Genomic DNA, 72,089 nt, shown 5'->3' with positions numbered 1-72,089 from the left:
AAAATCGCTACAGAAAGCCCTGAAGGAATGGTCTAAGGAGAAGCGTTGCACTCCGGAGCAGAGTATCTTGTAGGGGGCTACAGGTGGCAGTTTGGATGACCAGGACTAATCACTGGACTTTCAGTATAGCAGATAAGAGAGCCTGAATATCCTTATGGGAGGAGGCAGGTTGGGGTGGTACACTGGGGGATATTGAGGCCGCATGACGGTGACCTCTTTTGCCTGTGGAACAAAATGGAGAAGGTCACCACTGTAACTGAAGTGACACAGGACTCATACAGCGTGTTTGACTCTAGTGGGGGTTGGCGCCATCCTGCTACTAATATGCCAGAAGGGGTGGGGGAGACAGGATGCATGGAGATGCAGATACTTCCAATTGGCTAGATGGCAAGCAGGGGGGCAACTGGGTCTGGTTAGGTTAAACTACCCGGCCGGATGGGCAACATCTGCCCGCGAGTATATAACACACCCTAGGGTTTGTATTGAGTGGGGCGGGTTTCTTTGTTAACATTCCGCCTTTTTGCACTCGCTGGATGTTTAGATGAGGTATTGGGAAGGGTCTGTGGTTACTCTTCAAGGCACAGTTGGGGTTTTCCTGACGTGGGTGGGGGGGAGGGAGAGATTCGAGATAGGGAAAATATGGCAATCCGCACGCAGACAGTATGTTTTTGTTTTGTGCACACAAACACTCTGTAACTGAATGGCAGGCTGAGCATTGCAGGCTCTTCACACCCCCATGAGGACCTTTACTGAGTCTAACACTACCAACACCTTTAGTCACATTTGCGTGCTTACTTGGAATATTCGGGGTCTTAACGACCATTGGAAGCTCCGAAAAGCGCTAGCCTACTTGCTAAAGACATAAGATTGATGTTGCGCTATTGCAGGAGACGGACTTACCACTTGACAGCCTGATGCTGCACAGTAGGGGGCTGCAGGGCAGTATACACGCTTCCGGGTTCACTACACATGCGTGCGGAGTGCTCACCTGGGTTAACCCTAGGGCTGCTTTCACACTAGAACCACTGCACACAGACCGAGATGGGCGATTTGTGATCTCCAGATGTAAGGAAAAGGGAATGGAACTACTCCTAATTAATGTATATGGGCCGAACTTTGATAATCCCAACTTTTATTCTACACTGGCGGAGACTGGACCCTCGTGCGAGGAGGGGACTCAGCTCTGGGGTGGAGATTTTAACTTTGTTCGGGAGGACCTGATAGACACATCTCGTTGGCAGCGCGCGCAGTAGCGGATATACTTGTGCAATTTGACTTTGGCGACGTGTGGCATCAGAAATACCCAGAGAAAGGGGGCTATACCCATTATTCAGCATACCACGATCTACATTGATTACTGGCTGGCAGCCAGACAGCTACTAGAGCGAGTCAGGGCCTATGAGGTGTTACCACGTACGCTTTCGGACCACTCCCCGATACTGCTTGTGATAGACACCCTGCAAAAAAGTATCCCTTCTTGTGGTGGTTCCTGCCCTACTCCCTTCTAGATGCTGTTTTTAAGGAAGAATTGACGGTAGCGATGGAAATGTTTTTTGTTACCAATGTTGGATCTGTGGAAAGTTTCCAAGTGATCTGGGAAACATTTAAAAGTCTATATTCGCGGTATCACAATGTCTAAGCATTCTGGTGACCTCAGAGTGCTACGCAAAAGGTTAGCTGACTTGGAGGGTTTATTGGCGAAGCTAGAGCAGCAGCTCCTGATCAGGCCTGAGGAGACTGTAACAGAGGAATTTAAAAAACTATTGGGAGAATATCATGAAGCGGCTGATGCAGAATTGAAGCATTTAGGTAAATATACTACGGCTCGCGTGTATGGTGAGGGGGAACGACCGGGTTCTGTATTGGCTCAACTCCTCAAGAGAAGGAGGGAGAAAACTATAGTGGCGGAGGTTAAGACGGAGGAAGGGGATATCCTAACGGAAGATGCAGCCATAGCGAGCAGGTTTAGGCTATACTACGCAGAGCTTTACTCCACGTGGAGTGGCGATACGGAAGCGGAAATATTAGACTATTTAACGCATATAAAACTCCCATAGCCAACGGACTCTCATCGTGAATTCCTTATGCGACCCCTTGAGAGAGACGAACTTATACATGCACTGTCGGGCATGAAGTCAGGGAGCACATCGGGAGTAGATGGATTGACAGTTTCCTTTTATAAAGCGTTCGCGGACTTGCTGATCCCGCACTTAACTACACTCTTTGATGAGATGTGTGTGACGGTAGATATGCCACCTTCAATGAGGGAGGCTATTTTGAAGCCGGGCAAGCCACCTGACGAGTGCGCCTCCTATCGCCCGAGCTAATTGATTAACGTAGACATGAAAATGTTTGCGAAGATCTTAGCTAATCGATTGGTCCCCTTAGTCCCGCTATTAGTCACGCCGGAACAGGCCGGTTTTGTGTCCAACAGGAATTTAACTTATAATATAAGAACGGTGTTCAGAGCGATTCAGCACACTAAGCCAGAGATACAGGCAGTAGTGGTATTTCTCAACATGGAGTAGGCCTTCGACTCTGTTGAATGGCCCTTCATGAGACTAGTCCTGACGAGGATGGGGTTGGGAGCTGTGTTTTTGCAGCTGATAGGGATATTAAAATTGGCAACCTTGTGACGGATGCTATAAAGGTTACTAGGGGCACGCGACAAGGCTACCTAATGTCTCCGATCTTATACGCCTTATTTGCTGAGCCCTTGGCCAGCGAGCTCCGGGAATATCACAGATATAAGGGCATAAGGTTTCCAGGTTATGAGTTTAATGTCTCGACCTACGCAGACGACACGCTATTATACGTACGGGATCCCGAGCGTCACCTTTCCTCAGTACTTCGTGAGGTGGCTAGATTTGGGGCGGTGTCTGGACTTTGGGTTAATTGGCCGAAATCTATAATATTTCCTCTTACACAGGCCACGACCCGTTCGAACCGGATTATCCACTGCAGTGGTCAATGGATTTGGTGAGATATCTTGGGATCCAAATACACACAGACTCGGACGCAGTGTTTCGGGAGAAGTATAGGAGGGCAATAAGTAAATTAGAAGATGATGTAGAGGGTTGTATTAGATTGCCACTGTCCTTGTTGGGCAGAGTGTCCATAATGAAAATGGTGATACTCCCCCGTTTCTTGTTCCTTTTCACTAATATCCCTTTGGCTCTCCCTAGCTCATTTTTCTGGCGGCTTACAACTCTAATGGTCAGGTTAGCCTGGGCCGGCAAACAGGCGCGGGTCAGGTGGGACATACTTACACTACCATATCATATGGGAGGACTGGGCGCGCCTGACCTGGACCTATATTATTGGGCAGCACAGAATGCGCATGCTTTCTACTGGATGCACGGCTCGCCAGACACCCCTCATCTGCGGATAGAGACGTTGATGGCTTCACCGCTTCTGATGCCAACTCTAATGCTTGCACTGGTCGATCGCAGGACTGGCATCCTTCACTCAGTGAACGCTACAACACATGCTTGGCACCACCTCTTGAAGCTGCAAGCGGGTGTCATTCTGTATTCCCCGCAAATGCCGCTAGCTTGGTGTCACTGGCTGCCACCGTGCAGGGAAAAAGGGGTCACGAAAGCGCTTAATACTCTATGGGTGCGAGCGATCGGTGACTTATTTGTTGGTGGCACGGCACAACGCTGGGCGGAACGGGAGACCGAAGATTCTGTGCTGACTCCCCTTACCAAATTTCAATTCCATAGAATAAGGCAAGCACTGTTACACATTCTGGGTAGTGATATGGCGGAACCACCGGAAGTATCCTCTTTATCCTATATTTTCAAAACGGAATCGCCGACCCGTATAGTTTCTAAGATTTATCGACTGTCCATGGCCTATAGGGAAAACTACTACACTAAAGCTCGCTGGCTCGGCAGAGGGACTTGGGTAGGGACATAGACGATGTGATGTGGAAATACAGCTGCGAAAGCACAAAGCGCATTTCATTAAACGGCAGACACAGATTGGTCCATTTTAAATACCTAAATAGGGTTTACTATACCCTGGAGAGATTACATAGGTATGGCTTAAGTGACGAGGCAAAATGCAAGCGCTGCAGCGAACAGACGACAGATTTTTTTCCACTTAGCCTGGCTTTGCCCTGGGATCGCAAAACTCTGGGACCTAAAGAGTTTAAAAAAAAAAAAAGAGAGGTTACACCTTAGCATTTGATTTGTGTAGATTGTATTCCTTTCATTTCATTAACAAATACGATTAAGCATAGCTTAGAGTCCATGATCGCTCTTAATTCCTTTGAAGGTGCTGGTGGATGTTCAATTCTCTTGGCCTTGTCGCTGGAGTTTGGTGGTTCCATTGTTCACAGCTTATGATCTTAGTTTTTGCTGCATAGCGCTTGCAGTGGTTTGCCAACATTCATTCACCAGGGACTCAGAAGCACTCATTGAGTCTGAATGTATTTGTGTCCAAGGGGTTTTCTAGTTTCTTCAGGATGTGCATGTCCTCAGAGCGGGATCAGGTCTGGTAAGGGAGGCCGATACACGTTGAACTGGGTTGGAGATATGATTCGGCCTTTTGAGGTGTCGCCGTGTGGGGTACGAGTAGCAAAGGTGAATGTTGTCATTGTTATGAGTTTCATCTAAGGAGATCCATTTTAGCACATTTCCTGGAATGCCAAGCTTCTCTTGTCTCAGTAGCAACATCTCATGATGTAGGGTGTTGAAGGCTGCGGATAAGTCCAGAAGTGGCACTGCTGACACTCCAGGATTCCACTGTTAGCTGCAGATTGTCCCAGAGGGCATCTTCGTGCCTCTGCAGGGATGGAACCTGCACTCTATGGGGTATTCGCCTTCAGCACAACGTCACACACAAATAATGTGGTACCCCTCATGGACGCACTGATTCTAAGTTCATTGGGGGCAAACATACAGCAGGTCTAATTACAAACGGAGCAGTTCCGCTTTCTCCTGCCTCTGTCTCCATGGGCTTTTCACCTTAAATGTTTGTTCTGTTTTTGCATCCTTCACTCTGTAGAGTTTAAGTTGTAAAGGGGTGACATATTTGTGGTCTCGCTTTTGCCAGAACAAATTATGCATAATTTTAGTGATAGACTGAATTACCTCTGAATGCTTCAGAGAACGTAGGGTTAAAATGTAATGCTCGTGAAGAGAATTGAGTGAAGACACTAGACTCTGGCTTCGTCCAAAGCAGTGCAAGTTTGTGAGTCCTAAGTTACCAGTGCTAGCCTCTTACACTACTCACAGAAAAAACTTCTCATCCAGCGCATTATTATTAAATGTCTCACACTGCGCACTGGTGTTAACTTCTCATACTGTGCACTGGTGTTAACTTCTCATACTGCGCACTGGTGTTAACTTATCATACTGCGCACTGGTGTTAACTTCTCATACTGCGCATTAGTGTTAACTTCTCATACTGCGCACTGGTGTTAACTTCTCATACTGTGCATTAGTGTTAACGTCTCATACTGTGAGCTGGTGTTAACTTCTCATACTGCGCACTGGTGTTAACTTCTCATTCTGCGCACTAGCATTAACTTCTCATACTACCAACAAGTTTTAATTTCTAGTACTGCCCATGGTGTTAACTTTCTCATACTGCGCACTGGTGTTAACTTCTCATACTGCGCACTGGTGTTAACTTATCATACTGCGCACTGGTGTTAACTTCTCATACTGTGCATTAGTGTTAACATCTCATACTGTGCACTGGTGTTAACTTCTCATACTGCACACTGGTGTTAACTTCTCATTCTGCGCACTAGCATTAACTTCTCATACTACCCACAAGTTTTAATTTCTAGTACTGCCCATGGTGTTAACTTATCATACTGCGCACTGATGTTAACTTCTCATACTGTGCATTAGTGTTAACGTCTCATACTGCACACTGGAGTTAACTTTTCATACTGCGCACTGGTTTTAACTTCTCATACTGTGCACTGGTGTTAACTTCTTATACTGTGCACTGGTGTTAACTTCTTATTCTGCGCACTAGCATTAACTTATCATACGACCCCCAAGTATTAATTTCTTGCCCATGGTGTTAACTTATCATACTGCACACTGGTATTAACTTGTCAAACTGTGCATTAGTGTTAACGTCTCATACTGCGCACTGGTGTTAACTTCTCATACTGCACACTGGTGTTAACTTCTCATTCTGCGCACTAGCATTAACTTCTCATACTACCCACAAGAATTTCTAGTACTGCCCATGGTGTTAACTTATCATACAGCGCACTGGTGTTAACTTCCCATACTGTGCATTTGTGTTAAAGTCTCATACTGCGCACTGGTATTAACTTCTCATACAGCCCTCAATATTCAAATTCTCACACAAGCCACTAGTGCCAGCTTCTCACACTGCTCACTTAGGTTATCCCCCACACTGCTCACTACTGTTAGCTCTTCACACTGTTCACTAGTGTTGTGTTCCCACACTGATTACTAGTGTTTACTTGTCACACTGTCCGCATGTCAAACTTCTCACCCAGCCCACTAATGCCAGCTTCTCACGCTGCTCACTCGTCTGAGCTGCTCCTACTGCCCTCCAGATCTAACTTCTGACCCAACCTACTAGCGCCAGCTTCTCACACTGCCCAGTGTAAGCTTTTCACACTTCCCACTAGTGCCAACTTCCAACATTGCCCTTTAGTGTTATCTCTTCATACTGCCCTCCAGATCCAATGTCTCTCGCAGCCCACTCGTGCCAGCTACTCACACTGCCCACAAGTGTTATCTCTTCATACTGCCCTCCTGATCCAATGTCTCTCATGGCCCACTCGTGCCAGCTACTCACACTGCCCACAAGTGTTAGCTTCTCATAATGTCCGGCGAATCCAACTTCTCACCTAAGCTATTAGGGCTAGTTTCTCGCACTGCTGACTAGTGTCAGCTTCGCACAGTGCCTACCAGTGTTAGCGTCTCATACTGCCCTCCAAATGCAACTTCCCACTCAGCCCAGTAGTGCCGGCATCTCACACTGCTATTGCACTGCCAAGCAGTGTCAGCTTCTACCTTACAGTGCCAGTTTCTCACACTCACCAGTGCCAGCATTTCAAACTGCCCGTCAGAGCTAGAGACCCATACTGCCCACCCGCTCCAACTTCTCACACTGCCTGTCTGTGCTAGCGCCTCACACTGACCAACGTTTTAGTTGCACATATTGAACACGAGTGTCGCCTTCACAAACTGACCGATAGTGCAGCTTCTAACACTGATGTGTGCACTGCCTGGCCTTCCCTCTCTGGCCACACAAACATGGCTGCCCTGTACTCTAATATTCAGTCATGATGCTAAGGCCTACATGCTCCTCCCATACTACATGGTCGGCGGTGATAATTGTTATGCTCTGTGGCCATTACTGTGTCCTCACAGTGCTGTATGAGTTATAGCAGGTGCGGCCGGCATGTCTTGTGGGTTGGAGGGGATCGTGCGGTGAGGGGGGTTGTGCTGGGGGGGTTAACTTAATCATTCAAGAAAATTCAACTTACCTTTCCTCTGGCCGGGTCCCATGTCTTCTCTGCTCCAGCTCTCCTGCCTCCAGGAGGAACAGGAAGCAGAGGCAGGCAGCCAGGCTCCCTTCCCTCAGCCAATCACAACACTGCAGCGTTGTGATTGGTCGGGCTGCCGCTCAGCCAGGGGCTTATGGGGAGGTCATTTTCTCAATGCATTTTGCGTACTCGGGAGTGGGCACATCACTCCTCCCCTGACCTGCCTGCTCACAGAGCAGCTCCGCCCACCTGTCCTCCCGCAACCAAACATAAAATGGTAATAATTGAAATGTATTATCATTTTATGTTTCTGCTTCTCGCACTGCAAGAAATCAGTGGGGCGACGCTCCTCAGCCCTAGTTGAGGAGTCTCCCCTGAGTTATAGTCACTGCTCAATTCGAGCTGGTGGTTTCTGGTGGTCGGCACTGGCACTTAATTGTCAACACCATCACTTATGACAGTCTGCCACATGGTGGTGCTGTTTCCCTAATTTAGAAATGAGCACAACAATAGTTGTTTATTCATTCAATATACTTTAAAAATGACTACTACCTGTTGCCAAAGCCATTCTTGCAGATTTGGGGGCTTGGAATAGCCGAAATTGTCATACTTGTAGGAGTGTGATGGTTAATAGTTGCATAGGTATTGCCATTGCTAGGGCTGGCATCGGAAATGGGTTTTGCAAGCTTCAGAGGCCTCTTGACGCTTGACGCTTAGCACTTAGATTGTTACAAATTAAGCACTGGTGATAGCAGTTTAATGCCATGTTATTGAGGATTCTGTCACATGCGAGAGTCTGTATTCAGATTTTTCGATTTTGATAATTAGTAATAAGTTGCTTTCATGCAAAGGGTAAAATGTGTGCTGGGTACACTTGTTTGGTTTGTGTAGCCGGAGGTCTTTAATAATTCAAGTACAAGCTTGCTGGGGGGATTAGTATGTGCATTGCCAAGGTAATCGAGTCCAGGGTGTTCAGTAGATGTGTGGTGTTCTGTTGGGTCCACAGCATCCCTGTAAGACTATCTCTGCATGGTGGGTGATGATTTTAGAGTGTGATGTCATGGAGTGGTATATTGTTCTGTAAAGAGCTGTGTTGGATTTATGTGCCTTGCTCTGACTAAGGTGATCAGTTGTTGTTATCATTTTACGGCTGCTAATGTAGTGATCTTGGTGATACCCAACTTTATTGAATATGTGAGCCATGTCTGACGTGTGCTCTGCATCCTGTCTAACCGGTTCTGTTCAGTTTTAAATAGGGTCCTTCAAATACAGGTTGCATCTGTGTGGCACTGTTCTTTGTTCTGCATGCTGTTGTGAGATCCGTGATCTTGGAATGCCCCAGTTGTGCTGGATGGTGTACATGGTACTGTACAATGCATTGTGTTGTGCGTTGTTGCCAGGAGGCAAGTGCTGTTGTGTGCTCTGTGATAGCACCTACATATGGTGCATCCCTGCTGTGTTGGATGTTTGGGAGATGCTCTGTCTAATGTTTCCTGTGGGAGGCGGTTTAAGTGTTTCACCTGCTAAGTTCTGCTGGGGCTTCCTGCTGAGGAGAGCACAGGTCGAGAGTGAAAACCAAAATCAGCCCTGGTAAAAATGTTCGTAGCAGCCCCACGTGGAGCAGCCATGACTATAACGGGGTCTTGGTGGTTTTCATGTATTGATTGTCGCAGCTGTGAAAACAGACCCCAAAACTTCATCTCACCGGGAAAATACCAGAGTGGCAGGGGGGCCAGCCCGAGCCTGGGGGGAGCAGAAGGAAAGGGAATGCATTCTTCAAGGTCAAAGTTACCACAAGTTACCGGATGTGATGTAGCAAATGTCCTAGCATTGATGGCTCATTGATGCAGCCAAGTCAATGACCTGGAACACTCCGGACCTACCTCGTGAGTGCGCGAGACCCCTGCTTCCAGAGGTGCCTCGGATGCACAGCTCCCTGAATTCCTTCCCAGCGTGCCAACAAAAGCTATCCAAGAGGGTTGGGAATTTAATATTTATATTAAATAATAAGAAATATTTAATATCCAAAAATGACGATTAGTCTAGTGAAAGCCACTAACCGAATAGTGTGGAAGGAACTTCAGCAAAAAGGTATAATCGCCCAAATCAGTGGAAAACATTTCCTCGACCATAGAACTATAAAAGGCTTAGCCAGTCCTTTCAGCACTGACATGTGACCATTGGGTTATAGACAGGTTAGGAAGAGAGCCCACCGAGTTATCCAGCCAGCTAGTTGTGATTCCTTGCTACCTTGCCTACGGATTGAGTCTCTGCCAAGCCCTCTCCTGTTTCTGCCGCAGAGGCCAGGGGGGGAGTGAGACACGGGTCGAATACAGCCCGGGATGAGCGCGAGGCCACCGACACCTTTAGAAAGGAGGCAGGGATGAACAAGCATTTGCAATGCAATAGGTCTCGCATTATAAAAGTGTGAGCAGTTGGCATTGCTAATAATAATACAACACTAGCTATTGGCATTGTAAATGATAATGGCATTTATTTATGTGTTTGTTTTATAAAATAGATAAAAAAAGGCATTGTCATGAACAATGCCAATAGCTTAAACTTTTGCAAATGCGAAACCTATTGTATTGCAAATGCTTGTTTCAGTACTGCAGGTTTTTAAAAAAAGTTTTAGTCACTTTGTGTGTGTGTGGTTGTGTGTGTGTGGTTGTGTGTGTGGGTGTGCTTGTGTGTGTGTGTGTGGTTGTGTTTGTTTGTGGTGGGATGAAATGCTCAGCTATTTTCACCTAGTTATCTGAGCTGCTGTGGGATGCTGCAGAGGCCAGGCGGCATGAACAGCTCGTGAGCCTGGCTCGGCCCTCTCCAAAGCTCCTCTCTATTTGAGTTTATTTGGTATACTTTTGTTTATATAGCGCTTGGAATATATCTCTGCCCAAGCAGTCTGAAGCTGCAAACATTGGCCAAGGTACCTTGGCAGTTTCACTTAAATGGTTTGTTTATCTGCTTTATATAGCGCCAATGTGTCGTAGTGCAGGTGCTTTGGAAAGCGTGAGGTTTTTATTGGCTGTTCAGCTGTCACTACATTTTAAAAGAGAGAGATGGTGAAATGTTTGGACTCTGGAAAATTATTCACACAGACAGCGACATCCTCAATAACTGAGCACAGGAAGATACAAGAATTCCGAATTACAAGGGCACAAGACAGGCTAAATTACTAAAGTGAGATTCGAGCTCAAGATTTATGCGGAGCACAAGGGGGAGTCAGACTCCGCAGCCTTACAGGACTCTTTGGTGCTTATTGAATGCACTGCCCTGCTTTACACCAGCATCAGCTATTAATCGACTTTCCTGCAAAAATAAAGGTGTCAAATCTACACGCATCCTCAGAGATAAACATGTCGCGACAGACAAGATCGAGCTAACCTCAAACTAGTCGGCTCTCATTATGGTTGTGCACTTGGATCATTGTTGGGATATCTAAAGTAGAGGGAGATAGAGTAGACTAGTTTGCCCAGGATAACACAAAAAGCATGCAAGTAGGTAATCGATTGGCACTAGATTGCCAGACACATAACCCATTTCAAAATTTTCCAGTCGATTACTCAAAACAATTTGACCATTTCGTTTAAGAGCGTGGGATTTTTATTGGCTGTTCAGCTGTCACTACATTCCAGTGTGTAATGTTCGGACCAATGTGCTTCTGCTGCACTTTGCCATTCTCTACTCTGCCCGAGGCGCTGATGAAACACCGCTCCTCTCTGGTGATTTACTGCTGTCACCACATTGTAGTGCTACAATAAACAGTAAATTAAGCAAGAAATGCATCAGCTAAGCACGCGATGTGTGGCGCTTTAGCACAATTAAATACAAAATGCCATTAGTTAAAAACGGTGCTGCATGAAGCTCAACAAACAAGCATTGGTAACATAGCACATGAAGAGCGGCGTCGGAGAAACGGGTGCCCTGCTGACATATGAAGCGAGGGAAAGCAAACAAGCATTTGCAATGCAATAGGTCTCGCATTTATACGAGTTTGAGCTATTGGCATTGTAAATGACAATGCCTTTTATTTATGTTTTAAAAACCCACACATAAATAAAAGGCATTGCCATTTACAGTGCCAATAGCTCAAACTCTTAACAACTGCGAGACCTATTGCATTGCAAATGCTTGTTCTTTTATATTGTAATTTCGCGACTGTGGCATCACACTTCAAAGTGTCCGCCTGTAGGAAATGAGAAAGCTGGACGTTGTTTTGGTGTGACCCGTGATGTAACGTGGGGGCTTTAAGCTATTAAACAACTGGTAACTGTTATCAACAGAGCGAACTCTGTGCCATGACGTTGGAATGAGCCGCGCCGGTCTTCATTTCTTCACAGCGCCAAGAAGTCTGGCATGGTGGGAAATCTTCCAATTGTTCTTTTATCGGAGGCTGTGGCAGCAAATAAAACCCACAGAGCCTGACTTTGAGATTGTTATCTGTTTGAGAGCACCGAATGATTGATGTCTGGTGACCCATAGGTAAGAAGTATCCCACAAACACTGCAATGTTGCTTTGAACCTTAGATCCCGTTTGTGGTGATTGCTACAGTTGTAGGCGCTGTTCTGTTTTATAGGAGCAGTGAAAGGGAATCCCATTATGATAGAAGGAAGACGGAAACTTTATAATAAGAAAATAACAAACTGTTTGTAAGTGTGCTAGGAGAGGAATACTAAAATATATGAAGTTGAGGGTAAAAAGGCAAAAAAATACTAATTTTGAAAAAAGTATTTAACAAATCTGAAATCCTATTGGTAATTATTATTCCGTGTTAAATTATAATGCATTCTGGGATATATACAAAGCGACAGACGTGTCCACCTTTGATAAAGGGCCAGGCCGGATGACCTGTGCAGCTAACGTTAAAAGAAGGACTTTTCTACAGTGTCTGCTTTCATTTTCCAGCTGCTGGGTAATCCCGGCCTGTGTTGGAGTTTTGCACAAGAAAATGCCTGAATTTAAAGGAGCAGATGAATGAGGAGCAGATAATGGGAAGGGCAGAGAGGGGGCCACAGGCAGAAACACTACCCCTGTGGGCAGCAGTCGGAAGACCCTTTGTCGGTGTGGCCCCAAGCCTGGCAACCTGTTTGTAAAATAAAAGGGGTCTGCGGGTTTTATATTGTGAAGGGGGAATATTGCATGTACTTGAAGCGCAAACTTTATAAACTCGGTTACTTCTCCTGGCAGCAGAAGCGGGATCCACTAGCAGCAGAGGAGAGAAAAGTACCTAGCACGTTAGAGTTCCACCGAGGGCGTGCTTTTGTCACTCTAGCTGAGGGGAGGGAAGGGGGAGGTGAAATGAAAGGGGGAGGGGGAAGCAAATGGAGGTCTGGCAGCACCCTGCCGCGGAGCTCTAATCTCGTGTTTTAAGAATGGAGGCGGCGGGGGGAGGAGCAGGGGGACAGCTGGTTTCAGTGCGTGAAGAGGTCAGTGCTCTGCTTTATATAACACTGCCCCCCCCTTTGGGGGGTTTCTAGGGTTTGACTCGCCTTTTGCAGCAACTGCTGCAGAAAGTTGCACAGGGGACGTCTCCACGCAGCTCTGTTTCCTGTCCCGTTTGCTTTACGTTTAACCGCTCTCTGACCAGTTTTCTGCTCAGTATGTTGACGAGCTGTTCTTTTCGTCCACACCGTAAATAAACACATAATTTTCTTGCGAAGCAACAACAAAAAATACACGCTATTACTGCACACCCCTTGCATTACGTTGTGGCTGCTAAAAAAGGAGCATACCACACTGGATTCCGAGGTGAAGTGGGGGATGGTAGTGGGGAGGGGGTCGGGGGTGTAAACAGTATAACATCAGAGGTGGTCGACAAGTTAATAGAGGGAGTCAGAGCCGAGTGAAGAAAAGCCGGGCTTGCCTCAGAGTCTGTGCACCAAATGAACATTGAAAATATTTGGCATGTAAATCACGCAAACGATGTCATGTAAATAACAAGCTCTCTCAATTTTAGAGTAACTAATTCAAAACACATTATATAGAAACTGTGAATATTCGTTTTAGGACCGTGTGTAGTGATTAAATTAGGAAAGATTATTTTCGAAAATGATGCACAATGTCTGTTAGATGGATCAAACTAACGTGCTCTCTTATTAAGAAACTGCATCGTTCCAAGATGTCCGCGTTCTTTGCCTGGTCTGTGCACTGAAGCCTTTTGTTTATTGTTAATAATTGTATTAGTCACGGCGCTTTGATGAACATTGCGATATAGTTGTGAAATTGTGAAGAACAACCTCGCCCAAGTAACCCGAGCTGGATGGTGACAGGTACCACGTGCGGGTGCAGGTACCACGTGCACTTAAGAGACAGACAAGGAGGTACTAACACTCTGGGGTCAACAAGACAGAAAGAACCGTATGAGATTCGGGGGGTGAAAACTGTTGCATATTGTCATTTGAATGTTTCTCATTCCGAAGTTGTTCCTTAAATGTGTGGGCACTTGCATTAGACTGTTCGGGATTTAGGTCCTGGGAGTTGCCGAATCGGAGGGTTCTCTCTTGAATACTTGTTCTCTAGTACAAACCTTTTGATTACTTCTCGCTTCTGGTGGATTTGTTAGCGACAAATCTACAACAAAAACCTCAGCAACAAGGAGGTCTTAACTACTTCACATGACAAGGCCCTGCCCTGTTGGAGTGTACCAACCCAAGGCATGTCTTTTATGGGGGATTCCCACGCCCGAGCAAGCACAAAATGATCACTAAATGTGTTGATCTGACCCCGATTTTGGCGAAGCGGGAAATTACATCACACTGGAAGGCGCCCAGGGGCCCCCGACTGGTCAAATGGAAGGAGACGCTGGCCCCTTGGGTGGGACTCGAGGGTGCGAGGTTGTTTCAGAAGGCGATGAGGGAGCGGGGTTCCATCGATCAGACCTGGAACCACCTGGTAGACTGTCTAAAAAACATGAAGACACCCCTGACAGTTCCCTCATACCAACACACGACTCTGAGGTTAAAAAGATTAGATCAATAGTTGTTGGGTGCTTGGTGTTTGAAAACGACCCCACGGGTTGAGGTTATTGAAAGATACCCTGTAAAGAACTTTAGGCGGAGGCATGAGTCGGGAGGGAGGAGGGCTGGTTGGGTGATTGTCTGTTGACAGAAGTGCACGTCTTAGCGCCAGATATTTATTTGTGCTGCCGCCTGAATGGTCCAGCTACACTCAAATGACGGTAATTTGGGATGAATGCCAGCTGCTGGGCAATGCTTACCTGAGCTGTACTTCTGATGGTTTAGATGATAAAACGAATATAAACCTGTTAATAACAAAAAGCAAGGCGGTATTCGGACGGGCCAAAGAGATCCTGTGCAGGGCTACAGAAGCCTACTGGGAAATGAGGAGATTCTGCCCCGCCGCAGGCTGCCAAATGGTGCGCGCGCTGCATTGTATAACAAGCGCGCACTGAAGTTGACGAGGAGGGAGTGGGAGGGGGGAGTGGGGGCGGGCACAGTGCAAATGGTGTGCACTTTGATGTCCTCAGTGGCCGCGCGGCTCACTGAGGACTTCAAAGGGGCCGCGAAGTGATCAGGCAGTGCTTTTCAGGCTGCCAAATGGTGCGCGCGGCCGGCGCACATGCACTGTATTTGGAGGCCTGAAAAGCACTGTTTGCACTTCCAAAACTCGCTTACTATAAGTCTCGCCAGAGCAGCGCTAAAGCGCTGTCTCAGGCGAGACCTAAAAAGCACAGGCTTTGAGCTTATTTGTTTTAAGCAACGCCCTTAACTACATCAACCACGTCCCTTGGAGAGACCCTCCCAAGTTCTTTCATTCCACTTGAAGCCCTGGTTAGAATACATGTGAAGTATGTGAGAGCACCACTTTCATTTCCAAACATTTATGCTGTCACCTTTATCACGCAGGGGGCGGAGGGGATTCCTAAATGAGCCATGAAAAACAAGCAAATCACCAGACGCTTACTAGCAGGAAGTTCAGGTGTAAAGCTTGAACTTGGTGGGCAGTGAGGTACACCCCCAAGCAACAGGGGGTTGCACCAACGGTGTGTATAGATGGAACCTATCTTTGTTGTGTCACAAGTGGATGGGCTTAACAAGTACATTTACTTATGTGTGCAAGTGCTCAGCAATTGAAGTGCTACCTGCCAATTAATCAATGCTATTTGCATGATGTGTGTGGATCACGATTTAAAAGAGGTTTCCAAGTGGGAGAATGCCAGTTTAATAGATCCGCTATAATGAGATCCATTTCCGTTGTGTGTAAAGTAATATGGTGGGCAAACAACTTTTGTTTACTTTTGTAGTAATGGGGGCACGCAGTGAGGCGTGCTGCCATTGTTACAAAAGTGAATAAATAGAAAAAAAAGTTGCTTGTCCACCGTATTACTTTTACACACAACGCAAATGGCAAGCGCAGTTCACCCCCCTCCCCCCCCTCCTCATGGACAGTTCTCCAAGCAGTGTTGGAAACAGTAAGGCGGCCGTCTCACATTTCACAAACTACACCAGATGGCGTTAGGCGACTTCCCATGCCTGCTATCTACGGCGCATATAACATGAAGGGCTGCGGCTGGTCAGTTCGTGGGAATGCTAGCAGCTGCGGAACAGAGTATGGGCAGCAGGAGGGAGGAAAGCATTGCGCCAGAGCAGGCCGATGTACTTGCCCGCTCTCCCCCTGAAGCCTCCAATGCCTGCTGTGTATGGTGCAGTAACAGTCCAGATAAGAACAGCGCTGTTAACAACGGTGCTGTTGGAGCAAGTCGGGTTAAACAAGCCATCACCAAAATAAAGAATAAACGCTGCTGAGGGTGCCCGGGGCTTGTGCTGCCTCACTCGATGCACAGGGTATGGTTGGGGGGAGGGAAACGCTGTGTTTGAAAATAAACAGGTCGGTGAACACGTTTAAAATAAAAAATGAAAACATGAGCGTTCAAGTCTAAAATCGCACAGTTTTTAACATCCACTACGGACGAAGTCACGAAACAGTAATCTAGCAGGGAAATGTTACCTTCACCCGCTGGGGAGGGGTGGGGGTGTGTTAAACAAGCCATCATCCAAACAAACAAGCGCGGACAGAGGGATGCGGATTACATAGAGCAGGGAGCTGGAAACAGAGCGAGAGACAGGCGGAGATCAATAGCCGCTGGGGGAAAGCAGCTGATTGAAAGCTGGAAAGTGGTGGGGGCCCGGAAGCAGAGACAGGAGCAGAGCCATTAAAAAACAAGCATTTGCAATGCAATAGGTCTCGCAGTTGTTAGAGTTTGAGCTATTGGCATTGTAAATGGCAATGCCTTTTATTTATGTGGTGGTTTTTAAAACATAAATAAAAAGGCATTGTCATTTACAATGCCAATAGGTTAAACTCTCGCAAATGTGAGACCTATTGCATTGCAAATGCTTTGTTTTTTTTAAGCAGAGGGGCAAGTCGCATGCTAAATGCGTCCGTCCTGACATTTCTTTCCTATTATTTTACTCTTGTTGCAATCTCGGCACCCACGCGGGTGCCGCGATTGCATCAAAAGTAAAGACATTTTCTATTTATTTACATTTGATGCAGCAATAGGTCATGCATTTGCATTGTGACAGAACGGAATATTCTCTCCTCCCCTCTCTCTGTACATCCAGCCCTGCTGCCGGGAGCAAAGGTCACGGCGTTAGCCAGGCCGGGCTTATGACATATGACAATGGAACACTTATCCATATGTCACTAGCTCGAATCCCAGCAAGACCAAGACCAACTCTGCCTCTAGTTGTTCGAAATGACAGAAATGGATACATTTAAATTGGTAAAATTGCCTGGTAAAATTGCCTCCTCGTTTTTACAGACCTTAAAAATGGCAGGCTCAGTATGAAGCGCTATTTAAAAAGCAAGCCGTTATTCCGAAGGTACGTTTCACTGGAATGTATTCAGTGTGGGCAATGCAGGACTACAAGTTAAAGAAGCATTTGCAATGCAGTAAGGCTGGCATTATTGAAAGTTTGAGCTATTGACGTTGCAAATAATAATGCAGCGCCAATATCTCAAACTTTCAATAATGCGAGCCCGTTGCATTGTAAATGCTTGTTTTAAACAGATGTCTCTCAAGCGCAAGCCGCATGGAGTTCAGTCCGGCTTTTTGGCTGCCGGTGCTGATGTGTTTGAAACTCAGATGCACACTTGTTCCGATACCAAACTCATTTGCCATCCAAACAGTTTTACAGAATAGCTTTGTCCGGTAGTAGAAACTCTAAGCTTTTTAGTGCATCAGAATTGTCAAGAGGAAGTAGCGCTGTAGAAATGCAACTGCAAAACAAAGGAGTAAACTGCCATTGTAGTCCCACTGGAATCAAGACCACACAAGCAATAACATAGCTACAGGCAGCACCAGACGAGGCTGCATCGCACCACCGAATGTGTCACAAGATCAAAAGCTTCATTGTAACAGAGCAGAACAGGGATTCGGGCAACCAGAGCTGTGACAGAGACCTTTCAATGCTGTGCTTCTCTGAGAGAATGAGACAGAGAGAAGGGGGAGGGGGGGGGGGCAACTGTCACAAGACGGGGGTCAGGGAAGGAAGAAGGAACACCCACGGATGTGTTATATTCCCAAATGTTGTGGTGTTCTGGGGTTTGTGCAGTTCCGTGTCTCAGTCGGCATTCAATGTTTATGTGGCTTGATTCAAGAATATCAGGTTCTAGCGATTAAAAGCGGAGAGAGAAATGGAGCGTCACAGTAGACAGAGACGGAACGCCCCATTAATAACTTGTTTATTAATGTTCAATAAATGATTTTGCACTTTTTTCACTGCGTATTCCTTTCAGCAGGATAACAACAGGGAGGTCCAGCACGCACCTAATTATTACCAGGGGGTGCAGCACTTGGTTCAACTGACGCAGTGCCACTTACTTTCGCTTTTTCTCACATAGGTCCATGGGAGGCGACATGAGCAGTTAGAGTGCGAGGTAAAACAGTGCTCATGAAAAGTGCTTCTAAAGGAAAATAAACTAGGTGAGCCCCCTTAAGTAAGTGTCTGTTCTGTCGCGGATACAAGCGAGCCTCAGATTCTTGCTTAGTTACACAGCAGGAGAGTTGAGGTCGCTAGACACAGCAGGAGAGTTGGGGTCACTTGGCACTACTAACATTGCTCAGTGGATCAAGGCGCCCGTTGCTGTCGCGTTGAAGGGTATTTTGTTCGCTGACATGGAACCTAGCAGAGAATGAAACCGAAAGCAGCATCCGGGAGGCAGGGGAGGTGACGGTGTAGGATCTTGCAGTGGCCGTTGTTTGTCCAGTATTTTCATGCATGTGGTTGGGTGTTGTTTCGTTTGCAGGCTATAAGTGCTAAACAAGCATTTGCAAAGCCAATAAGTTTCATCTATGCGGGATCTATCGGCGTTGCCGTTTTTAGAATGTAGCACTTGCACATCAGCGCGGGCCGTTGTACAGTATGGCCCAACGTAATTAAAAACAAAGCGCCGCACCCGTGTCGTAGCACCTTTTTGTGTTTACCTTAAGTAGTGGTCGAAGTGCATTAAAAAACGCATGGGAACTGTGATGCTGTGCGCAATGCGAGCGGGGTGAATGAGCATGGAACGATGTAAAAGGTGTGTTTAAAAACAATATTCTAAAACGTTTTCTGTCTTTCACCTTCAGGCAACTACATATGAAATAAGGCACAGCTTAAATGAACAAGCGGCACTGAAAGCTATTGTAAACAAGCGCTCTACACGCTTATCAAAAAGTTTTTTTTAAACTGTCGTAAAGTGGCTCAAGCACTTCAAAGTATATCATAATGTCCATAAAAAGCTAGGAGTGCGCCACGGCGGGGATGGAGATAGCGAGGTATAAAACAAACAAGAAGTCAGTTTTAAAGAAGCACGCGAAATCGGGTTAATCAATTCAAACAAGCAGGAAGGGGGTGGCAGATGGGGTGCACTTTCGCGGCCGCTTTGATGTCCTCAGTGGCCGCGGTCACTGAGGACATCAAAGCGGCCGTGAAAATGATCACGCAGTGCTTTTCAGGCTGCCAAATGGTGCGCGCGCCCGGCGCACATGCACTGTATTTGGAGGCCTGAAAAGCACTGTTTGTACTTCCAGATCCCCCTTTTACAATAGCTCTCGCGAGAGCAGCGCTAAAGCGCTGTCTCAGGCGAGACCTAACAAGCTAAACCCTTGCACATTATTTTGGACACTTTTCCCGTTTCTTTGTTTTTTTTCGTCTGAGATTAAATGGCTATCATGTGTGAATTGGAGAGTAAATAGTGTGTGTATTTCTGTGTTGAACACTTGTGGAGGAGTATAAAAGCAATGTAAACGGTGGTGGAAATGCGCAAGTGTATGTATAGGATATATGAATGTTATATGTGGTGTTTTACATAAAAGTGTGTCCATATAACATAAGGATCTGCAATTGCGGAGGGGTAATATGGAGTAAAAGCTGTAAGTATTTTAAATAAAGAATATCATGAAGTAAAGATATGTTGAAACTGTAAGCAAAGAGACAGTGTACAATGAAAAATGTTTTGGTGGTTTGCAAAACCTTTAGCCTATTTAAGCAGATTTAGTGTGTACGCCTCCGTGCCTGTGTGTTCATCTCTGTCTCTGTGTGTACGTCTCTGTGTGTGCGTCTCTACGTGTGAGTCTTTGTCTATGTGTGTACATCATCAAAAGCAAGAATCTTGCTTGTAAACCTTAGTATACAAGCCAGCTGTTTTCACGTGTCTCTAAGACATGCTTTGAAAACAGGGCCGGCGGAGCGTGGCGCGCGCGCGCTTGGGGGCGGGAGAGCGGACCCTTTGAAGTGCTCCCAAAAGGCGGAGTGCATGGCGGCACGATGCGCGTCATTGTGCGCGTGCTAGCCATGCAATCCGCTTTTTGGGAGCACTTTTAAAAGCCCCTATAGTCTCGCTTTGCGATCGCTTACGCGATAGCAAGGCGAGACCTAAAAATAAACTGATAAATGAAGCTAGGATGCTAATACTGCCACCGCGCGCCAGTCAGCGAAGACCCATCTATAGCAGCGCTCTAGAATCTTCTGGAGCGTTCTGCTCCCGTGCAGCTGGTTTAAACCCGGTTCCAGAAAATCCGTTGAAATCACCGCGCGATTTGGAACAAGGGAGCCGAGGCAGGGGCGTGGCTTCCATTGGTGCAGCTGGTGCAGTGGCACCGGAGCCCAGAGGCCTGACGGGTCCACTGAGCCCTGATTATTGCTGTATTTTTTTTTTATTCAAACCGCGGTTATGGTGCCTTTTTCCTTGCAATAGAGCTACTGGGAGCGAGGGAGAGAAAGCTAGAGGTATTGGGAGACACAAGGGCGATGCGAGGAAGAAGAGGATGATATTGTCACCTGGGTAGAGAGTGAAACAGAGAGCTCATTCGTAGCCTCCTGCAGAATGCCAAGGACGGAGCCAGCCATCAATGGTTTTGGACCTCTTACTCCTTCCATTGTCTGTCTGAAGGCGAAGCCCCTTTCAGAGGCGAAGGGAGTGCCAGGATGCCCGCATTGCCCTGTAGGCTGCGGTAGTCATGACGAGTGTCAGACTGGAATAAGCATAGGAATGGTGAATGTGTGAGACTGCCTGAGGGCACACAGTGAGTGCGTCTTTAACAGCAGGGATTAGCGATGGTGAGAGGCTCATACAGGATTAGGGTTAGGGAGTAGGCGAGGTTAGTGTGAGACAAGTGAGTGAGTCAGGTTGCAGGAGGGATGATGAGTGGGAGAGTTCGATGTTAGGCAAGTGAGTGGATCAGGTTGCAGTAGGGATGGTGAGTGAGCGAGCTTAATGTAAGGCTAGTGAGTGTGTCAGGTTGCAGTAGAGATGGTGAGCGAGCGGGCTCAGAGTTAGACTAGTGAGTGTGTTAGGTTGCAGTAGAGATGGTGAGCAAGCGAGCTCAGAGTTAGGCTAGTGAGGGGGTCTGGTTGCAGTAGGGATGGTGAGTAGGCGAGGTCAGTGTGAGACAAGTGAGTCAGGTTATAGTAGGGGTGTTGCGTGAGCGAGGTCAGTGTTAGGCTAGTGAGTGGATCAAGTTGCAGTAGGAATGTTGAGTGAGCGAGCTCAGTGTTAGGCTATTGAGTGAGTCAACTTTGGTTAGGGATGTTGAGTGAGACCTCAGTCTTAGGCTAGTGAGTGGGTCAGTTTGCAGTAGAGATGATGAGCGAGCGAGGTCAGTGTTAGGCCAGTGAGTGGATCAGGTTGCAGTAGAGATGATGAGCGAGCGAGGTCAGTGTTAGGCCAGTGAGTGAGTCAGGTTGCAGTAGGGATGTTGAGCGACAAGCTCACTGTTAGGCTAGTGAGTGGATCAGGTTGCAGTAGGGATGTTGAGCGAGTGAGCTCACTGTTAGGCTACTGAGTGAGTCAGGTTGCAGTAGGAATGGTGAGCGAACGAGCTCAGTGTTAGGCTAGTGAGTGGATCAGGTTGCAGTAGGGATGTTGAGCGAGTGAGCTCACTGTTAGGCTACTGAGTGAGTCAGGTTGCAGTAGGAATGGTGAGCGAGCCAGCTCAGTGTTAGGCTAGTGAGTGGATCAGGTTGCAGTAGGGATGTTGAGCGAGCGAGGTCAGTGTTAGGCTAGTGAATGGGTTTGTCAGGTTGCAGTTGGGATGATGAGCCAGCGAGCTCAGTGTTACGCTAGTGAGTGAGTCAGGTTGCATTAGGGATGTTGAGAGAGCGAGCTCAGTGATAGGCTTGTAAGTGAGTCAGGTTGCATCAGGGATGTTGAGCGAGTGAGCTCAGTGTTAGGCTAGTGAGTGGATTAGGTTGGAGTAGGGCTATTGATTGAGAAAACTCAGTGTTAGGCTTGTGAGTAGGTCTGGTTGCAGTAGGGATGGCGAGTAGGTGAGGTTAGTGTTAGACTAATGAATGGGTCAGGGTGCAGTGAGTGGGTCAATGGCTCATGTCGCATGTTAGAAATGAGGGAGCTCTGGTTGACGCAGGTGTGTACCCACAACAAGCAGGGACCCTTTACTTCTTGTCAGGGCGAAGGATGACTCTCCAGAATAACCCCTGCTCACCCTCTAGGTGCGTGGCGCGAGCAGTCTAGGCTAAGTCTCAGGCGTACACGGTTAAGCAAATGCCATTACACATACAGTAAACCCCTTGCATGCACCACAAACGGACACCAATCCGGAAGTATATAAAAATAAGCTTTTATGTAGATTCAGCAGATTCAAATACAAGGCCCAGTAACGTTGAACTGATGGGGCCACGACTCTTGGAAATACGGTAAAGTCTCTTTGTTACGGAAAGTTCTTTAGGCGGGCACAAGGTAACTGTGGGCCTCAGCGCACTTCGTGCTGAGGCGGCGTCCGGGAAGCACACGGCAGATGACAGGGAAATCAGAACGTTGCGGACCCTGGATCCGATGCGAGCTCGCGGTCGAGTTCGTAAGTACAGTACCTTGTTTCTTGACGCAAAGGCGGGGGCGGGGGCGGGATTTCAGCGGCTCTTCGACAGAAGGGCGATGCGGCGTTCGGGGCTCCCACACTTCACGATGGTGGTCTGATCTTCAGGCTCACGACAAGAGCGGGGTGTTGCAGGTGGCGGGTGAACAAAGCGGGGCAGCCGGGCACGCAGGTTACATCCGGGCCGTCCGAGGCTTGGAGATGCTCACAACGCCGATTCCGGCGGGAGGGTGAAGGTGCACAGCGAGCCTCCAGCGAGCGAGGTGACAGGGGCAGCCCAGCACAGCGTAGGGGGAGCGGCTCCGATCGAGCGAGGCTCTTCCCAAGGCGGGGGCGGCTAAGCAGTCCTGGTCACGGCTCAAGGAGGGACTGGGGCACGAGGGTCACAGCTCCGGCGAGGGAAAGGACACCACAGTCCAGCGGCAGGCGAGTGAAGATCAGGTAGAGCCCAATGGTCCTGGGGCTCCGTTCAGGGGGCAAGCTCAGTTTCAAGCCCTTGGAGATTTGGATTGGATTTGGATGTGGATTTATAGAGCGCATAGCTACCCTTGGGCATCCCAGCGCTAAGAGGACTTAGTTTATTCCCAGTGGGGTCGGAGTAGGAAAATGTTTAGGGGAAGAGCCAGGTTTTTAATTTTTTCCGGAATGCTAGTCAATTCTGCTCACTCCTCATGGGTAATGGGAGGGAGTTCCATAGTTTAGGCGCGTTATAGGCGAACCTGCGGCCACCCGATCTTGCCTTTTTTATTCTCGGGATGGATGCCAGTACAAGTGAATCAGATCTTAGATGACGACTAGCTTTGTGAGGTTTCATCAAGGATCGGAGTATTGGGGGGCCTTTATCTTGCAGAATTTTGTGCGCTATACAGAGCGTTTTGAACGTAATGCGCTCTTTTACTGGGAGCCAATGTAGGCTCTTGAGGGCAGGTTTCGCCGAATTCCGTGCTTTAGTTCCCGTGAGGACTCTAGCTGCGGCGTTTTGGGCCACCTGGAGTTTTTGAGTGACTGATGCAGGGGCTCCCAAGTATAGGATGTTACCATAATCAAGTCGTGAGTTGACCAGTCCCTGCATCAGTAGTTTCCTGGAATGGAAAGGGATCAGGTGGAGGATCTTACGGGCCATACGGATTAGGCCGAAGCAGGTCCCTGATGTTTTCCTGGCCTGGGTTTTGAAGTTAAGGTCCTGGTCAAGCCAGATGCCTAGACTTTTGACTTCTGTTTTGGGAGTAGGGTAGGTGCCCATGCAGGCTGGCCAGGAAAGGTTAACGGGTAATTTGTGTTGATTGCCCAGTAGGAGGATTTCGGATTTGTCGCCGTTAAGCTTGAGTCTAGAGTCCGACATCCATTGTGAGATCCCTTCTAGGCAACTGGCCAGGTTTCCTAAGCTAGAGTCGGAGTGGTTAATGGACACAACCAACTGGGTGTCGTCAGCGTACATCACTGACTTGACCCCAAAGGGAGTGATGATGTCTTCGAGAGGGGCCATATAGACATTAAAAAGTGTGGGGCTAAGGGAGGAGCCCTGAGGGACCCCACACTGCATGAGTAGGGGTTTGGACGTGGAGAAGCCGTCTGAAACCTGGAATGATCTTCCCTCGAGGAAGGATTTAATCCATGCGAGGGCCGAGTCAGTGATTCCCAGTTGGCTCAGCCGGTGGACCAAGATGGAATGGTCCACCGTGTCGAAGGCGGCACTTAGATCGAGGAGAATCACTGCCACTGATCCTCCTGCGTCTATGATGGCTCTCGCCTCTTCGACAACTGCGAGCAAGGCGGTGTCGGTGCCTTGGCCCGGTCTAAAGCCAGTCTGGGAGTCGCGTAGTAAGTGATTGGACTCCAAAAAGGAGGATAGCTGTTTGTTAGCTATTCGTTCAGCCACTTTACTAATCCCTGGGAGGAGTGAAATCGGCCTGAAGTTGGAGGGGTCTAGAGGGTCCAGGTGGGGTTTCTTCAGGAGGGCCTTGACCGTAGCCTTTTTCCAATTGGCTGGCACGGTGCCACTCCTGAAGGAGGCGTTTATTAGATAGGTGAAGGGTTGGGCAATGGTGGGGGCGACCAGTTTCATCTTACTGATGGGGGCAGGGTCCGCTGGTGAGCCACTTTTAACAGCTTTCAGGGTTTCTAAGAAAGCTTCCGTGGAGATCTGATCAAAGGCTCGCAGGCAGGGAGCCTCCGGCAGAAGGGGGGGTGCGATAGGATGGAGAGAAGCAGAGGGTGCGGGGAGTGAGGTGAGTATTTTGTCGATTTTTGCAGAGAAGAAGTTGGCCATTTGATTACATCTCACACCTTCAGGGTCAGGAGGGGGGGGAGGGTCCTGGATTTTGGTGAGGAGCCGAACTATGCGGTATGTTTCCTTCGCTGAGTTAGCTGCTGCCGCAATCTTTCCTTCAAAGAAGGTGGCCTGGGTGGATTTAATTGCGGCTTTGTAGAGCTTGATAGCGCTTCTGTATTCGATTTTGGAGGCTGTGGACCAATTTTTCCTCCAGGCGCGTTCTAATTTTTTGCAGCTCTTTTTTAGGGAACGGAGTTCCTGGGTGTACCAGGGATAGTTGGTCGATTTGTTTCTGCTAGGCATTGGTTTGGGTGGCAGAATGGTATCTAGGGATTGATGGATCCAATCCTGTAGCTGAGTTTCTGCTAAGGACGGGTCTTCGTCCAGGAGGGGGGAGGTGGAGGATAGAACCTGAGCCCAGGCGCTTTTGTCCAATTTTCTCCACGGGCGATCCGGGGGTTGGGGAGGGGGTTTACCCATAGGTTCGGTGGATAGCAGTAGCTCGAATGGGACCAAGAAGTGGTCTGACCATGGAGTGGGGATAGGGGGCCTAGCTGTGAGACGGGGGAGGTTGGAGAACACAGGATCCAGCAGGTGACCTTTGATGTGAGTCGGGAGGTTATTGAGTAGTTCGAGGCTGAGTGAACCTAGGTCGGCTTTGAGGTCCATCGCCGGTTTATTGGAGGGGTCGTCGAGATGGAGATTTAAATCTCCCAGTATCGTAAAATTCGGCGTAGTACAGGCCAGGGAGAAGACAGAGTCAATAAGTGACTCGCAAAAGTGGCGGATTGGTCCAGGGGGACGATAAACTAATAGTCCCGAGAGTGTGAGCGATGGTGGGCGGCTCACTGAGAAGAGGATGTTTTCGCAGTCCAGTATGGGACTATCTCTGAATTGACATGCGAAGTAATCTCTGTAAATAACAGCGATTCCTCCGCCGATGCCTACAGGTCTGTTGTGGAATTTAATCAGGTAATCCGGTGGGAGTGACTGAACGATATCAGGCTCTGATCCTGCTGCGAGCCATGTTTCCGTTAGGAATAGGATTTCGATGTCGGAGTCTTTCAGGAGCAGATTAATTTCCGTTTGATGCTTTGGGAGGGATCTGCAGTTAAGCAGGGCCATATTGAGGGAGATGGGTTTAAAAGTTGGCTCTAGATGGAAACTGTACGAGCATGAACGACAGCGAGAGTTCCCTTCAGCGAGCGAGATCGAGTTGCTGCAGGAGGGGGTTGGGGGAATTCGGAGTTCCAGCAAGGTGTTCCTGGAGTAAGTGGTGGCCTGGGGAGGGCGAACCAGGGGTCCGGGCTCTGGGCGCGGTCTGGCGCGGACGGGCGATCGTTTTAGAAAAGCACAAGTCTTGAAGGTAAAAATAAAGCAAAGTTTTCAGCAACAGTTTCTCTTCTCCCCTTTGGCAGCAAGGTCACCACTGCAGGCCAATCCCCCAGGACAGGGACAGTCTTCCTCCTACAGCTTTCCCGGTGCCTCCTCCTCAGGCAGAGATTCTTCTTGGTCAAAAGCGGATCTAGTTTCTTAGGAGCAGGGCTCCTACATTTATACAGCAAATCTTTTGTTCTCCCAGGCCAGGGGGGCCCTTGCCTAGTCCAGTCCGGTTTCTGAGCACTTTGTTTACGCGATGCAGGCTTCTTCTTTCAGAGTGCAGGGCAGAGTCATCAGACGCTCCGCGGGGGGCGGAGCTGGCATTGAGGTGGCATAGCACTGTCCTATTCAGAGCCTAGGAGTACTCCTCCCCCCCATCTACCTGTCGATCGTCCTATTCACCACCAGGCTACCTAGCCCTGCCCATCTGGGTTCCCCTAGCCCTGTCACTCACACCAGCCAGACATCAGATACATATCACGCAGAGGCGGGCTGAAATGTTTAGGCAAGCAAAGGCCAGCTTTCTAAAAGCGGCATTTGCAAACGCGGAATATTAAAATAAACCTTGGAAAAAGATGTACCTTATTATTCCGAGTTCAGGCATACTAAACTCGATCTTCTACCATGTTCCCTGGGTCGGTTAGGATCATAAGGTGTAACAATCCAAGCCGCCCATACTGGCCTATGAGAACAGGGTAGCCTTGCAGTAGTGAACAACAAGATGGCGGTAATTCACTACTAGGACATGCCACGCATCTAGGCTTGTCCTACCTTATGCTTACAACGCACCCTGCCCGTGGGCCTACCAGAGGGGTGACTAACATGAAGTTAAGGGAAGGTTAGGGACTGGCAAGTGTGGGCACTTGCCAGTCAGCATGTCAGTACCAGACTGCACGCAGGTTCTGCGATGGCAGACCTTAGACATATTTTACCGGCCGCTTCTGTGGGTGGCACAACCAGTGCTGCAAGCCCACCAGCGGTGTTTGCCTTTACATGCCCTGGCGCTCCTGGCGCACTTTACTGGGGTTTGACAGTAAACCAAACAATCCAATCATGGAATCCAACCAACATATATAATTTACAAGGGAGCACTCGCACCGCGACACTGGTTGGCAGTGGCACAGCGCGCTGAGCGGCCAACACCATAAAAACACATGAGGCACAGCGACAAAAAGAGGAAGGGAGACTCACGCCAAGGTGCCAGGTCTAACACGTGTCCCCTCCAGCTGAAAAGTGGGGAGAACTACCCTACCCCAGGGAGTTCCTCATCACTAAGGCGGAAAAATCTGGACAGACCGTCAGCATTGGCGTGATCTGTACCAGGGCGATGTTCCACCTTGAAATCCATACCCTGTAGGGAAATGGACCACCTCAACAGCTTTGGATTCTCACCCCTCATATGCATCAACTATCTGAGGGACCTGTGGTCCGTCTGAACCCGGAAGTGAGACCCAAACAGGTAGGGTCTTAGCTTCTTCAGCGCCCAGACCACAGCAAATGCCTCATGCTCAATAGCACTCCACCTCTGTTCCCGTGGAAGTAACCTCCTGCTAAGAAAGGCTACGGGTTGATCTAGGCCCTCCTCATTAATCTGTGAAAGAACAGCCCCCACACCATGCTCTGAAGCGTCTGTCTGAACGATAAACTCTTTGGAGAAGTTGGGAGCCAAGAGCACGGGCGCCGTGCACATAGCAGTTTTCAGGGCCTCAAAAGCTTTTTGGCAGGTGTCAGTCCAAATCACTTTCCTGGGCTGCTTCTTCGAAGTCAGCGCTGTCAAGGGGGCAACCATGTTGCCATACCCCTTGACAAACCTCCTTTAGTACCCGGTGAGACCTAGGAAGGCTCTCACCTCTGTCTGGGTTTTGGGCGACTCCCAATTCAGGATGGTTTCTATCTTGGGTTGAAGGGGTGCCACCTGGCCACTCCCAACTTGGTGCCCCAAGTACACCACGGAACCCTGCCCGATCTGGCATTTACTCGCCTTGATCGTGAGGCCTGCCTTGCGCAGTGCCATCAACACTTCCCAGAGGTGCCGCAGGTGTTCTTCCCAAGTGGAGCTGAACACCGCGATGTCATCCAGGTAGGCTGCACTGAACGAATCCAGCCCAGCCAACACCTGGTTGACCAATCTCTGAAAGGTGGCAGGGGCATTCTTCATCCCAAAGGGTATAACCCAGAACTGATAGTGCCCATCTGGGGTGGAAAATGCTGACCTCTCTTTGGCCCCCTCGGTCAAGGCGATCTGCCAATACCCAGACGTTAAATCAAACGTGCTGAGGTAGTGGGCAGCCCCTAGCCGATCTATGAGCTCATCAGCTCTGGGGATGGGGTGTGCGTCAGTCCTAGTGACTGAATTGAGTCCTCTGTAGTCCACATAGAACCGGAGTTCGGGTGTGGCTCCCGGCGCTGCAGCCTTTGGGACCAAGACCACTGGGCTGGCCCAAGGATTGCTGGAAGACTCAATTACCCCGAGTGTAAACATCTTGGAGACCTCCTCCTTGATGCATGTCCTCACCCTGTCAGTCACCCTGTAGGCCTTGTGCCGCACAGGTGTACTATCCCCAGTGTCCACATCATGGACGCACCAATCAGCGACACCGGGAACCAGGGAAAACAGATCAGAAAATTGTCCCAGCAACTGGCGACAATCATTCTGTTGCTCAGGGGTCAGGGCGGAAGAGAGGATGACACCATCCACTGACCCATCTTGCTCCTTGGCTGACAGGAGGTCAGGAAGAGGTTCTGTCTCCTCTTCCATCCCAGCATCTGTTGCCAAGAGCATGCCCACTTGGGACCTCTCCAAGTGGGGCTTGAGGCGGTTGACATGTAGGACCATTAAGGGGTTCCTAGGAGACTTCAGGTCTACCACGTAGGTAACAGGACTCTTGCGCTCCACCACCTCAAAGGGACCGGTCCACTTATCCTGGAGTGCACACGGCTCCACGGGGGCCAAGACCCATACCTTCTGTCCAGGCTGAAGCTCTACCAGAGTGGCATTCTGGTCGTACCACCGCTTCATCTCCTCCTGGCTGGCTTCCAGATTTGCCTCAGCAAGTTGCCTGAATCGCCTAGTCTGATTCCTGAAGGCCAGCATGTAGCTATATACATTCTGGGGAGGTTTCCTGGGAGATTGCTTCCAGCCTTCCTTGACCAGACTTAGAGGTCCTCTGACTGGGTGACCATACAGAAGCTCAAAGGGACTGAACCCCAGAGACTTCTGTGGCACCTCCCGGTAAGCGAAGAGAAGGCATGGTAAGAGGACGTCCCACTTACGCCTCATGGGTCCTTCTAGGCCCATTATCATGCCTTTGAGGGTTCGGTTGAATCTCTCAACCAACCCATTTCCTTGGGGGTGGTAAGGTGTGGTGAACTTGTAGGTTACACCACACTCTTGCCAAAGGGATTTCATGTATTTGGACATGAAATTGGTACCTCGGTCAGACACCACCTCTAGAGGGAATCCCACTCGGGAGAAAATTCCCATCAGTGCACGTCCCACCACGGGGGCCGTCACTGTCCTCAGAGGAATGGCTTCCGGGTACCGGGTGGCATGGTCCACCAAGACCAGGATGAACCTATTGCCCATCGCTGTCCTGGGGTCCAGTGGCCCTACAATGTCAATCCCCACTCGCTGGAATGGGGTACCGACCACAGGGAATGGCTGGAGTGGAGCCTTCTGCTTCCTTCCACTCTTTCCACTTGCCTGGCAAGTCTGGCATGTCCTGCAGTGAGTATCTGAACTCCTGCGCATTTGAGGCCACTAAAAGTGGGTGACAAGCCTTTCAAAGGTCTTGTCCTGCCCCAAATGCCCTGCCAATGGCACATTGTGAGCCAGCCCCAGTAGGAAGGCTCTGAAGTCCTGGGGTACCACCAGCACACGGGCTGACCCAGGCTCAGCAACCTTAGGCTCTGTATATAGGAGGTTGTTCTCCCAGTAAACGAAATGTGATCCTGACTGATCACCTGCGGCCTGGTCTGCGGCCTGCTGCCGCATACCCACGAGAGAAGGGCACTCCTTCTGCGCCTTACAAAAGTCCTCCCTGGTGGGACCCCCTTCCTGCTGCCAATGGGTCAGCTCCGGCAGGTCTCCCAGTTCAGCTATCTGTTCCCCTGTAGGCTCCAGGGCATCCCCCACAAGGTCTGCTTCCTCCTGGACCGTGGGAACTTCAGGGGCCGGCTTCCCGCGCCCCTTTCTCCTTCTCTCTGAGGCCGGTTCCTGGGCCTCCCTCTCAGGCTCCAGGACCTCTTGAGTCCCTCTACTGGCTGCCATGGACCGTGTGGTGACACACGCCCAATCCGGCATACCCAACATCTCCAGGTGAGCACTCCGCTCCACCTTAGCCCAAGGTGAGCTCTCCAAATTGTTCCCTAACAAACAGTCTACAGGCATGGCGGGCCTCACAGCTACCTGAAGAGTACCAGAGACCCACCCCCCCCCCTTCCAAAAGGAACCTGAGCCACCTTGCAGTGCCTCTCTGTGTTGTCAGCGGCAACAACGGGATAGAATGCATTGGGGACCACCTGCTCCTGAGACACCAGGTGACACCTGACAGCTGTCACACTGGCTCCTGTATCTCTAAGAGCTTCCACTCTATGGCCATTTATGGTCACCCACTGCCTGTACTTCTTAGTGTTCTCAGGCAGCTGGGTTGGAGGGACCACTTCACGGTCTCCTAGCGAGACAAGGGACATCTCTGCGGGACCTCACCCACCTTGGATATCCCTCTCCTCCACCAAGGCTACACTAGTCACCTGCCGGGGTGGAGCACCAGTGGGTGCTGGTTTACCAAACAATGGACACTTTACATCAGAGGCAAAATGCCCCAAATTGTTACACCTGTAACATCTTACGGGCCCCTTCTGACCAGGAGGACCTGTCGGGGCCCCGGTCGGTTTCTGGGGTGGGGGAGGCTGAGAACCCTTCCCTTGGTTCCCTTGGGGACTACTTTGGGGCCCTTTTTGGAACTGCTTCTGTTTACCCCTGTCCCCCCCACTCTTCTGCTGGGGACCCTGCCCACCTTTGGCGGAATCTCCCACGGGACCCTTGTGGACCCTGGTACTGACCCAGCGGTCCGCCTCCTCAGCAAGCTTCCTAGGGTTAGTCAGCCTACTATCTATCAGGTGCTGGCGTAGCTCAGGAAAACAATTACTGGACAAGTGCTCCCATGCCATTAAATCAAGAAGCCCTTATAATCATTTACCTTACTACCCTTTACCCAACCATCCAGCGCTCTGCAAAAGAAAGTCACATACTCCACATACGTACTATTGGGAATCTTAGTGCAACCCCTGAACCTCTGTCTATATAACTCAGGGGTCAACCCATACCTAGTCATCAAGGCTTCCTTCATATGGGCGTAAGAATTATGAACATCAGCAGGTAAATCTAACAGTGTATCCCGCCCTTCACTCAGGAACCGTCCCCACAACCCCGCTCCCCAATCTCTCTCAGGGACCCGGTGGGAAGACATGGCTACCTCGTAGGCTCTGAACCACTGCCCGATGTCGTCATTCTTGAAGAACTCCTTCACTACATCCTTGGGAATATAAACTCTTGGTTCCGCCGGTACTGGCGGTGTGCTGCCACCAGAGGGATTAAGCTCCAAACTTTTTGCTTTCAGCTCCAGCTCCCTCAGCTTCATGTCATGCTCTAATTGTAGTTTCTTTTCTTCCATGGCTAATCTTTGTTTTTCCATATCCATCTGCCCATGAAGTTTTGCCATCTCCACCTCGTGTGCCCGGGTTGCTGCCCTGTCTGCCAACTCTTCTGGCGACAGGCCTCTGCCAAACTCATGGACACTTTCTGGTGGAACCATTTCCACCTGATTCTCTGGTGCCTTTGACTCATACCAGGCACTCAGCGCCTTCACGAGTTGGGCCTTGTTTTTCAATCCAGTTTGGGCAATCCTGAACTTGGAGCAAAAACCTTTCAATTCTTCATTGGTATGATTCTGAAGTGCGCCTTCTTCCCAATCTATGTCCTCAAATCCAGAGATTATAGAAGCTGCCCTTCCGGCGGGAAGTGAACCAGGCATGGCTTTAACAACGGAGATTCTTGGCAAAACAAAAACAATTGCTAGTCTTGTGGCTGTGTTACTGGTCTGCTCTCACTACGTGGTGATCAGTGGTTCACTATACGCAAACCACAAATGCAAATCCGTAAATCCTCACCGCTGCCACCAATGTTAGAAATGAGGGGGCTCTGGTTGATGCAGGTGTGTACCCACAACAAGCAGGGACCCTTTACTTCTTGTCAGGGCGAAGGATGACTCCCCAGAATAACCCCTGCTCACCCTCTAGGTGCGTGGCGCGAGCAGTCTAGGCTAAGTCTCAGGCGTACACGGTTAAGCAAATGCCATTACACATACAGTAAACCCCTTGCATGCACCACAAACGGACACAAATCCGGAAGTATATAAAAATAAGCTTTTATGTAGATTCAGCAGATTCAAATACAAGGCCCAGTAACGTTGAACTGATGGGGCCACGACTCTTGGAAATACGGTAAAGTCTCTTTGTTACGGAAAGTTCTTTAGGCGGGCACAAGGTAACTGTGGGCCTCAGCGCACTTCGTGCTGAGGCGGCGTCCGGGAAGCACACGGCAGATGACAGGGAAATCAGAACGTTGCGGACCCTGGATCCGATGCGAGCTCGCGGTCGAGTTCGTAAGTACAGTACCTTGTTTTTTGACGCAAAGGCGGGGGCGGGATTTCAGCGGCTCTTCGACAGAAGGGCGAGGCGGCGTCCGGGGCTCCCACACTTCACGATGGGGGTCTGATCTTCAGGCTCACGACAACAGCGGGGTGTTGCAGGTGGCGGGTGAACAAAGCGGGGCAGCCGGGCACGCAGGTTACGTCCGGGCCGTCCGAGGCTTGGTGATGCTCACAACGCCGATTCCGGCGGGAGGGTGAAGGTGCACAGCGAGCCTCCAGCGAGCGAGGTGACAGGGGCAGCCCAGCAGAGCGTAGGGGGAGCGGCTCCGATCGAGCGAGGCTCTTCCCAAGGCGGGGGCGGCTAAGCAGTCCTGGTCACGGCTCAGGGAGGGACTGGGGCACGAGGTTCACAGCTCCGGCGAGGGAAAGGACACCACAGTCCAGCGGCAGGCGAGTGAAGATCAGGTAGAGCCCAATGGTCCTGGGGCTCCGTTCAGGGGGCAAGCTCAGTTCCAAGCCCTTGGAGATCGTTTTGGAAAAGCACAAGTCTTGAAGGTAAAAATAAAGCAAAGTTTTCAGCAACAGTTTCTCTTCTCCCCTTTGGCAGCAAGGTCACCACTGCAGGCCAATTCCCCAGGACAGGGACAGTCTTCCTCCTACAGCTTTCCCGGTGCCTCCTCCTCAGGCAGAGATTCTTCTTGGTCAAAAGCAGATCTAGTTTCTTAGGAGCAGGGCTCCTACATTTATACAGCAAATCTTTTGTTCTCCCAGGCCAGGGGGGCCCTTGCCTAGTCCAGTCCGGTTTCTGAGCACTTTGTTTACGCGATGCAGGCTTCTTCTTTCAGAGTGCAGGTCAGAGTCATCAGACGCTCCACTGGGAGCGGAGCCAGCATTGAGGTGGCAGAGCACTGTCCTATTCAGAGCCTAGGAGTACTCCTCCCCCCCATCTACCTGTTGATCGTCCTATTCACCACCAGGCTACCTAGCCCTGCCCATCTGGGTTCCCCTAGCCCTGTCACTCACACCAGCCAGACATCAGATACACATCACGCAGAGGCGGGCTGAAATGTTTAGGCAAGCAAAGGCCAGCTTTCTAAAAGCGGCATTTGCAAATGCGGAATATTAAAATAAACCTTGGAAAAAGATGTACCTTATTATTCCGAGTTCAGGCATACTAAACTCGATCTTCTACCATGTTCCCTGGGTCGGTTAGGATCATAAGGTGTAACAATCCAAGCCGCCCATACTGGCCTATGAGAACAGGGTAGCCTTGCAGTAGTGAACAACAAGATGGCGGTAATTCACTACTAGGACATGCCACGCATCTAGGCTTGTCCTACCTTATGCTTACAACGCACCCTGCCCATGGGCCTACCAGAGGGGTGACTAACATGAAGTTAAGGGAAGGTTTAGGGACCGGCAAGTGTGGGCACTTGCCAGTCAGCATGTCAGTACCAGACTGCATGCAGGTTCTGCGATGGCAGACCTTAGACATATTTTACCGGCCGCTTCTGTGGGTGGCCCAACCAGTGCTGCAAGCCCACCAGCGGTGTTTGCCTTTACATGCCCTGGCGCTCCTGGCGCACTTTACTGGGGTCTGACAGTAAACCAAACAATCCAATCATGGAATCCAACCAACATATATAATTTACAAGGGAGCACTCGCACCGCGACACTGGTTGGCAGTGGCACAGCGCGCTGAGCGGCCAACACCATAAAAACACATGAGGCACGGCGACAAAAAGAGGAAGGGAGACTCACACCAAGGTGCCAGGCCTAACATCGCATTTCTGGATGGTAAGTAGGTGAGATCTGTTTTACAGTAGAGAGTGGGACTGGGAACAGTAGAAATGGTGAGTGGGAGAGGGCTGTGATAGGCCACTGAGAGGGTCAGGCTGCAGTAGAAGTGATGAGTGGAAGGGGTTGGTATTAGTAAGTGAGTCACGTTTCAGATGAGATGGTGAGTGGCTCATGTTGGATTTAGGATGGTGAGTGGGTGGAGTCAGTGTTAGTGTATTGAGGGGGTCAGTTTGCAGATTAGCTGGTGAGTAGCTAATTTTGGATTTGAGATGGCGAGTTGGTGGGGTCAGTGTTCGAATAGTGAGTGGGTCAAGTTGCAGATGAGGTGGTGAGTGGCTCATGTTGACTTTGTGATGATGAGTGAGTGAGGTTGGTGTTAGACTATTGAGTGGGTCAGACAAGCGTAATGGTGTGGGGTCAAGTCACAGTAAGGATACACATGGTGTGGATCTCAGGCAGAACATGGAGATGAGAGGTGTGCCAGGATACAGGAAAGACAGACAGATGCTATGTGTGTCAGGCTGGAAGAGTGATAGACAGATGTTGAGACATACAGGCCACAGGAGGGGTGGTGGAATGGGGAGTGTGTAAGGCTGCGAGATGACGAAAACGTCAAGTGGGAGTAGGGATGGGAGACAGCCCAGGTGGGAGTGGCAAAGGTCAGATGGTACGAGTATTGGTTCACAGCAGGGAGGATGGTGTAAGGAGTGGTTCAAGTCTCAGTAAAGGTGGAGTGTGCTGACTGGGTCACAACACAGTAGATTTGTGAAATGGTGAACGGGAAGCTCACAACATAGTGGAATGGTAAGAGGGTCAGATCACAGTAGACCGCTACTGTGATTGTTAGTAGGTCCAGTTGAAGTTAAGATGGCGTGTTTATCAAGTCACTGTAAGGATAGGGCTAGGCTGAGGGCATCGGGTTACAGAGTGGTGACTCGATTAGGACTCAGCAAGCTTAGGGAGATTGTGTGTAGATCAAATCTGAGTGTGTTTCAGCTGATGAGTGGACATGGCCACAGAAGAATATGACATGCGATTGGCTAAGGTCACAGAAAGATGGTGAGACAATGAGTGGGATGGGGAGTGTGACTGGCCACAAAAGGATGTGAGATGTGTCAGGTCACAGAAATAATGCGAGATGGTGAGTGGGTCAGTTCTCAGTAGGGATGGTGAGATGATGGGTGGGGTAGGTCACATTAGGGATGGTGAGTGTGTCAGCAGGTAAGGTCACTGCAAGAAGGTGAGTCAGTGGGTGGGTCAGGTCGGAGTAGGGATGGTGGGATGGTGAGCTGGTCATGTCACAGAAGAATGGTGAGTTAGGGAGAGTGCCATGTCACAGTAGGAATGGTGGGTGTGTCAGGTCTCAGAAGGATGTGAGATGTGATTGGCTCACGTTATAGAAGTGTGGTCAGTTGGTCAGCTCACAGTATGGATGGTGAGATAATGGGTGAGTCAGGTCATATTAGGGATGGTGAGTGTGTCAGCAGGTAAGGTCACAGCTAGAAGGTGAGCCAGTGAGTGGGTCAGGTCTGAGTAGGGATGGTGAGATGGTCATTTCACAGAAGAATGGTGAGTTAAAGAGTGAGCCATGTCACGGTGGGAATGGTGGGTGTGTCAGGTCACAGAAGGATGTTATAGAAGTATGGTCAGGTGGTCAGTGGGTCAGGTCACAGTATGGATGGTGAGTGTTTCAGGCCAAAGAAGGATATGAGTTTTGACTTGCTCTGGTCGCAGGGGGTGATGAGATAGTGAGTGGACTAGTTCAGAGTAGGGGTTGTGAGTGTGTCTTGATAACGGAATTATGTGAAATGTGATTGGCTCAAGCCAACAATGGCGAGGTCATATCACGAATGGTGATGTAGTGAGTGGGCCAGGTTACAGTAGAGATGGTGAATGTGTCAGACCAAAGAAGGGTGAGAGTTGTGACTGGCTCTTGTCACATAAGGATGGTGAGGTAGTCGGTGGATCAGGTCACATGAGGGATCAGAGGCCTGAGCCTATCATATATGTGTATTTGGCTCAGGTTACGGTAGTAAAGGTGATATGGTAGGTGGTCCAGGTCACAGTAGGAATGGTGAGATGATGGGTGGTCCAGGTCACAGAAGGAATGGTGGGGTGATGGGCGGTCCAGGTCATGGTAGGAACGGTGGGGGGATGGGTGGTCCAGGTCACAGTAGGAACGGTGAGCTGATGGGTGGTCCGCGTCACGGTAGGAATGGTGAGGTGATGGTTGGTCCAGGTTACGGTAGGACCGGTGTGGTGATGGGTGGTCCAGGTCACAGTAAGAACAGTGAGGTGATTGGTGGTCCAGGTCACAGTAGGAACGGTAGGGTGATGGGTGGTCCAGGTCACAGTAGGAATGGTGGGGTGATGGGTGGTCCAGGTCACAGTAGGAACGGTGAGGTGATGGGTGGTCCAGGTCACAGTAGGAACGGTGGGGTGATGGGTGGTCCAGGTCACTGTAGGAACTGTGGGGTGATGGGTGGTCCAGGTCACTGTAGAAACGCTGAGATGATTGGTGGTCCAGGTCACAGTAAGAATGGTGAGATAATGGGTGGGCCATTCACAGTAGAGATGGTGAGTGCACTAAGAGGGGTCACAGTATGGATGTGAGATGGTGAGTGGGTCAGCTGCTAGCAGTAAGAAGGATGTTTAGGCCAAGGCTTTTTTGGGAGATCAGTCACCTGCTCAGCTGCCATGCAGAGCTGGACTCACCTGCCTTTGTTTTGTGTAGTCCATTGCAGGGGCCTTACTGCTTTTACTTCAAGATAACCAGCAATGACTTGGTCTAGTTGCCAGTGTCTCAGAAAGGGTGTGGAGCAGCAGAGAAGGAACATCAGCTGCTGTCATCACATTCCTGCCCAGTTTACACAAAACAGCTAGGTCTTTGCAGTACACCAAACCAAAACAAGAGACGTAATGGAAGCTCCAAGCCCAAGGTAATTTGAATCTATAAAAAGCAAAACAAAACACAGAAATTCTGAGAAGGTGCTGCCCTTTTCACGAAAGAAGAATATAGAAAGGTGTATTTGAAATTAGCAGATATATCTCGGTGGCAGTTTATTGTGTGGCTCAGCACAGCTTGTTCAAAACTTCACTTAGGACAAATCTTCTTATCTTTAGCAAATATACTGAACTTGCAAAGGAGATGTAGTTGTTGACAAAAAAGATGCTTTTTCGAGTTCGTTGGGAGCACTTTTGTTGTGTGTTTTAATAACTATTACTGAATTTTTACCTACACAAATAGACCAATTGCATAATTATATGTATGCCGTGCCGGAGAATATACATATGAACCACTAAACCATTCTGTTTTGAAGATATATGAAAAAGAAACAGGGGTTGAGCCAATATGACGTCGGCAACGCTAGGCCAACAACAATAGAACAAGAATACATTTACCAATGCTGACGACCCTTTAATGCATTCTCTTGTTTCATGAGCGCGCAAATTAATTACGGCGACCACCATTTATTTTTTTACATTAGGAAATATTCAGAAATCATTTTCACACGAAAACTCAAAGACATTTTTTTTTTTTTTGCAGAGTTTTATATAACACAAACTTGACCCAAATCGGGTATCAGGACGCTTTACATTAGTACCAGTTACGTTACATGAGGACACCCATTTATTTTTGTTAGGCACGGGGAGATTAAGTGATTTGCCCAGAATCACAGGATGTTCAGCGTCATTGCCGAGACTCGAACCCAGTTCCCCAGATTCGAGGTCGACCGCCCTAGCTGTTAGTCCAACTCCTCTCCCCAGTTGACCAACATACATGAAAAACAATTCCAGCAGTTTTTTTTTTTAATCACATTAATAACCGACAAAACATTAAACAAAGATCAAAACGTACACATGTGAAAAACATCAACATATTCATACCTGTGTGTAAACCTAAACAACCTTGTGTCCTGCTTCTGAATTTAATATCCCACCGAGAGCCGCACTCATTTAATCATTCACCCAGCTCGTATCAGCTGGGCAGAACCAGAAGAGTGACAAAAATAACTTAAAATCAATAACAGGTGACAGGGATATCTTCTTTACATCATTTCAACCTAATCATATTCCCTGTACACCAGTACTGTCTTTAAAACACCCTCTCTAGTGGGCACCTGATACTGAATTTTTACATACACAAGTGGAGCAATATGCATAATTATTTTTATGCCATGCCGGCGAGTTAAAATATTTACCAATAAACGATGCAGTTTACAAGATATATACACACACGTTTGCTCATATATTACCACTGGGCAGTGTAATTGACCTCATAAACCAGTGCTTTTTGATTCACAGATCCCACTCTAGGATCAGTTTACAGTAGACAACACCTGGCACCAAACTCACAAGGCTTAAATCTTGTGATTCTGTCTCACTGGAAAAGATGGAACTTGTGCCCTGGATAGGTGTAAATATCTTCGTTTATAGCGGCTGCACATGGAAATCTAGCGGTTGTGTGTCGTTACAACGCATTCCGTTGCAACACATGCCTTTACCACGCATGCGTTACAACGGAATGCTATTTCCACGCATAACCTTTACCACGAATATTCCTTTACCACGCATACTTTTACAACGATTTTCTTTATAAATTCATGCATGGTAATGGCATACTCTTGGTAAAGGTTATACCCCTCCCCTGTACCCTTACGTGACCCCCCCAGCCCCCAATCCTAATTATAATTACCCCTGCCCGTTACCCTCAATCCATATATATATTTTTTGTAAACTTATATTCCCCTTACCTCTTCACGTCCTCTCCTCTCCTTGATCTTCCTTGGTGACGTCCTATGTCGTAAAGAGGAAGCATCATTCAGTTTCCTCTAAAACGACGCCGATTCCCTCCACTTTCCGACGTTACAACAGGTTCTGTTTTGTTGGGGGGGGGAGACCCCCCCAAGCCCCCTTTTTTTCCGCACGCATTTTTTTTTATTTTTGGGGGGAGACTCTCCAAGCCCCCCTTTTCTAATTGTAGCCTTTAACACACTTCTTCGCCGACAGTAAAAAAGGACTGAACCGGACAAAGAAGAAGACGTTCCAGTGCAGCTTGCGTGGTAAAGATGGTCGTGGAAGGCATACGCGTGGTAAAGACGTTTACGTGGTAAGTGTACCGTTGTAAACGTAACGCGTAGAAAAGCCTTCGTGGTTAAGGATGTTTCCCAAATCTAGCATGGTATAAAACATATATGCAAATCCACTTCGCAACATGCTGTTTATTACCATCATTGAGCTAGGGACGGCATGGCAAACTGGAAGTTTTGCCTCGATCTCCCCTCTCCACACCCAACAATAGTAATAAATAGCACATTACGGATGGCTCTCTCTCCAGCACTTCTCAAACCAACAGGTGATGCGACAGGGGTGTCCCTTGTCTCCCCTACTACTCGCCATCATGATCATACCTTTGGCGGAGTGAGTGTGGCTAGATGCACTGGTCAAGGGGTTGAACTGGGTGCTAACCATTTCAGATCGGATAGCGTTATATGCCGATGACCTTCTACTTTTTATACCATGACCCGAAGGAACATGGACCTTGGGTTTCTTGAGATACTCTAGATTTTTGGCTGACTTTCAGGGATCATGGTCAATGAACCGAAATCCTCCATGTACTCATATGTTGTACCCAAAAGGATCTACAAATTCTAACAGAATGCTTTAAAAAATTGGCATCTATATTACAGGAGATCCACAGAGGGCGTGGGACAGTAACATTTGTATTTGTATTTGTAATTGAATTTGTAGGGCGCACAGCTACCCACAAGGGGTCTCCCGGCGCCGATAGATTCAATGATTACCCCTCACAGTTGTTAAAGAGGAAAGAGCCAGGTTTTGAGGTCTTTGCGGAATTTCAGTAGAGATGGTTCGAGTTTCAATGTAACCGGAAGAGAATTCCACAGCCTAGGGGCAGCGCAAGAAAAGGAGCAGCCGCCCATTCTCATAAGTTTGAAGCGGGGAATCACAAAGTTGCCCTGAGCTGATGATCTGAGGGTGCGGGATGGAAAGTATGGTTGAACCAGGGCCTTAAGATAACCTGGGGCCGACCCTTGCTTGATTTTATGCAGAAAACAGAGGGCCTTGAATTTAATACGGTTTGTAATACGAAGCCAGTGAAGGTCTCTAAGAAAAGGAGAAATTGAAGATCTCCATGGGACCTTACAGAGGAGGCGTGCAGCTGAATTCTGTACAAGCTGAAGTCTCCGCTGAAGCTCCTGGGTAATGCCAAGGTAGAGCACATTGCCGTAGTCCAGGCGAGAGGTGACTAAAGCCTGGACCACCTGGCGTCTTGTCCCTACTGGGAGCATCCACAAAATTTTGCGCAGCCACCCCAGGATGGAGAAGCAGGTGGCCGCTACCTTAGCCACCTGATGTCGCATGGAGAGCGATTCATCCATAACAAAGCCAAGATTGCGAACCTGGGTCGCTGGAAGAGGTAATGGGCCCATTTCTGCCGGCCAATGTGCAGGGCCCCAAAGGTGCTTTTGCTTGCCCAGAATGAGCACCTCTGTTTTATCTCCGTTCAGTTTCAGGAGGTTAGCCTGCATCCACTCTGCCACTCGGCTAAGTCCTAGTTTAAGAGCAGATGGGGAGTTAACTGCGGCCAATGAAAGGGAGAAAAGAATCTGAGTGTCATCGGCGTATGAGTAAAGGGAAAGACCAGAGTCTTCCACGATGGTAGCTAGGGGTCTCACGTAGATATTGAAGAGCATAGGGCTAAGTGAAGACCCCTGCGGAACACCATACGCAGATGAGCGAACAGAGGAGGAAGAACCGGACGAAACAACCTGAAAGGTGCGATGATCTAGAAAAGAGGCCAACCAATCGAGAGCAGAGCCAGTCACTCCAGCAGTTCTCAGGGCTCTCAGAAGAATAGAACATTCAGCCTCAATAAGACCAGTTGAGCTGGAACCTCGGAGTCTGGACCAATCTTCTGCTGACTATGCTGGGCCGCTCATCCATTTACAAAATGGCCATCCTTCCATGCCTGCTATATCAATTGCAGAACTATCCCTTCCCTCTATCCTGCTCTTTCTTTAAGAAAACAGATTATTGCGGGACTTCCCCAGGGATTATCGAACCCGGTTTGGTTTCACTGTCAGGTGACCGAAGGCTAGTTGACCTGGTAATTTTGTGTAATTGTGCTAATTTAGTCTGTGGCATTTTATTTTAGTAATTGATATTTAGTCTGTGGCACTTAATCTTAATTTGATTTGGATTATTTTAGCTCTAGGATTTCCTCTGCTTATTCTTCTAGCTGGTTGGTAGTCACTGCCCTTTCCCGCCATTTCATGCTCCTGCTGGTTTTCCCACTCTCCGCCCTCCTGCATTCGTGCCAGCCCCTCCCACCTCCCAGGACTACTTATGAAGTTCCGCTACACGGATCCAGTGAGTATCCCTTTACCTTCTGGTATAGTGCGCCACTCCCCCAGCTGCCGCTGCCAAGTTCCATGAAACTGTGCCTCACATACAACCCTCAAGGCCACCAGTTCGGTGCTGCCGTCAAGTGACGGCTGTCTAACTGACCTGGTTATTTAGTGTAATTGCGTTAATTTAATCTGTGGCATTTTATTTTAGTAATTTATTCAGTTGCACTTAATTTTAATTTGATTTGGCTTAAGGTTTTTTTCTGCTTATCATTCTAGCTGGTCGGTAGTTACTGCCCATTCCCGCCATTTACCGCTCCTGCTGGTTTTCCCATTCTCTGCCCTCCCACCTCCCTGCCAGCCTCTCCCATCTTCCAGGACTTCTTTTGGAGTCCGCTGAGCTGCTCCAGTGAGTAGCCCTTTACCACCTGGTATAGTGCACCACTCCCCCTGCTGCCGCTGCTCTGCTCCACAAGACTGTGCCTCGCACACAACCCCCAAGACCGCCTGTTCAGTTCTGCTGTCAGGTGATCGCTGTCTAGCCGACATGGTAATTTAGTGTAATTTAAAGTAATTTAGTCCGTTGCACTTTATTTTGATAATTTAATCTGTGACACTTTATTTTGATTTGATTTGACTTATTTTGGCTCTAGGGTTTTATTTGGTTATTCTTCTAGCTGGCTGGTAGACACTGCCTGTTCCTGCTATTTCCGGCTGGTTTTCTGACTCTCTGCCCTCCTGCCTTCCTGCCAACCCCTCCTATCTCCTTGGCCTACTTATGGTGACCGCTACACAGACGGTGTGCACCTGCGTACTGCAGGCATGCAGCTGGCATGTCAAAGGCAAGCCTGTTAGTGCTCGTCTGTGCCTGGACCAAGCCCAGCGCCAGGACCCCTCGTTCTTACACCCCAAGAAGATACTCTGCTGCTGACCTCTGAGCCCTGGACCCCAAATGCACCAACAGCCCCATGAACCACCAAAGGACCAATCTCCTGCTGACACTGATGCCTTACCTTCAGCACTGAAGCAACCAACGTCCCCAGCAAAACCGCTAATAGCCATACCCGCTACATCAACTGAGAGATCCACAACAACACAACAACACTCCCATGCATCCTACGCAACACATGTTCTCTCAGAAAACACACCAGGGAGATCTGGGACACTTTCTCTTCCCTCACAGAAACCTGGCTTAACCATGCGTACGCACCAGACATCACCATCGCCATCCCCGAAGGTTACAAGATAACTCACTCAGACCGAACCAACAAGCACAGAGGCAGAATCGCCATAATCTACAGAGACACCATCCGCTGCACAACATTCCCCGACAAACCAGCACTGGTAATGGAATACCTCAACTTCCAACTCCACACAGCCAGACAGGAAAAACACCATCACAGGTACCCTTGCCTACAGAACACCAGGAGCACGCACCAGTTTCTGCAACACCATCCCAGAAATCATCGCTCGCTCACAATCAACGCCCCCAACAGTTACACTCACCTTAATTTCCACCTTGATGACCCCAGTGACGCCAACTCCGTCGACCTCTTGGAAAGCATGAGCAACATTGGACTCAAGCAGCTTGTCACCTACCCGACCCATATCGCAGGACACATGCTCAACCCCTTCTTCACCTCCAGCGACAGAGTCAGACACATCCACACCACACCACTCACCTGGTCCGACCACCACAGCATACACTTCACTATTGCAGGACCCAACTATGTCGGTGCCAGGCCCTTTAGATCCACGCATAGAGCTGAAAAAAGATATCAGAAGACCAGTGGTATGACACACTCTGCTCCCACCCCCCAGACTCCACACAAGACCCCAAGCAAGCAGCAAAGAACTTCACCCACTGGATCACGAAATGCACCAGCGCCCCACTAAGACAACTAAGGTTAAAGAACATTGCAAAAGAGCAAGGTGGTTCACTGAGGAACTGCACTCCACCAAATGCAACTGCCGTCAACTCAAAAGAAAGTGGAGTATCAGCAAAAAAACAGAAGACCGTAATGCCCAACAGGATCGCCCTCAAACAGTATCACCGCCTCCTGAAAAAAATCAAGAAGAACGTCCTAGCAGATCACATCGAAACCAGAGCAAACTACAGCAAAGAACTCTTCGCCATCTTGAAGGAGTTCACCAATCCCGCAGCTGTCGAGAATTACATCACTCCCTCCGAGGAACTGTTTGATAACCTCGCAGACTTCTTCCATCTTGGCCATCTACGAAAACTTCAAACGCTAACCCTCCGCTGCAGGCATCATCAACCAGCTCACATACATGAACACAAATGCTGAAAACCTTCTCACCCACTTGGAACTACTCACCACACAAGACACCATCTCCATCATGAGCTCCATGCACTCTGGGGCACCCACAGACCCATGACCCCACCAAGTCTTCAACCTCGGAAGAAAGACAGTAGGCAACAAGCTCAGGAAGGTTCTGAACACCTCCATTCTGCAGCCAACTTCCCTGAGGACTGGAAACAAGCTGAAGTGAGGCCCCTCCTGAAAAAATATTTGATGACCCTGTCTATTTGAAGAACTACTGGCCCATCTCACTGCTCCCCTACCCAGCAAAAGTCCTTGAGAAAGCAATCAACCAGCATCTCACCCAGCAATCCCCTTAGGTTTCTCCCTCAGCCCGACCCTTTTCAACACCTACATGACCCCCATGGCTGACACCATCAGATCACACGGGCCCAACATCATCTCCTATGCCGATGACACACATCTCATCCTCTCTCTATCTGACGATCCCTCCAACACAAAAGCCAACTTCTACAGATGCATTATGAATACTGGATGAAGGATAACTGTCTCAAACTCAACTCAGACAAAATGGAAGCCCTCATCTTTGGGAACAACACCACCATTGAGTGACTCATGATGGCCCACGGAGCTCCATACATGCCTTCAATCCAACAGACCACACCCGCAAACTCAGGCGTAGCTGGATAACAAGCTATCCACGAAGAAACGAGTCAACGCAGTTTCTTCCACCTGCTTCCACACCCTTCGCATGCTCCCAAAGATCTTCAGGTGGCTTTCAGTAAACACCAGAAGGACCGTCACACAGGTCCTCATCACCAGCAGACTGGACTATGGAAACACATTCTGGAATTACTGCACGCCTCCTGAAGAGACTCCAAACAGTACATAAGGACTCACGTCACACCCCATCTCAAAAAAGCTGCACTGGCTCCAGATTCAGACGAGATGATAATTCAAGATGCTGACCCACACCTACAATTCCCTGCATGACAAAGGACCAGCATACATCAACAAACGCCTAACCTTTCACCAACCACCAAGACAGCTCCAATCAGCCTCTCTTTACATCACAGGCAACCCACATACCCATCGAGCCAACAGCGGAAGACACTCCGTCTCGCCCCTAGCAGCCAAGGCTTGGAGCAACCTCCCCCTGCACCATCACTCAAACAATTCAGATGAGATCTAAAGACCTGGTTGTTTGAATAATCAACCTCCATGCAGCAGCAATCAGCTCCAGTGCCTCGAGACCCTTACATGTGATTTGCTGAACACTTTAAATGATTGATTGAATGATAATAATTTGAAACCCAATGTTTTACCAGGTATCAATGGTACTGCTAGCTCTCCACATATTTGCTATACAACTCTTGTTCTTCTTTCTAAGATCTGTCAAGAACTTTTTGCAAGTACATTGCTAACCTGGATATGGTTAGAAACGTACTCCTGCCGTGGTCAGGAGTAAGTTCCTATTCAGCCCAACAGTTACTCACCCAACTATCTGTTCATGCACTACCGACATAACATGTAACCAGTACCACGCCATGCTTTTTTAGATCACTGTGACTGCACTCATGTGCGCGTTATGTTATGTTTGTCGTTAATACAGTCCATTATGCCACCTGTAGAATGCCTCAAAGTACAAGCAGGGGGTGGGGATGGAACATACATGATGAAAAAGAAGGACCAGGCAGGAGCAAAGAATGGGCTACAAAAGATACAATAAGGCAGGAATCTGGTGGTTTCCAAAATCCTATTATCTCATGGGAAGGAGGAGTTGTCATCCAAACGTCTGGTGACAGATAGGAAAGGGGCTAGCAGAACTGGAAAAGTGGCAGAAGTCATAAAGGAAGGAAATAGTGGTAGTGACTGAAATAAGGGCCTGGCAAAAGTGTTAGCATGTAGTCTTTTGTCTGCTTTAGTGAGCTATACTGACCATTAAATTCCCACTCCAGCATGATAGGCATAAGTCAAAGATAAGGGCCTGGAAAAGAGGGCTGGACTTTAACAGCTGGTACAGCCCGCTACGGAGGGCTATAAGGCTATTAGAACATTCCACACCATGAAGTTGAAATGTACTAGTCAGAAAATACCTTCTTTCAGTATTAGGGGTTTAAACAAGTTTATCACGCCCCATATGGCTCAACAGCTGCTGAGCCTTTCACAGCTACTGTTTGCCTTCTTACAGCCCATCTCGTACATTACTTCTATTCATCAATGAATGAATTAAATCTCTAAGGAGCCCTCCCCTCATTTGAAGTAATCCGTCTGATACAAGTCCCCTATGGTGATGACACACTCCGATCCTGCGTCTCTCATGAAATGCTTCTCTAAATTCATAGTCAATGCTTTTAAGATGGCATATCCTTTGAATCTCTCAAAATATGCAATGAAAAACTTGAAATACAAGATCCTTCGAGATTTCCCAGAAACCCTTTTCACAGACCAATACCAACTGAAAAGGAAGTCTTGAAAGTGACCCCTTCTCTTCAGCAATCTATAGTCCACCTCCTAACACAAAATCTGGACTTCTCGTCACTAATAAGGATTTCCTTTGGACATAAACTCAAATGTGTATCACCTGTCGGCATCTTTGGTAACTTTACAAACTCCATCTTTAACAATGGGAAAATCATGTTCCAAGTAAATGTTCCCCAGTCCTCCTTCCACTTCACTCCCCCCCCACCTTTTCGGCAACTATCCACTCCTGACACATCATCCCTTCCCTTGCTCCCTCTCCCATGCTAGGCTCTCCTTATCCTCAGGTTCCCTATCATCAGCACATCTGAACCACAGACCTCCCTTGACCTTTTCTGGAAGCCCTACTCTCTCCTGAGCCACAAATGCCCCCCATCTTGAACCTCCTGTCCTCTTTATCTCATCTCAAGTAGTGGACATACTTAAATAAGACTTATCAGTGTTTAGCAACTAGCTTACAATTCATAAATGTTGCCTAAAACAACCTCAGCAGTCAGCACCCTTCTCTGAATAATAGACCACAAGAAATCAGTATCCCCAGGGGCAACCACTCCCTCAGACCTAAGCAGGCGTATTTTCCCTTCAATGAAAAAGTCACATGCAAAACGCACAATGCAATGGTGTTTACTTTCCTTCTGTTGTGTTGTCTTTTTCCTTTTTTCTCTGTTTGTCGTCTTTAATATGCTGTATACAAAGGTATAACGTGAATTACCTAATTGCTGTTGCATTGTCAATAAAAAAAATAAAAAAAGGATGTAGGTATGAGATTATCATTTGATGACCTGATGCTGTACTTTTATGCACTATGTTAATACATTAAATTAGGGCACTGAGCTTAAATTAATCAAATTAAGGTCACTGATTTGCAGAAATAGTGGGCTTACTTTGGAGCATTCCTGTGGATACACAGTTTAGTTGTATAAATCTATATATGCTTTTTTCTCACACAAAAAAAGTTTTAAGTGAATTAATAGATGAATTTGTCAGTTAAAATGTTACATTTTAAACTCTAGCACCTTGCAGTGTTGTCATCAATGATATCATTTCAGGTGTTGCATTGATGTTAAAAGCTTTGTCAAAAAGTCACCAATAACTATTATCAAATATATATTTCATAAATTCACCAATGCAATGCTTAATAATAGTGATTGTAACAAAATATTCTCAATAAAGAATCCAAACAAAAAAACAAAAAACAAAAAGGCACATGCAATCTCATCAAAGCACCAAGCCCACTGACAATCAGCCACATAACCAAACACAAGACTACCTACCCATTTCCACCGTCATCATAAAGCACAGACACCCTGACTTACGTCACACAGCCACCCAAAAATCACACAAACTCAATCAACCAAAATCACTCAACCTTATCTAAGTGCACATTGTACCCCCGGACACCCTGTTTACAAACTCACCAGCTCTTCCCTTAGATGCATGCTTCATAACTGCTGCAGTCAAATACTGACTCGAGGTCACTGAAATGATCAAGTATTTCAACATTGACACCATGTTTCTCACTGAAACGTGCCTCAATGATGCTACAAACAATATTCTTCTTCTACTGCCCCCACTCTACTCCATACTGTGTTGTGACCTTGAAGACATGCATGGTGAGGGTTTAGTGGTCATTCACAGAAACTCATTAAACTGTAGGCTTCTTCCCATAAATCACTTTCAATCCTTTGAGTGTATGTCTTTTGAAATCTCGCGAACTGCTCCCAACCTCACAATGAATGTTATTTATCACCCTCTGGACAGACCCAACACTTTTGTCGAATAACGCATGGAGCTCTTCACATCCTAATAAATAAGGTCAGACAACATCATCTTCCCAGATGACTTCAAAAATCACAGGGGTACTGAGGACAACACATCAATGAACACCTTCACCTCCTTTCTTACCAACAAATCACCCCCTGCAACACTGCCAGAAACCCACACAATGCAAGAGCTACACTCTGGAACTGTTCATATGCCACCTAACAGCCAATGATTCTATCCTGGAAGAGTGGTCTAACTACTTTCTAATCCCCTTCCCGGTGTGCTGTACCTAGACTAAAACCTCCAGTCAACCTAGAAAAGGAAACAATCTGGTTTAGGTACACAAGTAGAATCGATATCGAAGCCCTTGTGAACACAGCTCTACAGATTCTTGCATCAGTTGTTCCCAAACTTAACATCAACAAGACCTCAGGTAAATGTAATAACTTAATTGAATCCTCAATAGGATAGTTTGCACCCCTGAAGAGCAAGCGCAGCAGACCTAAACCTTCTCTACCTTGGTTCTCAAAAAGATTTTACGAAGAAAGGAAGCACCTCAGAAATTTCAAGAAAGAATGGAGATGACCACCCTACACTATGACTCTGGTAAGGCTGAGATCTGCAAGGAAAAAACTACAAAGGACACATCTTTAGAGCCAAGTCAATGCATATCAGATCCATCCCGGATACTGCTAACAACAGAAGAAGGAGGCATCAAATATTCATATTTTAAAGCATTAGCTTTTAAAGCTATGTTGTCTTAATTCGATGACTCCACTCAAAGCAAGCAGTCAAGCAGTCGGGCGTTGGTCAATAGATAGTAGCTACTTCATCGCAGTAAGCTTTTTAATCAATTGTTTTGTACATTTTTAATGCACTATTGTTACGGTTTTTATTACCTATATACAATAACTTATTCAAATTGTAGAATTCTAACAACAGACATACATTTTTATTTAAAAAAATTAAACAGGCTAACAACTCTTTTTCCAAAACCACACTCAAGTCGTCTGAGGCCTTATGAAACTATTTTGTGGATTTCTTGCTTCAAAAAAGTTTAAGACGTAAATATCTCTCTGCCTGCTACCTTTGAGAAGAAGGCCAAGGAAAATGTATTATCTTTCAATTCACAGTGCCCTAGTCCCTTTACACCCCAGTTTCAGAACCAGAATTACAGGTGAACATGTCCAAAGTGAAACCCTCAAATCATCTTTCAGACACCATCCCTAGCTACATCAGTAAAGACCTCGCCAAACAGCTACTCCCATTTTGGTCCACCCTGGGCAACTACTTCCTCCAACAGGGTACATTTCTAGTCTGTCTAAAAGTTGTCCAAAACTCCCCACTGACCCCCAATAACCTTACCAACCTCCATCTAGTCTCCACCATTCCCTTCTTAGGCAGGGTGATTGAAAGCTGCATAGCCTCCCATCTGTCGCCTCACATCCATGCAAACAACGTCCTCGCACTCCGATCTGGCTTCATGCAGGGCTACAGCAATGAGACTTACATTTTGCAGATTGTGGACGATGCTCTGCGCATCCTTGACACTGGAATCTTATGCCTTCTTGTTCTCCTTGATCTCTCTGCCGCATTTGACACAGTCAACCACCATGATCTGATAAGCGCCATGGAGAATCGAATGGTCATTGAGGGTGTAGTCCTTGACTAGTTTACCCCTTCTCAGGTTTTGAATATTGGGAGTGCTGCCTCAAAGCTAGATAGCCTGCAACAGGTGGTCACTAAGGCTTGATTCTTTCTCTCACCCTATTCAACCTCACTCTGGGGCCTCTTCGTGTCACCCTCTTTCCCCTGTACACTAACAGTAAGCAAATCTACTTGAATGTCTCATTCCCAAATGACATTACCCTCTTATCCAACACCTTGATGAAAATTCATACATGGATGTCAACTCAGCACCTTAAACTCAATTCTGCAAAAACAGAATTCCCCCTTATATCTCAGAAGAAATACAACCTATCTGGGCAAAAATTGATAGCATTCTCCCCTGCCTTGGAGGTCGAACAACCCATTTTTCAGAATGCCAAGTCACTTTGCTTCACCGTCAATAGCTGGCTCAACTTCCAGAGTCACATCACCATCACGGGCAAGAGCCCCTTATTTCAGCTAAAGCTGCTCTGGGGGATAAGGTAGTTTATCCCAGAACAAGACTTGTTGTACAGCGTTGGTTCTCTCCAGACTTGACTATGGGATCTCACTATTCTCAGGCAACCCCAAAGTTCATGTAAGTCAGCTCAGAGTTATTCTACATGCTGCAGCCTGCTTTGTTACTGGTCACATGAAACTTGACCACACCCTTCCTATCCTGTTATCCCTCCAATGGCTGCATGTAGAGCCCAAATTAAAACACCTGCACTACTCAAAAGGCACTGCACCACTCCTCGCACTGAAAAATTGAAAATGTCTGTGGCAAGCTGGTGTACAAGAAATGCCCAATTCCTTCTCCTGGAGCACCCCACCTTCAAACATGAGGGGTAAATAAACCATCATTCTCTGGAATGCCACTAGGATTTGGATCTCCCTCGCTCCGACCCTCCATATGACCACATGTCATGCTACCTTCAAAAAGGAGCTCTTCTCATTGAAAGACACTGTGGGCTAAATCTTTTATCTCCCACTCACTGTCGAATGTGTGCTTTCAATTTTTCCTGTGTTGTGGCTCTAATGTACTCCTGCATTGATTGTTAGTAACTGTACTCTTCTAAAGTGCTCTTATGGCCCTGGGCCACTAAATAAATAAATACAAATTTATAACAATCGTTCACCACATCCCTTATCACAGTAATTAACTATTACACATGGACAGCAAAAGCTATGGAAATATACAGAATTCAGTCTCTGATTCTCCCTCTGCTCTGATGATTTGCTTTTCTGCATTTGGCAGAGGGTGGGAAAGCAGCAGCTGAGCAGAATTCCCACATCTTCATTCCGAGGCTCCAGTGACACTGGGAGTAATGGCAAATGGGAGTGGGGATGGCGTGCTGTGTGCCCTCATCAACAGCTGGAGTCTCCAATTTTTTATTTAATAAGAGCTACTCATGTTTAATAAAAAAGCATCCAGAGCTACTAATATTAATTGTTTTCTAATAGTGACCACGTCAGACAAGATTTCATAAGTGGCCACCCATGCAAGGTTACCAGCAGTGATCACCTCAGTGGGTCGAGCAGGGTTGCCATCAGTAGTCTAAAAAGCCTTTTTTCAATTTTGAATGCTTCTAATGGGATGATACACAACAGTCATAGCTGAAATTCGACAAGCACCAAGGTATTATTAATATTGCATATGTTTCACTCAAATAGCTTTAAATACATTTTGGATATCAAAAACCAAACAAACAGCAACGGCGGACCTTCTATGCCGCACCTCGTGCCAGTTCCTATGTGTGAAGGCGCTGTGCAACCAACCCCTACGCCAGCCGTTGAGTGGCGTCATTGTGCTCCAGATCAGAAAACAATTATAACAAGTGGGGGTGCGCAGCTCCCAAAGTCCAACAGGCCAATGTAGGTTGAAAAATGTGCTTCTTTAATTGGAAAATTTTTGCTTAAAAGCATTAGGGGCCTCATGTAGGTAGCCAAATACCGGTCGGTAACGGCCGATTTTCGGTAATTATACCGTTACCGACCGGTATTTTGGCTTTTGGTATGTAGGGGGAGAATTTCTGTATTCGGAATTTACCGAATCGGTAAAATTACCGAATCGGTAAAATTACCGATTCGGTAATTTTACCGATTCGGTAAATTCCGAATACAGAAATCAGATGTAGGGGGACTGTGTGGTGTGTGTGGGGATTCGTTATTTACCACCAACTAATAGTTGGTGGTAAATGACGAATATGTGTGTAAATGCATTATTTTGCCCGTAGATGTGTGCAATGTGGCAGACACACATGCCCTCAGGGCATGTATGTGTGCCACATGTGCACACATGGCCGAATCAGGGGTGCAACAGGGTGTCAATGTGACACCCTGCCACCCTTGCATGTGCTCCCCCATTACCGAATCGGTATTTACCGATTCGGTAATGAGGCATACCTTCCCATCAATGGGAAGGTATGCCTCATTACCGATTCGGTAAATACCGATTCGGTAATTACCGAATTATTCCGAATCGGTAATATTTACCGACCAATTACCTACATAGCATTTACCACTTCATAAATACCGAATCGGTATGATTCGGTATTTATGAAGTGGTAAATGCAAGCCCACCTACATAAGTCCCTAGATTTTTTAATCAATTCAGCCAACGCGTTTCGTTCCCATATAGGAAACTTCCTCAGGGCTGTAAAGATACAATAAGACCACATATAAATAACAAATATGAGAGACTAACAAACATAAGCAGCACACAAAAGGCAAAAGGGCACAAGATATAAAATGAATAATATTTTCCCTGAACAACAACACAGTGCTGTCCCACAAATACAAGATTAAACTGCAGAGACACCATAGAAGAAGAATTTTAAACAAAACACAGTATATTTGAAAACTCACATACACTAAGCCACATAAGGAAGATTTTAAAAGCACATCATATTATTAGGACATTAGCAGTGATAACACTGGAACACAACAATTTAATGATATTAAATAAATGGTGTACCAGGATAGTGGAGTTGTTCTGATGGTATAATTATACAATTCTTACTTCCTACTGACGGTATTGTTTAGTCGAAAGAGGTAGAGTATACAATAAAAGAGGGAGGAGGGAAGGGGGGGAGGAAAAGGTAACACAAAAATTGAAACCTAAAGAGGAATTCGAAAGTACTGCCAATTCTCAAATCAAGAGAGACCTTAGATAATGCTTACCAAGAGTAATATTGACTGAGAATCACAATGTATATCTGCCAAAATTGCAAGAGCCCATTGCATAACGGACGATAGCTGTTCATGCAAAATGTGTGTCATGCTCCCAAGTAGCCCTAGTAAGCAACATGAAAAAAAGAGCGACAAAGAGAAAATGGTAAGACATAAAGATCTCCAAAGAGAGTTTAAGAAAAGATTGCATAATAACATTCAAACCAAAAGAAAATACAATAACAATCATGATAGTATCCGAATAACATCAGAGTCAAAAGAGACCCGGGTATTCACTACAGCGACTGCTTCAGGAGAAAGACTTAACTGTGAACACACCTGAATCAAAGCCCAAGCCACTCCAAAGTTGGAAGACCCAAGTCACTCAGGGGTTAGCAAGAATTTCAGATCAGTTTTGTGCTGCTGTGATACCTCTCCGTTTGGCCCGTATCTGATGAGAAAGTAAAAAAACCAGGTGGGACAGATTGCATAATGCCAAAGCTAGGCCAGATGGTATATCCCAAGATAAAATTAGAGAGGATTATATTTTGAAAACCATTAAAATCTTGAGTCACAAAAATGGTCCCCAATAAGTTCCAGGTTGCCGAGACGGATTTCTTAGGGATGCGTGGTATATCCGATTTGATTGGCCTCTTTGCATGAATGGAGGGCGGAGCTCTGTACATTTAAACCCGGCTGTGATGGTAACCCGTGTTGATAGGAAGCACGATATACGGCACGTTCCCGGATTGCGAGGTAAGAAGATACGGGGCGTTTTTCTGAGAGTAGGGATGTGTGATTCTTATCCCCCTCCTAGACAAGTGTTCGTACATGGGTTTTTGAGGGTGCGTCTTTGGATGATGCCCTGTGTGACATTGCCCGGGATCGGCATTTTCTTGCTCATTGGAGTGGCTTGCCTACGCTATATTCTCCTTTATGTGGACAATTTTTTGGTTTTCATCTCCCCAGCCTGACGATATAACTTTCGGAGGGGCCCCTGTTTTCCGCATTGCGGTCCAGGGAAGGATGGTTTGATGATATTTATAACCATTTTTGATCCTCTGTTGGTTGGATACTAATGACTTCTGGGACATGTGATCCTAGTCGACTAGATGGGTTTTTAATATATGGAGGGATATCTAGTTTATTTTGCTTGATTTGTGTATTTGCTGTGTTATATATTTTCTTTCTCTTTCTTTTTCTTTTCATGGCTTGACAGGAACGCTGTGCTTAAAGCTATTACACTTTTTGAATCACGATGTAATACATGTGATTTAATTGACAATTTTTGACTCTTTATGACTTGGGACAACGCAATGATGACAAGATGAACCGGCGAAAGGTACAAAACGTGGCAATATGAATGTCTTTAGTACATTTGTGCCTAAACAGAAAAAGGGAATGTTTTTTTTCCACAATAATATCGAGCGCTATTTGGCATTCTGTTGAATGGCTTTTTAGGCAGGTACATACATTTCATCATTGGTTGTGAGGGGGCTTTCTTCCTTGCGTTTCTGAGATGGTTGGATGCTGTAGGTTTTGATTTTCTTGCTATCACTTATGTATCTTTTCTTCTTTGAAGACATCATATACATTTTCCAATATATTTCCCTTCTTTTAGATACCTACTGCTTTCTGATTATTTCATTTTCGTCATCATATCGAATTGTTACGTCTGCTTTCATTCTAAATGACTTGTTCATAAGTGCAGGTGTGTATATATGGAAGCACTATACCTATAGTGAACTTTTTGAGGACCATTTTTGTGACTCAAGATTTTAATGTTTTTCAAAATATAATCCTCTCTAATTTTATCCTGGGATATACCATCTGGACTAGTTTTGGCATTATGCAATCTGTCTCGCCTGTTTTTTTTACTTTCTCATCAGATACGGGCCAAACGGAGAGGTATCACAGCGGCACAACACCGATCTGAAATTCTTGCTAACCCCTGAGTGACTTGGGTCTCCCTACTTTGGAGTGGCTTGGGCTTTGATTCAGGTGTGTTCACAATTAATTCTTTTTCCTGAAGTGGTCGCTGTAGTGAATACCCGGGTCTCTTTTGACTCTGATGTTATTCGGATACTATCATGATTGTTATTGTCTTTTCTTTTGGATTGAATGTTATTATGCAATCTTTTTTTAAACTCTCTTTGGAGATCTTTATGTCTTACCATTTTCTCTTTATCGCTCTTTTTTTCATGTTGCTTACTAGGGCTACTTGGGAGCATGACACATATTTTGCATGAACAGCTATCGTCCGTTATGCAATGAGCTCTTACAATTTTGGCAGATATACGTTGTGATTCTCCGTCGATATTACTCTTGGTAAGCATTATCTAAGGTCTCTCTTGATTAGAGAATTGGCAGTACTTTCGCATTCCTCTTTAGGTTTCATTTTTTGTGTTACCTTTTCCTCCCCCACTTCCCTCCTCCCTCTTTTATTGTATACTCTACCTCTTTCGACTAAACAATACCGTCAGTAGGAAGTAAGAATTGTATAATTATACCATCAGAACAACTCCACTATCCTGGTACACTATTTATTTAATATAATTAAATTGTTGGGTTCCAGTGTTATCACTGCTAATGTCCTAATAATATGGTGTGCTTTTAAAATCTTCCTTATGTGGGTTAGTGTATTTGAGTTTTCAAATATACTGTGTTTTGTTTAAAATTCTTCTTCCTTGTGTCTCTGCAGTTTAATCTTGTATGTGCGGCACAGCACTGTGTTGTTGTTCAGGGAAAATATTATTCATTTTATGTCTTGTGCCCTTTTGCCTTTTGTGTGCTGCTTATATTTGTTAGTCTCTTATATTTGTTATTTATATGTGGTCTTATTGTATCTTTACAGCCCTGAGGAAGTTCCCTATATGGGAATGAAACGCGTTGGCTGAATTGATTGCAAAATCTAATGCTTTTAAGAAAAACTTTTCCAATTAAAGAAGCACATTTTTCAACCTACATTGGCCTGTTGGACTTTGTGAGCTGTGCAACCCCACTTGTTATAAACATTTTGGATATCTATTTTTCTCCAAACATCAGCTTTTGAGTTCTCAAAATACACGTTTTCATCTTAAATACACGCTTTTGAATTTTGGGATAGATATATTAATTGAAACAAACGCAAGCTTCTAATTTAGTAAGCTGGGCTACACACAGGAGAGCTACTTCCTGGTAGCTGGAGAGCTACCAGTAGCTCCTGATGTACTCAATTGAGAAGCCTTGTCTACAGTCTCTCCCTCTCTCGTTGCCCTGCGCAATCCACATATTCTTTAGAAACAGGGAAGCAGGAGCGACAGAGACCACAGAATACGACATTCAAAAGTTGACAGCAGCAGGCCTGTACCAGTGTTTATAGCCCGCTAGTGTTCCATTGTCTTCAATCGAGCTCTCAACATTCTAGTATTGTAGTATACAGCACACTGCTCGAAGGACACTATAGCAGGCCAGAGAAGGCCCAGAGGGCCTACAAGCCTTCCTCCCCACTTTACAGTATGCCTACGGTCATGTAATGGAACTTCTGCCACATTTATCTTGGTGCAAGGAGTTGGAGGGAGAGCTGAGGGCTTCTCATTTCCCTCTGTGATTTGCCTCTTGTAGGACATATTTCTCAGGGGCTTTGCCGAGTGTTCCACAGGCTGCAGAAGGCAGTGCTTAATTTGAGCTAGCGGTTGGAAGTGGAGCCCACCGGCATACATTTTGGGGGATCAGCACTTCTTTTTCCTCATCTGACTTTGACCCACCAGGAAGAGAGAGAGAAAAACACACAATGGAGAAATAGGGAGGAAGAGAAATACAGACAAAGATGAAACCAGGTGTAAGAAATCAACCTTTTTTTTTACTTTTGCTGGACTCTATATTTTGTTGACTTTAGAACTCTGTGCGCTTTATCCCTGCAAATCAGAAAAAAAATGCCTGTGTCCCCTCTTTAAACATGGCAAAATTGGCACATTCCTAATTGGTATATTTAACTTGCAAATAAGTCCCTACCTAGTCTATAGTATAAAACAGCAACGGAGTATGCTTGCTGTCAAAATAACGGTCCACCTACCCGATTTAGATGCGTTTAAACCATAGGTTTGGCTGTGGTGGTGGCTACTCCGTCAGAGTCATAGTCTTGTCGGAGAAATAGCTATAGTCTGCCGCCCCAATTAGAATGGGCAGTCATATAGCCATTTTCTTACGGTTCATCACCGACAGGCAAACCCTGGGGGTGAGGGGTATTGAAAAAGGAATAATGCCCAATGGTAATGGGGCCAATCACCCACAGCAGGCATGGTATTCTGTGAAATATCTCAGATGCGTATGTCTGTAATGGTGGACCATGACCCCATGGGCTTTCTTGTTCAGCCAGAAGTGCACTTCCTGGATCTGCCAGGGTGTTATCTGTCTATATGGTTGTTAACAGCACTGCATGTATCATATATGTGTGCACACTTTATGGAAGCAATGAAACAGATTTCTTTTTTTTTTTAAAGGAATAATGCACCACCATGGTCGATGACTTCCAAGGTGAGAGGGGCATTTTCTTCTTCATTTAAAAAAAGAAAATACAGTTTGGGACTTTCTGTTTTAAAATAAAAATGTAAATTGTTTGGCGCAGGGCTCCGTCATGTAGCCAGATCCCTGCACCAAACAGTGAAAAGCACTGAAAGGAACCACAGCATTAGCAGTTCCTGCCAATGCTTTATAAATGACCACCAGTTTGGCTGTCATTTATAAATTCAGGGGGTTGGCCCTCCAACAGGGTGACAGAGTAATGTATTCCATCCCCCTGGCAGCACAACAAGCCGTCCGTTGAATAATACATCAGGCCCAAAGTCAGAAGGTAAAATCTTTGACGGTAAATCTAGTTAGTGTATCCGACCAGCACTCCGTCGCAATTTGGCCATAAATTGCACTTAGGTCCTGGTCTGCCATGACCATTGTCATTAGCACTTTGTGCTTCTTGGTGCTTTTTCTACTTAAAATGTTTTAATTCACATCTGCGGTTCCCCTTATTGTTTTTTGCCATTTTGTATATTCATTTGTACTGTTTTTCGAATTCATTTTGGAATTATTGTCTTGCATTTTGACTTTATTAATGTTGTGATACTGCATAAATACTGTACACCTTGCCTTATGTTAAGCCCTTTCTGCTGTCTGCCACAGCTACCAGGCCGAGCTCACTTTAATTTTGGGACTTTAAAGGTTCCCCTGACAAGGGTAATCCACATTCTTACATTAGAGATGAAAAAGGACCTGAAGGAGTGAAATTAAATGGTAGTGAGAATCTTGTGGCACATTGAAGAGACATGAGGTGGAATGAACACTATGCAGTCTTGGTACTCCAGACATCCCATAGCACCGGCCGCAGACCTCTGAATAAAATTCTGGGCCCGCACATATTTTTTTACAAATAAAGCCCTGGGAACTGTTGGCTCCAGCACTCACTTAGCCCATTGTGACCTCAACTCAGGATTCAGAGCAGAGAATTCACCCAAGGTTACTGAGCTGCTATCTCTGGTCTGGCCCATATGCTCCTATTTTATGTATGTATGCGGGTTCGCATAGCGTCACCCAGGCCTGCCCGGTATCAAAGCACTTTACAAGTATGTGATACCAATTTACATTTAATATATGGATCAATTATAGTCAAGGGATGGGGACAATTTACAGCAATAAAACATTTTATGTGTGTCTAAGTCATTTTTCAACAGGAGGAAACAGTCATTGTCTTGCAACAGGGAATTATTTGCATGTTACAAAATCAAGACAGACTTGAAAACGAGAACTTCTTCCACTGAGATCTCGAACTTTACTTATATCACTCAGTGTATGGAATGCAATTAAAATACACGCATACTTAGACTGCATATTAGCATTTTTTTCAACATAACACGATGCATTATAAATATAGATTATAGTGCCCAACCTCCTCTTTACATAGAACCGCACTAGCTGGTACCATTACTTGATCTAAAGCAGTGGTCTTAGGTTGCCATCTAGTGGTCTTTTCAAAAATATATATTTTTTAAAGTTCGACACATTGTCTAGGTGAGGTATTCCAGCAGAAATATGTTTTATTCTGCCCAGAGGGCTGTACATCTCCGCAGCTTGTCTGATAAACACCGAGCATTTCCAGTGCAGAGGGAGTGCAGCCTGTTTTTCAAGGGACATTGGCGAGTTACAGAACAGATTAAGCTGGACTGGTGGGTTTCCATTCAAGGGGACGGGTATAGTGAACGGCAATGGAAGGGCACTGTGTTAGGACACAGACACTCTTTCTCACAGCTGAGAAGTGGGTAAAGTTTGCAGCTGTGCAAGAGTAGATGAGGCAGTATTTACATCCTTGGCAGGGGTGCGTAAGGGGGGTGACGTGGGAAGACTAAAGACCACCAGCGAGGAGGCTAGACTAGACAGCCGACTTTGGTGATGGAAACCAGGGTTCGAGCCTCGGGGTCGCGTCCACATCCTGTGATTCTGGGCAAATCACTTAATCTCCCCGTGCTTGAATGTGTAATGTAAATACGGTGCTATGTAAAGCGGTCCAATACCTTCGGGTCGAGTTCGCGCTATATAAATATGCAAAAAAAAAAAAGGAGGGAAACGAACATCAAAGGGCTGATCTAGAGAAACAATCTAGCTCCTTGAAGGTAAAGCTCTAGGGAAAAGCAATGCTGTCAGGACATGATTAGGCATCTGAGAGGCCAGGAGGGCTGGGCGCGAGTCAGACACATGTATGCCTGTAGGAAAATGGCCAAATGTCTTACAACTCATCTTCATTAGTCCGAGCCCAGGTTTCCCCAGACCAGTCCTAACGCGGGGTAAGTCCGTACTCTGGAGGCAGGCAATTCACTAATTAAAAAACATTTATTATTTTGTATTTATTTAAAAAAAATCTTGCTCTCCCCTTCCTTGTATAATTTAATTTATTTTCTGTGCAGGCCTCCTTGTCGGTACCATGCAAGAGACACAAGGAGCCAAATATAGAGATAGGGAAGGAATAAATGACTGTGATAAGGAACCTGGGTTCAAAGCCATCAGCATTCCCTGTAAATCATCAGGACACTACCACTGTGCCACCTTTCTTGTCGCCTGCGACGATGTAGCAGGCAGTCAAACAGCACAACCCAAAACAAAAACTACAGAGAAGCCAACGCACTGCAGTGCCACCAAGAGGTACGACCAAACTACATATACGTGTGCACAGCACACAAAAAAAACAGAACCAAATGCACCAGGGCCAGGGGCCCTCGACAGCCACTGGTGATGCTTCACAAAGATGTCAGGGACAGACCAGTAGCATCACAACTGGAAAGGGGGGGCTCTTGGCCCCCCCGCCTGCATGGCTGTGCGGCGACCTCCCCCGGGCTACTCGGTGGTGGGGCGCGTCACTGAGGGGGCGCGCCCTACCACCGATTGGCTGCCTGCATGACCCGGATGTCGTTAATCGACATCCGGGTCGGAAGGGAGGGGGGGCGGGCCACTGGGGGGGAGATAAAGCGGTGGGGAGCGCCCAGGTGACCCCCTTGTTCCCTGGACGCTCCCCCACATAGGACGTGCCCCGGCGCTCGGGGCGGATAACTTTTCCCCACCCACCATCCCTGGAGTACGTGGTTGATGCGTTGCTAGACCAACTAGCGGGCATTGGGCGCGTGAAACTGTCATGAGATGTTAGTTTCTGATGAGGTTTTTTCTGTTAGGACTTTTTCTCCCATTGTAGTGATCAATATGGTATTGTGCAGTTATGTTCTTGACTATGCTTTCTTGTAGGCCTTTTTTCTCCCAAGGTAGCGAATGATACTGGATTATGTGTAACTGTTGCAGTCGTGTTTAGGCCTTGTCTTTCCCTTGTAGCTTTATGAGGTTGTACATGACGTATGATTTTAGTCAGTGTAGTTGTCCTTTAGAATTTTCTCCCTTAGGTCGTCGTATTTATTAGGTATGAGGGGCATGCGGTAAGGTCATGACCGGTGAGCAACTATTTGAAGGTCTGAGGGGGCGGGCATCATCCTACGGAGGTGCCCGCCCAGGGGGAGGGGCCATTGGCCCCTCCTAGAACTTCAGGGGCAAGGTAACTGGTGCTTCAAAGGGGCGCGGGTTGGGGAGTCACGCTTTCCTTAGGCTGGTAGCCACCCCGCGCGCGCATACTCATGACGTCACCGGATGGCGCAGAGTAAGGGCCCTCCTTTAGTGGGTAAATGAAGTTCACGGCGTGGACCGGGTAATTAACTGGGCCCGGCTGCGCATGCGCACACCTGTAGGGGAGGTGCAGCTAGTAGGACCTGACACCGGTTAGCGACCTTGCCATATGGCCCAGAAATGTTAGTATACAAAAATGCAGACGAGGATGTTAGACTCGGTTAGGAAACAATCTGTATTAGAGTCTCGGTTAAGGATAGACACTCACACCTGTTGACAATAATCTATCTAATGTCCTGCTGAATTTTTGTATAACCGTTTATCATGCAAATTTGAAATTTATTGTTTTGTACTTAATAAATACGGCCGGGGGGTCTCGCGACCTCCCGCCTTCCAAAGATACCACGTCTGGGTGCTGTGTCCGGGGGTGGTGTGGTCATAGGGGGAGGGCGGTAGCCAGTCACTGACCATGAGACATCAAACAAACCCACTTCCCCTTATTCTGCCCAAAAAAGGGGCCTGGCCTCGTGTGGAATAATTATTAATAGAATCAAGAGAGGCTGCAGAAGAAGCATAGGGGAGCGAAAACGTAATTTGAAGCCAATGGTTGAGTGTAGCCACAGAAGGATCACCCTTTTCCCAGAAATACCGAAAGCGTCAAAGACAAAAAAAAATCCTGAATGACACCAAAACGGGATGACACCTTCGGGCGAAAAGGGAGGGTCGGCAGCAGAATCGCTTCGAAAGGAAAGAACTTGAGGATGAGTTGATGATAAAACACGGAGCTCAACTCACCAACTCCCACACATGAGCTGAGATAAGAGCTAGAAGACAAGGGGCCTAGAAGAAGTCTCAGGATAGGTCAGTCAGGGGCACACAGGGAGCCACCTCCAAAGCCATTGGCAGATCACAGGAGTGCACCGGAGAATGCACCAGGGGTCCTTGGTTGCTGTGAGAGCTCTTGACCTCTCACAACAACTAAGGGCCCCTGGTGCATTCTCCGGGGTCCTAAAAAGACTGAATGCCGCCCACTGGTCCCGAAGAGTGGAGGCTGCCAACCCCAGGAGAAACGACCCCCTAAAATAATCAAGAATGCACAAAGGGTCACAGTGTCGGGGTGCAGAACCCTGCACAAAAAATATGAGGAGAACTGGAGCCAGTATAGCACATAGGACTTCAGAGTGAAGGGCTGAAGGTTCTGTTGAATGTAAACAGCCCCTCCTTGGGGCAATCTAAGCTGGCACAGAAATGGCTCAACCTCTAAAGCTCCATGCCAAGATGCCACAGAACAGGGACTGGGAGCAGGAGAGAACAGACAGAGTGGACACGGAAGCAGAGTCAGTAGCCAAGGAGGATTGCAGGGCGAACTACAACAGGTCTGGAGGCCAAGGGTGAAGAAACCAAACAGGAACCACCAACACCAGCTTAAACCTTCCTCAAAACCGAAGACAGGAACAGAACCAGAGGAAAGGCAGTGAGGAGACCGGGAGGCATCAGACCGTAAAAGCATAACCCCCCAAGACTGGTGGATTCGAACCATGGAGCAGGTGAGGCCCCATACAGGATCACCCTTGGACTTCCTCCAAGGCGCAGCTCTTGTGGAACGCTGACGGAAGTAATGCAATGATTGGGCAAACTGGTGGCTGAGGTGGTGAGCAAGTCCATTCTCCATCCCTGGAAGATGCACCACGAGAGAGCGGTGAGAGAGAGGTGAGCCTCCAGCCAAGGACAGATCTTCTGTGCCACAGAGTCCAGGGGCCAGGACCTCATCGCTCTGATAGTTCATAGAATCCCACAACACTTGGCTGTCAGCCCAGACCAGGAGGTGCTGGCTCTATAGCTGCAGAACAAAGCACTATAGAGCTGGCACTTAGCTTCCTCACCCTCAGCTGCTGGGGCATCCAAGGTGGCACCTCTGACCAGTTGGCTGACTTTGGTCATCAAAAGTAAGTGAATTGGAAGATCCAAGGATACCTGATTGAGAAGATTTTCCTCCCAAACCATAGGAAAAGGAAAGCAAAGACCTTCATCAAAGCATCCTGTGCATGGGCCGCGGGAGACCATTGGTATAGGATGAAGTTCACCAGAAGCGTTAGATGAAAATGCGCCCAAGGAAACACAGTGGTTGTTGAGACCAAGTAAACCTGAAGATGCAACCACTCCCTGATCCTGGAAGGACTAACTTGCACAGTTCCAGATTACCAAATAGGTAAAGCAGGCACAGGCCAATGGGCCCCACTCCTTTTAGGGGCCCGAGACAACAGATCAAAATAAGATTGATTTGATCTTGAAAGAAAATTTCAGTCAAGCTTTCTTAAATTGTTTCCAATCAATTTTTGTTTAATAACATTCATAATTGTTAATGTTTCGCTTATGTGTAATAAAATTGGTTTATAAAAATTGGTGGTCGGTAAAATTATAAATGTATTAGGAGATAATTTGCAAGGGCGGCCCCAAAAATTCGACTGCCTCGGGCCTCCACGGGGTTTAATCCAGCACTGAACTTGCAACAGAGAGGGCAAGTCAAAGTGGAGTTGGACCATGTGACCTACAGGGCAAATGACTCTGCCAAGGTCTGTGTGACACTGAGCACCAGTGTGAGACCGGTCTTGAGAAGACAGGAAATGTTTCATTTCCTTGTTGATCAGGAAGCCATGGTCTTGTAATAACTGGCACACCACCCTGGTATCTTCCAGAGCCTTGGGGAAGAAGAGGCAGCAATTCATCAGTTCTCCATTTGTGGAAACGCACTGATCACTTCACTACAGCAGCCAGGGAAGCCAGAACCTTGGCAGGTATTTGAGGGGCAGAGACCAGCCTGAAAGGAAGTACCTGAAACTGGTAGAGATGCTCACCCACCACAAAACACGTGAATCACTGGTGGCTGCAGTGGGTGAAGGCTTGAAAGCATGTGTCTTTCAGTTCAAGCAACACCAGCGAGTCACCAAAATAAATCAGAGGGAGAACTGACTGTGGAACTTTGGCCTTGAAAGGATGATGAAACAAATGTTTGTTGACAGTCATGTTATGTTATGTTAAGCCTACCTTTAAAGCACGCATCTCACCCTGGAGGGTTTCCTGGTGCTGGTGAGAAGGGGGATGCAGCCCTGGCACGTTTTTAGCTTCTTCCTGAATTCAAGGGCTGATCTGGGGGCCCTCACAGTCTTCGGGTTCATGAGCAGAAGGACCTTACTGATGGCCTTCTCCACAAGGAGCAGGATGGAATACATGCCCTGGCCTTCCTACCCCACTGGGACAAGCTTTATGGCATTCCGAGCAAGACTGAATCCCTGACAGAATAGCAGACTGATGCCCCTGGGATGGGGGAGAGAGTGGGAGAGGGAGTGGGATGGAAACAGTCTTGACCAAATAGGGTCTCAGATTTGATGCGGTAAACCGTTACCATCATCCCTAAAGTTCCCAGGCTGGGAACTGTCTTCAAAAGATGCTGGTGTGACGAGTGCTGACACCGTGTGACACACAGCAGCCCCGTGCTTCACCCAGCAGTACCGTGTGAAACACAGCATCTCCGTGTAACACACAGCAGCACCATGCAACACACAGCAGCACTGTGTGGAACACAGCAGCACCATGCGGCCCACAGCAGCATTGTGTGGAACAGACACACAGCAGCACCGTGTGACACACAGCAGCATCGTGTGAAACACAGCAGCACCGTGCCTCACAGTAGCACCATGTGAAACACAGCAGCACCGTGAGAAATACAGCAGCGCCGTGAGACACAGCAGCGCCGTGAGACACAGCAGCACCGTGAGGCACAGCAGCACCATGAGACACAGCAGCACCGTGTGAGTTGCCGGGTCTAGTGGGGGGTAGCAAACACAGCTACAGATTCTGAACCTTCCGAGCAGCTGAAACAATAGTGTAGCTTCCAGAAGGTATGTATCAGATATAGAGCCCTCAAATATCCCCAAACATGCCCCCAGATAACCGCTTAAATAACATCCATTTTTTCCAGATCCTCCTCAGATCCCTTCCAAGGCTCATGTTGCCGTGAACTAGAACTCGGGAATATGGCTCATTACATCGCGATGTATTACATTGCGTGCTTTTACAACACGGTTGTTACAACGACTGCGTTGTTAGTACGCAATGCATTTACATCGCAAGTCATTACAACGACTTGCACTAGGGGGCATGCTAGGCTTAGGAATAGTATTAATTACTATTCCTACTCCAGTTTACACTAAAGTAGGGAAGGTGTTGGAATTCATTTCCAATACCTCAGCACCCCCTAGTGCAAGTAATTGTGATGACTTGCGATGTAAATGCATCGCATATTAACAACACGGTGGTTGTAACGATTGTGGTGTAATAGTAGCACGATGTAATGACAGCATTGTAAACGCTGTTTCCCAGAACTCGGTCCTTATCTACACAATGTATTTGTGTTTGTGTTTATTGAAGCAAGAGCACTTTAAACTCACGCACTGTAAAGGGCAGTACAGAGGAAGATTGGCAGGTGTGTGATTACCCACAGGAGATACTATGAGACATGTCTGATGAGAAGTGAGGCTGGGGCAACGTCAGCAAAATGCACACAAAAATATTACACATGTTACAGATTTAAATCGGAATGTCAGGACTGTAAAGTGTCAAAATCCAGATATTAGGAAATAATGGAGTGGATGTTGTCAGCCAAAGGGCCTTCAAGAATGAGGAGTTGAACTTTGGGGACAGACTTGCGGTGATAAAGGCGGGAACTGGCCTGAGCTCTCTGAGGAGGAGGGAGCGCTCCGGTGGCTGGTTGAAAGAGCCTTCAATGTGTATCAAGGTGTATGAGGTGCAAATGGGAGAATCTGCTGCCAGAATAGAGTGAGTGTAAAAGGACTTGGAGAAGAAGGTTTGGGAGAGGTAAGGGGGGAGGTGTAATGAACTGCCTTGAGAAACATTCTAAAGATCTAGTAGGAATGGGAAAGGTTTAGTTTGGGTGGTACACACATAAAAGCCACCACAGTTCATAATGGATGGGAGACAGTGTAAATGTCAGCAGGGTGCGGAGCATGGTAAGCATGGATGAGAGCGGGATCTTCTTTGTACTTTTACCTCATTTGACTAAATATCCATCACTCACTCTACGTCACACCAACCCATGCTGCACATTCAGATTTTCACGCCCTTACCTCATTGCCAGCCGCTTTAATTTTAATTTTTTTAAATCCCTTTCTAATATTATGAGATCTCTTCAAAATGTCTTATTATAAAAAAAATATGAACAAGTAGAACCCCCTAGAAAATGGAAGATTTACAAAATATGTTTGTGTAAGCACTCTTGAATGAAGGAATTACAACATTCTGCTGCTTTAGCCTGACTTGTGTACAGCTCCCTATAGGCTGGCCTTTTCTAACCATGTGCATATGTAACCCAATTCCGCACTCTTTAGACACAGTTCTTAGGCTTTTTCTTCACTCAAATTAGCACAAAGCATTAGACGCCACAGTCAGTGCACAGAGCAGGGCAGTTTCATCAATATAGCAAAGTGGGTTAATAGTGTTGTTGCAAAGGTCATCGTTTCGAAATTCCTTTCAACTGGCTCCTCCATGTAGTAACATGTTATGTTATCAGAGATTTGTATAGCACTTTATAGCTATTGGAATGGCCTTGTAGCGCTATAGCTATTAGAATTGCCTTGTAGCGCTGTCAGGTTTGGATATTTCACAGAATCTCCGCACTGAGCACTTCAGTGCGGAGATTCCGCCACTGCGGTGATCCCACACATGTAAATTTGAGTCGTAAACAGGGTTGGATTGGGATTTAAAATCGGCCCGGGCAGGCAAAAAAAAAGTGGCCCACATTTGCATATTGCCTGTCCGTAAAACTCTGCTTCAGGGAAGTTTTATAAAAAGAAGGCAGGGGGTCCTCTGACAGAAGCATGTTTTCTAAACTTAACTTAGATTTTTTCTAAATGCACGGATTAGTTCACACTGGTGAAACACACCTAAAAACAAGTGAGGCCCCTTTTGCTCAGGCCCCCTGCTGCCGCTCATTATGCATACATTAATGGGCCGGCCCAGCGAGAGAAAGGGAGTGACACCGCCGTCCCATTGGTAAAAGGGAGGCAATGGACGCCCATCTGCCTCCTGAAAGGCCACTCAGGAACCTACATAGCCAATGGTGGCATCCGCACAACACAGACACCGCCCAAATTCCGCCCCCCCCAGCCTGCCCAAAAAAGTAGCCCACAGCTGGAACTCGGGTACTGGCCCCTCAGCCATTGCCCGCCTTATCAATCCGACCCTGGTCGTAAGTCCCTTTGTGAGTCGGACCCTCGGTTTACTGCCGTTATATTGAGAATACTCAAGGCCTGATTCACCAAGGTAAACTTAGACCTGAAGTCTAAGTTTATTACTTTTCGGTGTTCACAAAGGGACTCCCGAGTAGTATATTTACACCTGTGGTGGTTTCGCAATTCCATGAGTGCAGAAACTTCGCCCGAGTGCGAAACCTCTACACATGTAAAGATACTACCCTAGTCCCTTGGTGAATATCGAAAAGTAGTAAACTTAGACTTCAAGTCTAAGATTTCCTTTGAGAATGCGGCCCTCAATGTTCAGGTTTACCAATTGAAAACACAAGTACGTGGTTCCCTCCCTGCAATCCAGTTCCTCGCCTACCCTAAGGGAATCCGGGCCGTCCATAGGCACTGGGTAGGTTTGACTGTACACTCGACTGAATTTTGCTTTTTCTTCTCTATCCCTCTCACTTTCACTGTAAAATCTGGACCAGAATAGTACGGCTGTTTTCTGATTCATCTGAACAGATGAGATTGGCTGATCTCGAAAATAGATAACCCTCTTTACCCCTGTATGGATGGAAGGTGAAGGTTTTTTTTTTTTTTTTTTTAAATGGTGTGACACATGTGGTAATATAAGCACTTTTTTCTTTTCACTTTTCCAGCTCTTCATGAGTTTTAGGTCCTGAGGAGAACCCACCAATTTACTTTTGGGTTCGAAACGCGTCGACCGCTGAGTGTCCAAACAAGTGTGAGAAAACACACTGTCAGGAAAATAACCCTGCTGTTTGAATTTTTGTGAAAGAATGGCAACCAATATTTCTAATACACTGGGAATCCTGAATATTGCACTGTTTGGACGCTGCCCTTAACAAGGTTGTGTGAAAAGACTTAGCCACATAAACCTCAACCTGTTTGGGCTTCATTGAATTTTTTGTTTCACCTATGTGTTCACTTTTTTTGTTTTTGAATGTGTTCACTCTCCTTTTTTTTCAAAAGTAATGTACTCAAACTGATTTCATTTGTATGTAGAATTTGTTGTTTACGTCATGTCCATGTCTTGTCCAATGATAGAGCTTGTGACGATCAATTTTTTGTATTACTTGTGTTAAAAGCTTAGTTTGTGGTCTATTCATTTATTCGTTTATATGTTGTTCTTGTGAAAACCGATGGAAACTTTTTGAATAATTGTGTTTCCTCCATAAAAAAATGAACAGTAACCAGTAGCCGTAACCAGTTCGTGGCTATCCTAAGAGGGACCTTGCACCTACCTGAGCTTTCTTGTGCCCGTCCTGTCTCCCTTCTGCCGCCGCATCTTTCAACACTGCGGCCGCCGTGTGGAGGGGGCCTTCAATCCCCAGGCTCCAGTGCGCCGGAAGCCGGCGTTGAATCACACGCGCTAGGAGGCGCTATAAATTCTAGCACGGCCCCGGTGGAGCGGGCGCCGTAACCAGTTCGTGGCTATCCTAAGAGGGACCTTGCACCTACCTGAGCTTTCTTGTGCCCGTCCTGTCTCCCTCCCGCCGCCGCATCTTTCAACACTGCGGCCGCCGTGTGGAGGGGGACTTCAATCCCCAGGCTCCAGTGCGCCGGAAGCCGGCGTTGAATCACACGCGTCAGGAGGCGCTATAAATTCTAGCATGGCCCCCGCGTCGCGGGACAGCACGCGGGCAGCGCCGGGCTAAGCCCGGGCAAAGGGCAGGCCGTCTGTGGCCGTCAGAGGCTGGGCCTCCCCCTTTGGCTGAATGTGGTACGTGTGCCCGGCGCGCAGATAAGACCCAACGGTAACAAGCCAACCCTTGAAATGAACGCTGAAGTGACATTTGGTTTGGTTGTTTAAACATACTCATTACGGGATTAGTTAACGATCGGTGTGGATGTGTTGTTAGCATTATCCTATATGTATTAGTTACTGTTACTGATATATTGTTGGTGTAGTTATTAGAAATGGGGAAAAATGCCCCTGAACAATCCCGTCCTAACACCAGGCAGAACAAATCTACAAATAACCCTCTTCCAAGTTTAACTGCCATAGACAGGATGCTACAAAAGACTATTGGGGTAGTTGCCACAGCGATAGAGAATACAGAAAGACGCCTCTCACTTCCTATTGGCTCTGCCCCATCTTTACTGCCTGTTAATTCATCTACAGTAATGGCCAATTCTTTTGATTCTATGCTAATGACATCATATGCTGGACTTCCAGGGGCAGATAAAAATCCTGAGATACTCACTAATCACCACATCTTGCACTCGGATTTGTCCCCCTTGGCAAGCAGACTTTCTACTACACCTGTATTGCAGGCGCAGGATTTAAGTATAGAATTCCCTCTTAATAATGATCCAACGGATTTTGAGGGTAATAATACTCAATTGTTGACTAACATTATATGTTCGGACAGGACAAATGCTGAAAGCTTGTCTGTAAGAACTAGAGGGCAAAAAGCCAAAAGTAAACAAAAGTACATCAATAAGGAGCAGCCTGTACATAAACATATGGGTAAAGGTAGCCGAACACATCATAAAACGGCACTGAATTCATTGGACCAAAAGGGGGAACAATGCGAAGGCCAGTCAAGTGTTTTAGATGTTCAGCTTCATGAAAAGAAGATCGAGGTTAGCGATGAGGGTTTTGGGGAAAGAATGGAGACGCTGTTATCAACACTCTTAGGGCCAATTTGTGAGAAAATTAATGTTATTGAAGTAAGGGTAGGTGTTATTGAACAACATATAACACAAACTCCCTGCCTAACTAAGACTACTCAAGCCTTAACAGTCGCCCCCCCCATCTGTATCCACTCTAAATAAGGTTGTGCCTGAATCTGTCCCATATACGACCGAGGGTGTTAAGGATAAGTCTGGGGGAACAGTTACACAACGAATAGCTCCAAACAACTTACCCAATATCATCAGTAATAATATTAGTCGTTGTATTGATGGTGGAAGATGGGAAGAAAGGGATAAAGCATTGATGGAAATTGGCGTCACTTTAACGGAAGGCAATGGGAAACAAGGGGACCAAACAACAGACCAGATCAAGGGCTTACGTCACCTAGAAGATTTTAAAGGTAACACCGTACCACCCGTAATAAATCTACCACCAGAATGTGGAGCATATGTTACAGTCCTTTGTAACGTTCCCAGACTACGGGAAGGGCAATTTGAAACTAATGAAACCCTCAAAAATAAAACCCTTCATTGGTTAACTAAAAATTGTGGCTTTTCAACACTAGGCGCAGATCAGATTATACTTACACAAAGAGTGGGTTGGATAGGTCCTACAACGAAAACATTTGATGGGGACTGCATCATAGTTAATTTTAGGTCACCAGTCTGGGCTCATAAAACTTTGCTTAGGGCCCCTCAACCTTCTTGCTGGGAATTCAATACAACTTTATTGCCACTTGCCTATTTTTATAGACATTCGTTGGCAAATAACTCTGTTATTGACCACATGGCCTACCATCCCAGTAACAACTGGTTGCCCATAATATCGGTAACCCGTCCAGTGCGATCTCCTTTACCACTACATAATAGATTCCGGTGTTTGACCCAAATGGAGGACAATGATTGACACAAAAATATAGTGGGGACCACTGATTTGGGGAGGATGGTGAGTTCTAATTTACCAACAAAGCGAAGTGAAATAAGTAATACCCATTCTTTATATATGGATCCCATTACGATGGGTAAGACAATTGTTACTAATAAGACTGGTAACTTAACCACTAGTACATCTGCAGAGTCTTCAACGAGCGTGGATGTGCCCACAAACCCTAATAATCCTAAAGGAGCAAAAATACAAGAAGGGTATACACTGACAACATGGAATATCGCAGGTCTCGGGAAAAAATTAGGTACGCCTTTTTGGCAGGATTTTATCACTTTCGGTAGCGATATAATGTGCTTACAAGAAACATGGAGCACAGACTATGTCACAGTCGAAGGCTATACATCATATTGTTTAAATGCTACACCCTCTCCAATAGGTAGAGCAAAGGGTGGATTACTGATGCTTATTTCCACCAAAGTGATTGGATGCAAAATTG

At 47.0% G+C, this 72,089-nt stretch overlaps 1 long non-coding RNA gene across 1 annotated transcript; it reads left to right on the top strand.

The window, feature by feature from the left end:
* The first annotated feature begins 12,836 nt into the window (after nt 1-12,836).
* On the top strand, nt 12,837-56,617 carry LOC146812618 (uncharacterized). Its single transcript, XR_014966878.1, has 4 exons — nt 12,837-12,922; nt 55,549-55,660; nt 55,875-55,987; nt 56,514-56,617. It is a non-coding gene; the product is annotated as an uncharacterized LOC146812618 (long non-coding RNA).
* Nucleotides 56,618-72,089: the final 15,472 nt, after the last annotated feature.

This window comes from Triturus cristatus, chromosome 7 (assembly GCF_964204655.1).
Source record: "Triturus cristatus chromosome 7, aTriCri1.1, whole genome shotgun sequence".
NCBI lineage: Eukaryota > Metazoa > Chordata > Amphibia > Caudata > Salamandridae > Triturus > Triturus cristatus.
The sequence above is the reverse complement of the archived record's forward strand: the minus strand, read 5'-3'. Positions and strand labels throughout refer to the sequence as shown.